Consider the following 72,089-nt stretch of genomic DNA (forward strand, 5'->3'; position numbering starts at 1 on the left):
TTTTACTGGGAGGTTTTCTTCCTTTACCTTCTCTCATATTGATGACCGTGTTTCTGTGTTTCTGTGTGCAACACATCTTTAAGCATCTTTTGCAGGGCCAGACGAGTGGTGACAAATTCTTTCAATTTCTGTTTGCTATGAAAGGTCTTTATTTCACCTTCATTCACGAATGAGAGCTTTGCAGGATATTATATTCTGGGCTGGCAGTTTTTCTCTTAGTACTGGGGCTATGTCTTGCCATTCCCTCCTAGCCTGTAGGGTTTCTGATGAGAAGTCTGCTGTGAGTCTAATTGGAGATACTCTGAGAGTAATCTGACATTTCTCTCTTGCACATTTTAGAATCTTTTCTTTATGTTTCACTGTGGTGAGTTTGAGTACCACGTGTCGTGGTGAGGATCTCTTCTGTTCATGTTTATTGGGGGTTCTATGAGCTTCCTGTATTAGGATGTCTCTGTCCTTCTCCAAACCCAGGAAGTTCTCTGCTAGTATCTCACTAAAAATGCCTTCTAATCCTTTCTCTCTCTCCATGACTTCAGGAACTCCTAGAACTCGAATGTTGGGTTTTTTAATAGTATCCTGAAGATTCCTGACAATATGTTTTAGATTTCTAATTTCCTCTTCTTTTCTTTGGTTTGACTGTATATTTTCCTGTGCTCTGTCTTCTAAGTCCAATATTCTCTCTTCTGCTTCACTGACTCTGTTTAAGGCTCTATAATGTGTTTGTCATTTGTTCTATTGAATTCTTCATTTCATTTTGATTTCTCTTCACTATCACAATTTCATGTTCTACTAGTTGCTTCATTTCATTTTGATTCCTCCTTAATATTTCATTTTCATGAGAGAGATTTTCTATCCTGTCCAGTAAGGATTTCTGTAGTTCAGGAATTTGTTTTTGAGAACTTCTTTATGTTCTTATCATAAATTTTTTGAAGTCCGTATCATGCATTTCTTCTATCTCATCATATTCATAATCTTGGCTTGGGGTGTTTTGTTCATTTTGGGGCATCATAATGTCTTCCTTGCTCTTATTTCCTCGCTTTCTGTGTTTGCTGCTTGGCATTGAGGAGATATTCTTTGGTTTCTTCCTCCCTCGCTCTGGTGTTTTTTCTCGTTATATTATGACTGTATTAAGTGGACTGTCTGCTTTTGGTGGATCCTTAGAGGCTTGTGATGGGTGTGGTCAGAGAGCTCTGTTTGGTTCTTCAGGGTTAAGGGTGTGCCAAAGGTGACACACCCAGGTTAGGCATGGTAAATCTTTCTTTCTTTCTTTCTTTCTTTTTTTTTTTTTTTTTTTTTTTGATTCAGAAGGGAAGTAATTCCACACAGCTGAGCAGAATTGAAGGCACTTAGTGTCTGATCTCTGGCTTCTGTGGGTATAATATTCATCTGCTTTTTCCCAAGGACCACACAAAGGATCTATGCAGTCCTCAGTGTAAGCTCAAATTTCTCTGCCGTCTCCCACCAGGTTACCAAGGTTACCGAGTTTGTGTACTCTTCCGAGAGTACTCACATCTCCCTGAGTTCCCTCCCACACCTTCAGTTTTTCACAATCTCAGTTCATTAGCTCCACACATTCACTAGGTCCTAACCTCATGTTATTTCACCACCCCCACCCCCACCCCCCCAGCGTCAGCTTTTTCTGCTTGGCTGATGGTGGGTGCAGCTTTTAGGTATGTCCAAAATGGCGCCTGCTCTTTGTCTTGCTCACCTTTGAAAGGTGAGTGGAGAGAGAGACTCGTGTCCATACTGGTCCCTTTTTTTTGTCCTCTCTCCTCTAGTTAGCCTGGTGAACTTTCCTCCATGGGGCTTCAAGCCTCATTCCCTCTAGGCTCTTCCTTCTGCTTTCCCGCCAGTGTCTTAGGGTACTGAGGTTTTGCCTCACCTCCCTTTCCAGCACTGGTGCATAGATTCCGTGGCTGAGGTCCCGAGCCATGGGCACCCATGCCCTCCATGTAGGTCCACCATGAACCAACCAGTAGTTCCAGAAGAGTTTCCTCTGCTGTTTATTTCCTAACTCTTCCTTGAACGTGCAGTATCTCCACTTTTATTAAATTGTCTTTTCCTGGACTATCAATGTGCTCCCTTCCTATTCCGCCATCTTGCCCTCCTCCAACAATAAGATATACTGCTACCTGATAGTCATTTAAACACTTATGGAGGGATCTTCTTCAATTGCAATTTTCAATGCCTGTTTTCTGGTTATGTAGAAGCTTTCTATGCAAGAAGGCTTATAGCATAGTAATTGAAAGGTTATCTGAAGTTGAGGGTTTTTTACATGGTACATTTCTGAAAAAGATTTCCAATGACAAAAGTATTCACTCCACTGAACAAATTGTAAGTTGAATAAGGCATTATTAATACAATATCATTAGGCAAAGCTATTCAAATCTACTGGATTGCTTTGGCCAAAGGTATTGCAGAATGAAGGCAATAAGATCCATTCCCCCTGAGAAACATAGATTGACTTTTATGAACTAGTTACTGGAAGTGCTCTGCCACTAACTTCATGTATTTTTCACTCTCCTAAACTTTGACTTGACTAAGTACCACAAGGCTTTAATGCATTATGGCAAAGTAGGTTTTCACTAGGTAAAGGAAGATTTTTTAATGATTGGCTGAAGACAAACTCTTCAAGATCTAGAACTTGGAGAATGAGCCTTTTGGAAAGAACATCAATATTGTCCATGAACACCAGAGAAATGGATCGTACCAAGTGCTTCTTACCACTCACACTGAAGTAAAGCTTTAGAGACTCAACTTGTGGATCCTCATCTCACAAATTGAAATGACCCCTCCAGACTCTTAGGACTGTCCACCTATTGGAGACCTCAAGGTAAAGATAGCTAGGGAAGTTTCTCCTCAAAATCAAATGATATCTTAGATATGGAAAGCTCTCCCAACACAATGGATCAAGACTTCTCTGCCGGCCAGCGCCGCGGCTCACTAGGCTAATCCTCTGCCTAGCGGCGCCAGCACACCGGGTTCTAGTCCCGGTCGGGGCGCCGGATTCTGTCCCGGTTGCCCCTCTTCCAGGCCAGCTCTCTGCTGTGGCCAGGGAGTGCAGTGGAGGATGGCCCAGGTGCTTGGGCCCTGCACCCTATGGGAGACCAGGAGAAGCACCTGGCTCCTGGCTCCTGCCATCGGATCAGCGTGGTGCGCCGGCCGCAGCGCGCAGGCCACGGCGGCCATTGGAGGGTGAACCAACGGCAAAGGAAGACCTTTCTCTCTGTCTCTCTCTCTCACTGTCCACTCTGCCTGTCAAAAAAAAAAAAAAAAAAGACTTCTCTGCCATCATGAACCATCTCTGTTTTTAATTTTTCCTTATGACTACTTCTCTCACTTGGTAAGATAATGCTTCACTTAACAGTTTCACTATCTTGCTTCTGTGGGTAATGACAAAATATTGGCTCTCTCATGCCAAACCCAGATGCTTACATAACTGAAGGGGTCCTTTATTTTACCCTATTACATTAGTAATATCCCTAACACAACTGTTCACATTGTATTAGTGGTAAGATTTCTATATCCACCTATTATCACTACATGACTCTTTAAGTCATGAGATACAAGTATCAGGATCAATGTGTATATCACAGGACAGGTTTGTACCAGAAGCACAAATCAAATTTCTTGCAAAGTGACTTATGCGCCAGGGTACTAGCACCCTCTTTTAATCTGTAAGAACTTAATTGTGGATGATTTCAGGGCCAACTTTATACATGGGCAACTGCATGCCTTTATTGATAGAAAATGAAGGGCTAATTAGGGCTAAGAAAATTATTCTGGGGCTGTAACTAAAGTTACTTCATTTTCTGTTTAACAAAATCTAACTGATGACTTAACTAATTAGACTTTTTTTTTTTTTTTTTGAGAGAGAGAGAGAGAGAGAGAGAGAGAGAGATCTTCCATCTACTGATTCACTCCCCCAAATGGCTGCAACAGCAAGGTTTGGGCCAGGCAGAATCTAGGAGTGAAGAATTCCATCCTAGTCTCCCACTTAGGTGTCAGGGGTCCAAATGATTGGGCCATCTTCAGGTGCCTTCCCACACACATTAGCAGGAAGCTGGATCAGAAGCAGAGCAGCCCGGATTCAAATCTGAACTCTTATATGGGATGCCAGCATCACAAACAGTGGCTTAACTCGCTGTGCCATGATGTCTGCCTCCAGACTTAGTTTAACTTAACAGATAAATAATTCTTAAGAATTCCAGGGACCAACCTCAGAGTATTTGTCTAAAGTGGCAGAAATGGAGGAAATTTACAAATGCCAATTGTAGACATCTAAATCCAAAGTCAAATGGTCTATCACTTGGCAAAGCTAAGGGTGATTATCAGAACTGACTGTGGGAATCTGCTCAGTCAATAAAGTCCATTAATTTCCCTAACTTTCCTCACATCCTCTTTTAGCCCTCCTTCTAACTTAAACATTGGTGTATGAGTTTTGTGACTAAAATCCCAACTCACACTCAAGCTGCTGACTTCTTGAATAAACTTGATTTCTTTGTATAAACCCTTGTCCTTCAAATATCAACTTTTGAGCAGTGAATGATCCAGAGCTCTGTTGTTGATAACAATACTTTTGTTACACAATGATTAGGCAGAACAGAACATTGGTTCACTCCACTTAACCTACATCATAGGTTAAAAAGAACATTATCAAGAAATATTAACCTTTCTGGATAGGCACTTTTTGTTAAGTCTCTTTTATATCGCTTCAAGTCAATAAAATGAGATGACTATTAGAAAATTAGCCCTCAGGATGGACTATAGCAGACTCTACTATGGTTGAATAACAGAATTATTTAAATTCTCTTGCTAAAGTTGTACTAGAAAATACAACTTCTCTGTATTACGTATTGCCTGAACAGAGAGGAATCTGTTCAGTTTCCAATACTTCTTGTTGAACAGGGAAAGATAAATTGGGCATTACAGAGACTCGGTTGCAAAAATTAATGAATAGACTACTTGGTTAATATGTGTAGATGCCTATTCTGGCTCATTCTTTAATCAATTTAATTTTAATGGGTTTGGTTTGTGATGGCTTACTAAAGATTGTAGCTTTTGTGAGTGAGATCCCAGTGGATAGAAGGGACCATCAAAGAAGGAGGTACCTTTCTCTGAATGGAGGAGAGAACTTTTACTTTGATTATGGCCCTGTTTAAATAATGTTGGAGTTTGTGGACTCAAAAGGCTTCCATAGCCTTGGCAGCTCATGACAAGAACCTTGGATGATCAATGACGTCATAAATTAAGTGTCAATTATCAAATCAACAACAGGAGTCACTGTGCACTTGCTCCACATGTAGGACCTCCATCCTTAATGAGTTGTACTATGAGAATTAATGGTAAAACTTGTCTTCAAACAGTACTTTATACTTTGTGTGTCTGTGTGGGTGCCAACTGTTGAAATATTTACTTAGTATATGCTAAGTTGATCTTCTGTATATAAAGATAATTAAAAATGAGTCTTAATGAAGAATGGGATGTGAGAGGGCGTAGGAGGTGGGATGGGCGTGGGGGTGGGAGGGCAGGTATGGGAGGAAGAACTGCTATATTTCAAAAGCTGTTCCTATGAAATTTATATTTATTAAATAAAAGCTTTCTTTTAAAAAAAGATCATAGCTTCAAACTGTTGGTGTTATCCTCCTGATGGTCATAATAGTAGTCTCCCTGGGATGCTACATTTTCTCAAAAGTCTTAAATGTTTGCATATAGTCATGCATAGAATATTAAATAGTCTTTCCAACTGGAATGACAAAAAAATAACTCAAGGAAATGCATGATCATGAGGACACAATAACCATGTATTGAAGCCAGAAACCTGAAATAATGATAACTGCGAGTAGTGCTGATGTCCTAAGTTTTGGTCACACTCTTACCTAGGTGAGAACCTTTTCAAAAAGGGATAGCTATTAAATAAATATTTTGGAGGGAGGCCATTGTTTAGACTGGAGTTCATGCACTAGGTCTCAAGAGGCCAAATCAAATTAAAATGTAGTCACTCATGCTAAATGCCACATAATCAAACTGAATCTTCCAGGAAGCAAATAGATCCCAAAACAGACCTTTTTCCCCTTTAAACAGGAGATTATTGCCTACCTGAGTCAGCATAATAAGGAAGTCCCCTCTGGTTTAACCTTTACAAATAAAGTAATTTGAAGTAACCTGAGGTTGACCAGTTTTTCCAGCATTCCATTCCTTTTTTTCCCACCACACAAAACCCACTATTTTGCTATTTCCCAGTGGAGTTTGAGGTCAAAGAAGTCAATTCATGATGGTGACAACAATACCCAAAGTTTTGGCCTAAAGCTTTTCCTCCATATATTTTTATGTTGGCTTAAATGTTGCTCCATACATAGTGAATTATAACCTAATTTGATGTGTAAACAGACTACAATCTAGTATTATAATAAGTAGCCAAATCTCAGACAATAATAAAAATAAGCAGCACACTATGCAAATCATGTTCAAATAAGATAGAAATGAGTTATAACTAATCAGGCTGTCTCTGTATCTCAGCTCTATTTTCTTTATACCACTTCCTTTTCTCTGGTTATAATATGATCTGTACAGATGATGGAGTGGTGTATTCTCAACAATTTTTGGTCTGGATTGCTGTTTGATTATAGAATCACAAATAAAATCAATTAAGACCTGCAAAATTAAATTTGTTATAACTTTGACTTTTAACAAAGGGTAAACTAAAATTATCCACAGAATTACATAGTTTCTATAGTTTAATTTAAATCTTTTTTTTTTTTTTTTGACAGGCAGAGTGGACAGTGAGAGAGAGAGACAGAGAGAAAGGTCTTCCTTTGCCGTTGGTTCACCCTCCAATGGCCGCCGCGGCCGGCGCGCTGCGGCCGGCGCACCGCGCTGATCCGATGGCAGGAGCCAGGAGCCAGGTGCTTTTCCTGGTCTCCCATGGGGTGCAGGGCCCAAGCACCTGGGCCATCCTCCACTGCACTCCCTGGCCACAGCAGAGAGCTGGCCTGGAAGAGGGGCAACCGGGACAGAATCCGGCGCCCCAACCGGGACTAGAACCTGGTGTGCCGGCGCCGCTAGGCGGAGGATTAGCCTAGTGAGCCGCAGCGCCGGCCTATTCTATAGTTTAATTTATAGTTATACAGTTATGTAGTTTAATTATAGGTTATTTCAATCTACTAACCAAAAAAGCCTAAAGTCTAATTCTAGCAATAAGATGAATTGTAGTTGATAATAGTAGTGGATCTGGCCGGCGCCATGGCTCACTAGGGTAATCCTCTGCCCGCGGCGCCGGCACTCCTGGTGCTGGTTCTGTCCCGGCTGCTCCTCTTCCAGTCCAGCTCTCTGCTGTGGCCCGGGAGTGCAGTGGAGGATGGCCCAAGTGCTTGGGCCCCTGCACCCGCATGGGAGACCAGGAGGAAGCACCTGGCTCCTGGCTTCGGATCAGTGCAGCGCCGGCCATAGCGGCCATTTGGGAGATGAACCAACAGAAGGAAGACCTTTCTCTCTGTTTCTCTCACTGTCTAACTCTGCCTGTCCAAAAAAAAAAAAAAAAAAAAATAGAATTGGATCCAAATTCTATCTAGGTACTAGTCTTTGAAAGAATGACCCATAGAATTATCTATTTTTTGATTTAATTTTTAAATGCAGCTACATTGAAGAGTCTTGCATTTACATAAAACATAATTATACTCTTTAAAATACCTTATCAGATAAACCACAGACATGACATAAGTAGAATAACATAGCTATATGCAATGATTTGCTGGTAAAAGTTTAAAAAAATAGTATGTGTTGGGGCTGGTGCTGTGGTGTAGCAGGTAAAGCCGCTGCCTGCAGTGCCAGCATCCTATATGGGCGCTGGTTCGAGACCCGGCTATTCCACTTCTGGTCCAGCTCTCTGCTATGGTCTGGTCCAGCTCTCTGCTATGGTCTGGGAAAGCAGTACAAGATGGCCCAAATCCTTAGGCCCCTGCACCCGTGAGGGAGACCTGGACGAAGCTCCTGGCTCCTGGCTTAGGTTCGGCACAACTCCGGTCGTTGCGGCCATCTGGGGAGTGAACCAGTGGATGGAAGACCTCTCTGTCTCTGCCTCTGCCTCTCTCTCTCTGTAACTCTGCCTTTCAAATAAATAAATATTACAAATAGTATTGTGTTTTACAGTTTACATTTTGCTAACATAAACAATCTAATAAAAATGTAAGATTATTATAAACTAACAAGCTACTTTTAAAAAAGATTTATCATTTTGTCATTGGAAAGGCAGAGTGATAGAGAAAGGGAGAGAGCGAGAGGGAGAGAGAGAGAGAAAGAGAGAGAGAGAAAGAGAGATATCCTACATCTCCGAATTACTTCTTAAATTCCTGCAATAGTGGGGTCTACGTAAGGCTGAAGCCAGAAGTCAGGAACTCCATCCTTGTCTTCCATTTGGGTGACAAGAACCCAAGTTCTCTCCTCTGCTATCATCCGCTGCCCCCTAGGCACATTAGTAGGGAGGTAGGTCTCAAGCCAAATACTCACCACTCCAATCAAGCACTCCAATATGGGAAGCGGGCATTCCAAAGCAGTGGCTAACCCCTTGCACCACAATGCCTTCCCTCACATATAGCCAATTGATTAATGTGAATTGCCTCTTGGTTTTTGCCAAATATACATAGCCATAGCTAACTGTTGGTATAACTGGGGAATGAGTATTATTTTGTATGAATGTTGGTTTATGTTTTTGTTTAGGTTGATGAACAAAAGTGAAACAATGAATATGTATTTCAGAACTTCACTTACTCTTCTTCTTCAGTAAGTGAAGATGCATGAAAAAATTTTGTACTGAATTGAATATAGTTTTCAAATTCTAGAATATTTCCTCAACTTTCTATGTTCACAATGTGCTGGTTATAGACATGGCATATTTGAGTTTAACTTGCATTAATAACACCTTCTCCATAGCTTTCTCACATCTAGACCGATTCTGAAACTATGGAGTTCAGTCACAATCCTCATTGCTACCTAATTTTTTTTTACTATGTCCAAACTACTTTTTATATTTTTTGTCAGAGATTTGTTTTTAAAAAACTGTAGAAGAATACAAAGCATATGCCACAGTGAGATAGTTTTGTTGAGGATCATCAGAAAAGTTATTAAATCCTAAGTAACAATTTCTGAAAAGAAGAGTTGATTGTATAAAAAGTTGAGGAATGGTCTCTTTATTTTTCTATAAAGATAAACTCTTAATAGTTGTAGTCTTCAAATTCATTTTTTTCCTTTTTCTTTTTTTTTTCAATTTATTTTTTAAGGAATACAAACTTCGTAAGTACAACTTTAGGAATATAGTTATTCTTCCCACCATGCCCGCCCTTCCACCACACTCTTACTCCCCCACCTCCCCCTCTCCCTTTGCCAGTCCCATTCTCCATTAAGATTCATTTTCAATTAACTTTATAAGTATCAACTTTATACTAAGAAAAGATTTCAACAATTTATTGCTACCTATTTTTATAAAGTTATATTTAAACATAGCAGTACTCATTTTGTTTGTATACTGTCTGTAGCCACTTGTAGGCTACTGTGACCCATAATATCTAATATATTCACTATCTTGTCCTTTAGGGGAAAAAAATTCAACTGCTCTTTAAGTTAATCAACAAAACAATAAATAATGCTCTGATTTTTAACATTTAGTGATCTTCCGGGTAAACTGTGACCAGTTTCAAGTTACTTACTTGATTTCACTGAATATGGAGTTAAAGAGAGATGTGTAATAGCACACCATTCTGTAGTATTTCAACTATACAGATAAATTATGCAAAGAAATTACAGGAAAATAATTAAAAATATTGTCTTGAGTATTTACTATCTTTAATATAAATTATTTAAGTAGAAGTTTATATAATTAAATTTTTAATAATGGCTGTGTTTAGCTATCAGTTCAAGCAATTTTGGAAAATTTAACACTCAGCTCTTGCAATACAGCACTGATCGTCTCTGGCATACCACTGGATATGGAAACTCTAGTAGTATTGATTATGTACTTAATAGCAGCAGAGTTGAAAAGCAGATTCTCAGCATAGAATAGGTCGAATAACATATGTATGTTTAACCATGAATGGCATGGAGGAGATGGCCATTGTAATCCTGAATGATGAATTTTACAACTTTAATTTATAAACCAATTAATGTATGATTATAATGGAAAAATATAATCATGAAAATGACATAGTCCCTGCTTAAGTTACTATATCTTTCTTTCAGTTAGTCTTATGCACCAGAGGAACCAATTGTGAAGCACAAAATTACAATCCAAAGTAACAAAGAGGACTGAGTGTAGACAAGTTACAGTGTTGATGTAAAGTGACAAAAGGTAATGCAATCTTTTTTTAAGATTTATTTATTTATTTGAAAGTCAGATTTACACAGAGAGAGAAGGAGAGGCAGAGAGAGAGAGAGAGAGAGAGAGAGAGAGAGAGGTCTTCCTTTTCCGTTGGTTCACCCCCCAATGGCCGCTGCAGCCGGCGCACCGCGCTGATCCGAAGCCAGGAGCCAGGTGCTTCTCCTGGTCTCCCATGCGGGTGCAGGGCCCAAGGACTTGGGCCATCCTCCACTGCACTCCCTGGCCACAGCAGAGAGCTGGCCTGGAAGAGGGGCAACTGGGACTAGAATCCGGCGCCCCGACCAGGACCAGAACCTGGTGTGCCGGCGCCTCAGGCGGAGGATTAGCCTAGTGAGCCGCGGCGCCGGCCAGATTTCCAGTTTAAAGGTAGAAAAATACATATATTTGCCTTTTCTTACTGTGTATATATCAATAAAATGAAAATTTAGGAATAAAAAGATAAAAAGTGCTCATGGAAAAAGAGAATAAGAGAAGGAACATAATAACACGGGAAAAGTGAAAATGGAAAACAGTTGGTAAAGTGGTAATGGCTTAAGCGGAAAAGCAGAGGAAGGTACAACCTTAAGGTTATTGAGTGTAGAATTATCATTTGTCCAGCAAAATTTTCCATAACATCAGAGTTGGAAGCCCTGGAAGAGAGAAAATGAGGCAAAGAATAGCAAAGAGAAGAGTTGACAATCTCCAAGCCCACTCACGGGACGCCTGTAGTTCGTTGCTAAACCTGAGGCAGGAAGCTCAAGGTTTAATCTGTGGAGTAAGTGAACAGAAGAAGCTCAGAACCGTAAAGACCAGGAGCGAGCATTAGCCAGGAAACAAGGAGTAACTACAACTCGGAATTCAGAATAGCTTGGCAGCCTTAGGTTTTTTTCATTTTGCCTGGTTAATGGAGTAGAGGCCACCACAATCATTTTTCCCCTCACCCCCAAGCACACCCCAGGAAATCCAACAAACTCTTCTCCCAAAAAAAACATAGAAATAATCCTGTAGGAAAAAATAAATACACACACACACACACACACACACAGAGCTAATTTTTTCTCTCTTATAGCAGGAAATCAATAAATGATGTCTAAAGCTGATATATCAAGAAATAGCAGAATAAAGCACACTATATATACTTTATAAACTGGTCAAACTAAGCTATTATAGCAAATTCACACCAAAAATTCAGTGGCTCAGGAACAAGAAGTCTATTGATCTCTTAGATAGCAATCAAAGATGCCTATTTGAGGCCGGATGGCCACTCGGCTGCACCCAGCCACTCAGGCCTCCAGCTGAAGGCAGCTCTCTAAAGTGGTGTATGTGAACTTCTTGAGACTTTCCAGCTGTTGATATTCTGGTTATGCAGCCAGGGAAAGAAAATATGGAAGAGGCACTGTTTATTCCTAAGGCAGTAGCCCAGACGTGACATATATCGATTCTTCTCACATTCCATTAGACATAGCATAGTCATATGGCTACAGCAAACTACAAGCAAAGCTGAAAAGTGCAATATCTGATCAAGCAGCTATATACTCAGTTAAAGTCCGACATTCTAGGGGACAAATAGATTTTGATGGACAGCTGGTAGTCTCTGCCCCAAGAAAGTAAAAATTGATGGCATGAATAATGAAAAACAATGGACTTTCTATCTATATGTAGTTGCGTCGAGGAAGTAGCATGTAATGATTAACTCTGAAGTTCCTGTTCACTCAAACATGTACATATATTTTTCCTATAATTGGAATTGTCAAAATACATATCAAATATAGCTGACCAGTATTTATAATGACATTTTTTTTCAGAGCTCACAACAGGAACTTGGGTAAATACACACACACACACACAGATGAGTATATGTGCATGTTTATTTATATACACACATGCATGTATACATGTATAATTGTACACACTTGGATATATTATATATGCCCATTTGTATGTGTGTAAATGTATTTGTTTACAACTCCAACGTATGCTTTGTTTAGGTGTCATAAAAAAATGAATGGTAGAGTGAAAATAAGACACTGGATGTTAATAATAGTGGCCTTTGTGGTAGAATACAAAAAAAAATTTACATTTTACACAGTTCTATATATTCCAGGTACATAAAAACCTAGCTATCCCATTGTAGCTAAACTATGAAATTAGATTATAGAACCTTACATTTACATGATGCTTTGTTACACTTTAATTTCGATTTAGGTTTTTCATGCATTATCTGTACTCCGCAAAAACATGGGCTACACGTGGCAAGGATTACTAAAGTCATTTTCTGGGTCAGGAGTGGAGGTTTGGTAGGTTATACACTTTGCGCACTATCAAAGTGATTAAGGCCAGATGCTCATTCAGATCTGATTAAATCCTAGGTCCATGTTTTGTTCTCCCCTATACTTTGCTGCCATTCTTAACTGCAACATGCCATCCCCATGAATAGTCCAACAGGAAGCGCCATCTACAACAGGACTGCCACATAGCAAAGAAAAACACAGTGCACTCAGTTAAATTTAAGTTTCACATAAATAATGATTTTTTTTGTACAGCTATGTCCCAAATAAGGCATAGGAATATTTCTCCTAAAATATTTATGATTATTTATTTGAAATTGAAATGGGAGACATACAATTTTTCTGGCAACTCAAGCTTATAACAATATGAATGATTTTATTCCTGATCATATATCTGTTTGCTGTCAAACAGAAGTAGCCAATTCTGAGTGGTATGTAGTTATGTGAGCATTTTAGATATTGTAGACAGGCAATCTAAAAAAGGAAAAACTGATCAAATTTTAGTATTCTTCCTCTCAATTCCATGCTTCAAGATTATGAAAAATGTTGATATTCACTGCATATCACTTATAAACACACCACTATGTTTAGATAGTACTAGTAATAAGTGAAACTTTCATTTGCCAGATTTATTTTTCAGCTACAACTTGGACCTATATATATGATTGCCTATATTGATCAAATTTGCTGAGCAACTGTTCAATTATTACTTTCATGTTTATTGTAGCTGAGCCATATGGAGTATGTTTCACAATAGTGATTTATTGTATAAATCTGAATCATTAAAAAGTAAAAACTCCCAATGTATTTCTCTTCAACAAATGATAATTAAACCATTGAATTTTTGTTTGATATCCAAGTTGTTAAAATTTTAATGCTTCACACTTCCATTAATGCTTATTTTTGCAGAAAACTGAATGTTCTGGCTTATATTCAGGATCAGAAATGATGTGTGGTAAGAAAACTACTGTTTATGAGCAAAGAGGTCAGCATTGTGTGGCAGTCTTTATTTCTGGCTTTGAAACAGCCAGACTTGACCTTCTATGGGGATATTGATGTCCTCTGACACCTGAGCATGCCATTCAGGAGGGCCTTCAGCTACTTGTCACTCAATAGTTCAACCTCTGGAAAATGTTTCTTGTCTGGTCAAGACCAGACAATTGGTCTTTGGACTAGGTCCTGACATTCATTGTCACTGAACCTACAATGATAATCAATTGTATTGATGCCTTTAGCCATGTTATACTTCCCCAATTTTAAAATTATTCTTTTAGATTATTACTATATGACTGTTGTATAATTGTCAGATATAGATATGAAAACAAACTGTTGAATTGTATTGTTCATTTAAAGCTTCTTTTGTTTGCTAGTTTTTATAGAGTGAAGATTTGTTAGTCAAAGGATTAGTGATGACCTAGGACTTAGAAGCTCAACTTCTATGTACTTTTTAGGTTTACTGAGCTATTTGAATAATTTTAAATGGAGATACCTACTATAGTGATCTTTTAAAACCCTCTTCTTAAAAAAAAAAAGAGAAAAACTACTATGAAACTGTAATCAGAGTGTAGGCACCACCTCTGAGCATCTAAAATATATTCTCAGAAGGCATTGTTGTATTTTTTGTTAGTCTCTGCTTCATACATGTAGTGCAGGCATCTATTGTCAGTGAACAGAAGAGAAGGACTATCTCCATTTGCCATTAAGATTCACTTCACAGAATTAGAAGCCTTGGAAAACTTGACATTCAATCTAGAAAAATTCAACAACACATACCAGGTTTTATATCAAACACTTTTGTTTCAATTTATCTTCCCTATGGAAAAAATGAAATAATGCATTTGTGACAAACTACTAGAAGTTATGAGAAATAAAAACTTTGCAAGATGAAAGTTTTGCAGTAACAGAAAGCTAACTCTGAACAACACTATTATACTGTGGAAAAAAATTAGGATGCTATTTTACCAAACATAGAGATGTTTTACTTTTTCTTAAGAATTCCTGTTAATCAGGGCATGTGTTTAGCACAGTGGCTAAGATGCCACTTGGCACACCTGCATCCCATATTGGAGTCTGGGTTCAAGTGTCAGCTCCACTTGCAACTCCAGCTTCCTGCTAATATGCATCCTGGGAGACAGCAGATAATGACTTGAGTGGTTGAGTCCCTGACACCGACATGGGAGACCCAGATGAGTTCCCTGTTCCTTGCTTCTGTCTGCTACAGACCAAGCCACGGCAGACATTTGGGGAGTGATCCAGCAGACTGGGGGAGAGCGCTCTTTTCTGCCTGTTGTGTGCGCTCGCTCGCTCACTCGCTGTCTCTTTGATAAAAACAAAATTTCTTTGAATTAAAAACAGCAGAAAAATACTGCAAACAAATTAGAGTGGAGAATATATTTTAATACATACATTTCACAAGTGATTCATATTTAAAATACATGATGAACTCCTAGAAATCAATAATGAGATGGTATATAATATAATTTACAAAAAAAGGAAGAGTTAAAGTCAAGAAATTCTCCAGGAGAAAAATGTCAAATGACCAGCAAATATACGAAAGGATGATGGACCTAAACAGGGAATTCAAAGTAGATCACAATGAGATACTATTACATAATCACCAGAAAGGCTAAAATGAAAATGACAGCTAATATCAAGTTTGAAGAGGATGCGAAGTACCTGAGCCACTCAAAATTCTGGCTTGAAGCATACAGTATCATAACTATTTGGAAGAACGCTTGGTAGGATCTACCAAAATTGAGGACATAGATACCCCATGATTCAGCAAATCTACTCCTAGGCTTAAACCCAATAGATGTGCATACACATGCATATTAGAAGTCATATATGAGAATTTTATATCAACTCCATTTATAATTGATAAGAAATGGAAATAAAGGACCATTGAAAAGAATGGATATATATGGGGCAAGTGTTTTGGCACAACAGTTACATTGCTGTTTGGGATGCCCATATCCCATATTGGAAAGTCTGGTTTGTGTTCTGGTTCCTCAGCTCCAGATTACAGCTTCTTGATAATGCAAACTCTGGGAGGCTGGAAAAGATGGTTAAAATCCTTGGGTCTGTGTCACCCACATGAGAGACCCATATGGATTTCTGAGCTCCTGGTTTTGACCTGGCCAAGCCCTGGCTGTTGGGGACATTTGAACTATGTGGAAAATCTGTATGTTTCTCTGTCTCTGTCTTACAAATTAAATGAAAATAAAAAAAATAAAAAATTTTAAAAGAACTGGATATATAAATGTCAGTATATCCATACAGTATAATAGAATAAAATAATATAAATAAATAAAGTGCTCCTAACTGCAACAACATGTATGGAAATCAATAACATAATTTTGAATAAAGAAGGTGGAAAGAAAATAGTACATACATCAGTTTTTTAAAGCCAAAATTTAGGGCCTGTTTTTTGTTGTGGGAGTTAAGGACACCACGTAGGATTCTAGTACCTCATATTGGAGTGTGTGAGTTCAAATCCCAGCTCCTGTTGATGCCAACTTCTTGATCATGCTCACTCTGGGAGGTGGTAGGTAGTTTGGGTCTCTGCCACCCCCATGGGAGTCCTGAGTTGAGTTCCTGGCTCCTGGCTTTGGCCTGGCCCAGACCTGGCTTTTGTGAGCATTTAGGGCTAAACTAGCAGATGGAAGATCTCTCTCACTCTTGCTCTCGCTCTCGCTTTCGCTCTATTTATATTTCTGTCTGTCTCTTTCAAAAGATTCTTGGAAAAATCCAGTGCTGTGATTGGAGCCACGATAGTTTTCACTTTTGTGCACATGTATGTTTGTTGGGAGTTGGGGATGCGCTTGCATGCAAGTCTGAGGGATGTAGTATGTTGATTTTCCTGATATCTTGGTGGTCTCTCTGAAGTGATCACTACATAAACATTCATGGACCTGTATGTTCATCATTCATATTTTTGTGAATGCATGTTACTCTTCAATAAAATTTAAATAGCAAGACATCTTTTCGGTAATGCTCAGAGTACACAAAAGACAGGCTAAGAAGACAGGAAAAGGAGAGGTAGAGGGTTCATTATAAGGTGGTGAACTTTCATATGAAGTTCCTGTAAACCTACGTTTGAACTATATTATAGCTGCTAGCAGGCTATTATTGAAATAGCCTGAAACTACCCATGAAACTCAAGCTATATTCACACCATGGCAACTTTTTAGTCAATTGCTCTTGTGTGGAACTGATCTGCTAAACTCAACATTTTGTGTTGCAGCAAAAAAAGGTGATGCAGAATTTTAACCCACATTTCTGCACATTTCCATCACATCAAGTTAGATAATAGATGTGAAATGATCCTGAGACCCAGGTGTTCTAGTATATGATTATGTTACGGGCTAGCAATCATAGAAATTACATCTGATAACCATATACAATTCATCTGTTTGGTAAGGTCTTTATGGAAATAAAAAGATTTCTATGCTCTGCTAAGATATATTCTCTGAAAAATTATTTATATGGGAACATGGCAGATGAGTCTTATCTCTATAACCATTTTATGTTGATTATGGTTTGCAAAGACCAGCAGAGATTTCTTTTCTTCTATTATATAAAAATATCCTCTGGCCTTGACAAAGAGTTCATCAAGAAGCAGGGAGCAGATGCTGTTAAACTTTCTAGCCCCAGAGAAAGACACTGTCCAGTGCCAGTATATAATTTTATTCCATTTGATGCATAATTAGTACTTTTATATTTCTTTCTACTTTATTTTGACAACTGAGAAGTTTAATGAGAGAAAACTGTTGAGGAACCCCACGCACTCAACCTCTCTTCACCCTTAAGACTGTAGACTTGAAATTAATTGGTGTGTAACACATGCTTTTACTTCATATATTTAAAAAGAATTTCAATTCTACTGATAGGCTGATAGGTAAGTCACATACAAGATAAGAAACATACTTATTTCTGAGACTAGTTAACTGGATTGGAAGAATGGGAACCATCTTGACCATATGGATCTATATGAAGATAAATATGATGAATGTCAGATACAGATACATATCATGTAAAATGCATCTTATGAAAAAAGTCCTAATGTATGTTTTCAAAAACTTCTGAAGACTATATGCATGGATTTTTAAATTTTTTTGCACTAAAATACACATCTTTTAATTATATTTTTCATGAGCTTTTAAAATTGCTGGGGCTGGCGCTGTGGCATAACGGGTAAAGCGACCGCCTGCAGTGCTGGCATCCCATTTGGGTGCTGGTTCGAGTACTGGCTGCTCCTCTTCCTATCCAGCTCTTTGCTATGGCCTGGGAAAGCAGTAGATGATGGTCCAACACCTTGGGCCCCTGCACCCATGTGGGAGACCTGGAAGAAGCTCCTAGCTCCTGGCTCCTGGCTCCGGATAAGCTCAGCTCTGGCCTTTACAGTCATTTGGGGAGTGAACCAGCAAAATGGGAAAACTCTATCTCTCTGCCTCTCCTTCTCTCTCTGTGTAATTCTTTCAATTAAATAAAATAGATCTTTTAAAAAATAATATTGCCTTCATACACACACATACTCATAATACTTCTCAATAGTTACTACAATTATTTCCTGTTTTTTTTCATTACAGAAGCAAATCTGTTTGTATTTGTTCAGCAGGGGTATTTTCATAGACAATTTTTCTGGAATTTAGAAATTCATACTATACTGATATACGTGTCACTTTGTAACAGATCATATAGCTAATATGCAAAGAATCACAGCACCCAATCCAACATTTATCAGACAAATTAAGATAAAATTAGATAGATCTACCAATGTTATAATTCTCATCTAAAATCATAGAAATTCAGGAATAAATAGGATACCAGAGCTCAATTTCTAGAAACTTATCCTGATTCTACAAGAACTGCATAGGCCACAGATCCTTCCGTTTCCCTAGTTGTACAACATTCACTGCTACTTCCTTGGGACTCTCACCACTGTTCAGACAGCTATAATTTTTAAAAGAAATTCTTTATGGGGCTGGCACTTGTGGTGCAGTAGGTTAATCCTCCGCCTGTGGCACCAACATTCCATATGGGCGCCAGTTCGAGTCCCGGCTGCTCCTCTTCCTATCCATCTCTCTGCTATGGCCTGGGAAAGCAGTGGAAGATGGCTCAAGTCCTTGGGCCCCTGCACCCGCATGGGAGACGCGGAGCAGGCTCCAGGCTTCCGATCGGCGCAGCTTTGTCTGTTGTGGCCATTTGGGGAGTGAACCAGCGTATGGAAGATCTTTCTCCCTGTCTCTCCCTTTCACTATCTGTAACTCTACCTCTCAAATAAATAAATGAACTCAAAAAAAGAGAGATTCTTTTCATGTTGCAGGCGAGAATGTTAGATGATTTCCCAATATTAATTTTTGTCTGCTTCCTTACTAACATACCACCTAAATCAGGGAATAGGGCAAAAGGAAGATACAGGACCTGACTGGGGGGAAGAAAAAAGCTTCCTATGGTGGATTGGCAACTTCCAAAAGGTTGTAGCCTCCCCACCAGATGTGCTCAGCAGCTGCATTGGAGGTAAGTGAGAGGACCCCAGTGAATTGCTTGTTGAGCTATCACCCTAGGATCAGGATGCTGGCTGCTTTGCCTCTCCCTGAGATGTCATGGAGTACACACTTAACCCCACGCTCCTCCCCAGTCTTACCAGTGCCCCCTTCCAGCGTGGAGGGCAATGGTAGAACAGGGCCCTTCCCCCACCAATGCATCCCTGATACCACCTGTGACACAGAAACAGTACTAATGGGGCAGAAGCATGAAGAAAAAGGCTGAGAAACTATTCTGGGAAGTCAGGGAGGAGGAAAGCAGTGTGATCACTGCGGGACAATTTTACAAGCTGGGAACGTGTACTCTATTATCTCACTAGACTTCACTTACAAAAACATTCATTGGAAAATAAAAATATTATGAATTTTGAGCTAGCAAACAAGGGGCACTAAAGCTCTCGCATAGAGTCCGTCTGAGTTCATGGCCATCGGTAAACAGCCTACTTGCATGCCCATGAGGAATCACATATTGCCCTAAATCAGGGCAGGGGAACTTCTGTTCCTGCCAAGGCAACCACAGGTAGGACTCAAAATTCAATAAATCAGGGGCCGGCATTTTGTCATAGTGGGTAAAGCTGCCACCTTCAATGCCGGCATCCCATATGGCTGATAGTTTGTGTCCCAGCTGCTCCACTTCTGCTCCATCTCCCTGCTAATGGCCTGCAAAAGCAGTGGAAGATGACCCAAGAGCTTGGGCCTCTGACACTCATGTGGGAGCTCCTTGCTCCTGGCTTCAGCCTGGCCCAACCTGGGCAGTTGCAGCCATTTGGGGGGAGTGAACAAGAGATTAGATGATCTCTATCTCTCTCTGTAACTCAAATAAATAATTAATTAATAGGAATTCAGTAAATCTATAGCAGGTTAATTTTTAAGTTGATAAGCCTGTGATTGATATTATAAATATCCAAATGGCCCTTGGCAGAAAAAAGGTTCTCCACTCCACCCTAAGTTGATGGATGAAACCAATGTGCTAAGTATGTTGGAGCAGGAAGAAACTGGGGCCCAGACTATTTCATGAAATCTCCATATTAGCTCTGAGCTGCTGGTTTCCAAATGTCTTCTACAAAAAGAATAACTTCCACCTTGATTTTAAAGCCACTAGACATCTATTTTGGTCTTGGTTAACAACCACTAAGTGCAGCTCCTAATTAACACATACTATAATTAAATTTACTCACTGTCCCTTCCATATTTTGATCCTTGCTATATTGTGTGGGATAACAAAGAAACAGCTGCATGACTTATAAAGCTTGTTTTACAAGGCCATCCCATTTCTGAACATGTCTTTAGGAACTGCTACTGATTTTATATTTCTATTAACATAACTTTTCATCATTTCTACCACATATTTCTCGCTTTTTTTCATTTTTCTTTACTCACTCAACATTGAACTAAATCTCAGGCTATGTCTGGGCGTATCAGAAGAGCATAAGTAGCTCACTAGAGTAAAGAAAAGGGAGACTCTACCTCTCACCACATACAAAAATCAACTCAAGATGGATCAAGGACTTAAATTTAAGAGCTGAGATTATGAGTATTCTGGAAGAAAATGTAAGGGAGATACTCCAAGACATTGGTATAGGTGATGACTTCTTGGATAAGATCCCCAAAGTACAGGCAACAAAAGCAAAACTAGACAAATAGGTTTATATCAAACTCAGAAGCTTCTGCACAGCCAAGGAAACAATCCAGCTGAAGAGACATCCAGCCGAATGGGAAAAAATATTTGCAAGCTACATATCTGACAAAGGATTAATATCCAGCATATATCAACAACTCAAAAAAACTCAGTAACAACCAATCCAATTAAGAAATGGGCAAAAAACCTCAATAGACAGTTTCCATAAGAAATAGAATGGCCCACAAAGATATAAAAAAATTCTCAACATCACTAGAAATACAAATCAAAATCACATGGAGATACCATCTCACTCCTGTCAGAATGGCTATTATCCAAAAGACAAAGAACCATAAATGTTAGAGAAGATGTGGAGAAAGGGAAACACTTTTACATTGTTGGTGGGAATGTAAATTAGTATAACCATTGTGGAATGTACGGAGACTTCTTGAAACACTAGAAATAGACTTGCCATATGATTCAGCAATCCCATTTCTGGGTATATACCCAAAAGACATGAACACACTGTATCAAAGAGATGCCTGCATCACCATGTTTATAGAAGCACTGTTCACATAGGCAAAATGTGGAACCAATCAAGGTGACCATCATTAGCTGATTGGGTAAAGAAAATGTGATATATATTCATATATCTACATGTAATGGAATGTTATTCAGCTATTAAAAAAGAAAGATTCTACTATCTGCATCAAAATGGGAGGACATCATGATAAGTCAAATAAGCCAGACACAGAAAGGTAAATACTGCATATACTCCCTTGTAATATATATGAAAAAATACAAAAACAAAAAAGAAATAAATATGTATATCAGTATTGATGCAATAGACTTTTGTCAAAATTTCATATCCGTGTCAAATCAATGTTTAAGAATGAAATGCTATCTGTGATTATTTTAAAATTTATTGTATACAAGTGAAATGGTCATAATTTCATCAAATTATTGTTTATATCTCATGCTTATATTCCTGCAAAACTACAGTCTTTTTTACTTTTTACTATTGAGCTCTTTATGTAGTGGACGTGCAAAAATTAAAAAAGAAGTAGGAGAGAGGGAAGTATCATTGCATTCTTAAAATGTATCTATGAACCACATTAAATCTGTTGTCTTTATATAATTAAAGATAAATTATTTAGAAAGTAAGAAAGGGGGGAGGGAGGAAGAAAGGAAGGAAGGAAGTATTACTATATTCTTAGAATTGTATCTATGAACTACATTGAATCTTTTTCTTGTATTAATATCAATAATTTGAGAATTGATGAGAGTTACGTTGTAGTAATTATCATATATTTGCTGTGACCTTGGGAATCAAATGTATTAAATAAATTCCTTAAAAAAGGATGACCATTATTTTACAAAATGCCAACTCTAAATAATTCAAATGTTTTTAACCATCCTCCACTTCTGATTTTGTAGTATATTGGGTTGATATTTGGTATGTGCAACCCCTGTTAAATATAAATATAAGAGTGGGAATAAGAGAGGGAGGAGATGTACAGTTTGGCACATGCTCAATCGGACTTGCCCAAATGGTGGAGTTAGAAATGTGCCAGGGGCCTCAGAATCAGCCCTAAAGGCACTCAGATCTGGCTGAAAAGCCCATGAGAGTATTTCAGGCATGGAAAGCCAAGACACTCTGGCAAAAAGATCTCTGTGAGTGAGATCCCAGTGGAAAGAACAGGTCTTCAAAGAGGGAGGTGCCTTTCTCTGAAGGGAGGAGAGAACCTCCACTTTGACTATGACCGTGTCTAAACAAGATAAGAGTCGGAGAACTCAAGGGGCTTCCATAGCCTTGGAAACTCATGACTGGTGCATAGGGAGATTACTGATGCCATAAACAGGAGTGTCAATTGGTAAAGTCAACAACAGGAGTCACTGTGCACTTACTCCTCATGTAGGATCTCTGTCCTTAACGTGCTGTACACTGAGGCTTAATGCTATAACGAGTACTCAAACAGTATATTTCACTTTGTGTTTCTATGGGGGTGCAAACGACTGAAATCTTTACTTAATGTACACTAAACTGATCTTCTGTAAAAAAAAAAAAAAAGAAAAAAGAAAGAAAGAAATTATCAATTCCCAACTTGACTCTCACTGGGATTAAACATGACAATAGGTCAGATCTGATTTCATCATCATTTAAAAAAATCATCTATTATTTTTCACTTTATGTTTCTGTGTGGGAACAAACTGTTGAAATACTTACTTAAGGTATACTAAGCTGATCTTCTGTATATTAAGATAATCGAAAATGAATCTTGATGTGAATGGAAGGGGAGAGGGAGTGGGAAAGGGGAGGGTTGTGGGTGGGAGGGACGGTATGGGGGGGGAAGCCATTGTTTCACATGAGTCATACTTTGGAAATTTATATTCATTAAATAAAAGATAAAAAAAAATAAAAAATAAAATTAAAAAAAAAAAAAAGAAATGTGCCAGGGGATTCCAATACAATCCCATCAAGGTGGCATGTACCAATGCCATTTCACTAGTCCAAGTGATCAATTTCCGTTCACAATTGATCACACAGATAGGTCTAAGAGTCAAAGGGATCACACAAACAAAACTAATGTCTGCTAATACTAACTGATAGAATAAAAAAGGGAGAGAATGATCCAACATGGGAAGCGGGATACACAGCACTCATAGAATGGCAGATGTCCTAAACAGCACTCTGGCCTCAGAATCAGCCCTTAAGGCATGCGGATCCAGCTGAAGAGCCCATGAGAGTATTTTAGGCATGGAAAGCCAAGACACTCCGGAAAAAAAAAAAAAAAAAAAAAAAAAAACTAAATGAAAGATCTCTGCAAGTGAGATCCCACTGGAAAGAATGGGCCATCAAAGAAGGAGGTACCTTTCTCTGAAGGGAGGAGAGAACTTCCACTTTGACTATGACCTTGTCTGAATAAGATCAAAGTCGGTGAACTCTAAAGGCTTCCATAGCCTTGGCAACTCATGACTAGAGCCTAGGGAGATTACTGACACCATAAACAAGAGTGTCAATTTGTTAAGTCAACAACAGGAGTCACTGTGTACTTACTCCGCATGTGGGATCTCTGTCCTTAATGTGTTGTGCAATGTGAATTAATGCTATAACTAGTACTGAAACAGTATTTTACACTTTATGTTCTGTGTGGGTGAAAACTGATGAAATCTTTACTTAATATATACTAAATTGATCTTCTGTATATAAAGAGAATTGAAAATTAATCTTGATGTGAATGGAATGGGAGAGGGAGCAGGAGGTTGGAGGGGTGTGAGTGGGAGGGAAGTTATGAGGGGGGGAAGCCATTGTAATCCATAAACTGTACTTTGGAAATTTATATTTACTAAATAAAAGTTAAAAAAATTTCATCTTAAGTTGCTCTCATTCTTTTTATTTTATTTATAATCTTTGATTCTTCCATTAGATCTTTAAATCAACATCACAATATTTAAAATATTACATGGCTAATTTAATTTTTAATTCATATTTTTGACATTTTACACAATGAATATATTATTTTTGTTATAAACAGTTGATTAAAGGCTAATGGTCCGATATTGCTCTCGGGAATTCAGTCTTCCAGTTCTTCTATTCTGTTCTTTAAATTTGAGGACTCATTTTCTGGATACTCCTGTTTATCCTTGGGTATCTCAAAACTAAAAGGAAATCTGCATCCCAATACCAGTTTCACTATCTACATGCACAAATCATCAAATCATGGTGTGTGAAGCCTGGGAAATTAGAGATTTTTTTTTTTTCAGTTATTTGTTTGAGAGGCAGAGAGAGAGAGAGAGAGAGAGAGGAACAGATAGAGCAAGAGAGCATTCATTGACTGGTTCGCTCTTCAGATGGCCACAACAGCTGTGTCTGGGCCAAGACCAGAAGCCAGAAATGCAATCCAACTTTTCCACATGTGTGACAGGAAAACAATTAGCTCTGACTCCCAGGGTCTTTATTGTATTTTATTTTATTTTTTTAAAGATTTATTTATTTACTTGAAAGTCAGATTTACACAGAGAGAGGAGAGGCAGAGAGAGAGAGAGAGAGAGGGGTCTTCCATCCAGTGGTTCATTCCCTAATTGGCCACAATGGCTGGAGCTGCGAAGATCTGAAGCCAGGAGCCAGGAGCTTCTTCCAGGTTTCCCACGTGGGTGCAGGGGCCCAAGGACTTGGGCCATCTTCTACTGCTTTCCCAGGCCATAGCAGAGAGCTGGATCGGAAGAGGAGCAGCTGGGTCTCAAACTGGCGCCCATATGGGATGCCCGGCGCTTCAGGTCAGGGCGTTAACCCACTGCGCCACAGTGCTGGCCCCTCCCAGGGTCTTTATTAGCAGAAAGCTGCAGTCCGGAGCTAGAGCTGGGAATTGAACCCAAGTACTTCATTGTGAGATGTGGGTGTTTTCACTACCATCCTGCAAGGCTAAATGTCTGTTCTGATGTGAGGGATTTGTGAGAAGGTCAGTGGACTAATCACAGTTTAGGTAAAATGAACCCTGAAACATTTTGCATAGTGATAGATTTTTTTCACCAACTCCTAACTGAAAACATTATCCTATGATCTTCATACTAAAGCCACAAAAATTATATAGTCTATTAGTTGACTTTGCCCATTGAATGCCATTTTACTGCTGACTTACAAAATCAAGGTCAATATTCAGTTCTAATATCTCAACTTTTTATGGAAATGGTGCAGTAATTTGAAATAGTTAAATGGTGTATTCAAACAAAGCTATATACTTTAATCCCTTGATTAGCAAAAGTATTAAAACAGTGGTCTTTTATGTGTCCCATGTGAACCCAAACCTGAGGTATAATAACTGGAGTCTGATCTTCTTTGGTGCTTCCAGATGGTGCAATTCTATCAAATTTTTTCTAATTATTTTACAAATCTCAGTTATTATATTAATATCCATTTGCTCAATTCAGACCAAAACACAGTGATGAGATTTTATTTATATTTACGTAGCAATAAAAATATGTGATTTAAGTGTTGTCAACTAAATACAAAAGTACTTGTCCCAAGACAAATACTGTCTAAGAATAAAGGAAAATTTCTATTCAAATAATAAAATCCTAGCTCAGAAAATCATGCAATGGGGCCAGTGTTGGGGCACAGCTATGCTGGCGTACCACATCAGAGTGCCGGTGATCTGTTTCTTTGTGATACAGCTCCCTGCTAATGTGGCTGGGAAAGCCTCAGATTATGGCCTAGGTGCCTGGTGCACTGCTGTCCACATGTGAAAGTGGGATGGAATTCCAGGCTCCTGGCTTTGGCCTGGCCCAGCCCTGGCCCTCGTGGCCATCTGCGGAGTGAACCAGTGGATGGAAGAGCTGTTTTTCTGTCTCTCTTCCTCTCTCTATAATTCTGACTTTCAAACAAAAATAAAATAAATCAAAATTTTTTTAAAAATAAAATCATGTAATGAGTTTGCCTCATTGCACTAATTTTAGAGGATTAAAGAAAGAACATGAATGGACATAATCTATATATGATTCTTCCACATCAGGCCATGGATACCGAAGATTGTGAATGTTCTGTGTAATGTGTGAAATGAAAAATTGAATGAATTATTCAAAAAAGGGCAACTTCTCAAAGCAAACTTTGGTTTACAAATATCATTTGCCATTCAACAAATATTCTCAAGTGCCTAATGTATGAAAGGTCCCAAGGAAGTTACAGAGAGATACGAATATTCAACCCTGGTTTTCAGAAAGGGTGGAAGGACACATGTAAACAAAGACCTTATTAAGAAATTCACCGTTCTTCTGTGCAAAGGGAAAGAGGAAGTGCAACAGCTGAACATTACTGGGGAGAGAGAAGTCAGCTTTACATATCCTTTAGTGTGAAATGGATAAGACCTATTTGAAACACAATTGAACTAGTTAATCAAATACAAACACGAGCACACACATATCAGTCTTATCATTGATTTTTGGCTTCTCCTCACCTTAAACTCACCCAGCATACTGACTCACTTCTCTTCCTTTCCTTTCTTGTGTGTTCACTAACTCCTATCATATATTGTGTTGAGCAAATCCCACCAAATTAGCCTGTTTATTACAGGAGTAAGAAATTCAAATAATAAAAAAAAATCACTTACAGAGAACGCAGACAATTCTTTTAGTAATTTTTTCAGGGCATCCTCACTTTCTTCTCCATGTTTTTTACACACGTGTGTGTGTGTTATGTATTCATATGTGTGCATTCATGTTCATACTTCTATCTGTTATCGTTAGGGCATGATAAAAAATCACACTTCATTTATGAATCACTGAATCCAAGGATGAAAGAAGGTATAAAACTCTTAGTGAAACTCTTCGAGTTATGTTGAAAAAGCCACAGCCAAGAGAGTTTAAAGTGATTTATCAGAGACCATACTATAAGGGCAAGCTCAAAACCAGGTGGACTCTTCCTTCTTGTTTAACATTCCGGTACAATTGTCCCTACCGTGGCACATGTGAAGTAAATTTTACTTTAAACTTTGATCTTTCATTGGCCACTACATTAATGGCTGTTAAATATCGAAATTGGTTACTGGTAGACCTTTTACAAGGCATCTCTTTTTTATGGGGGTGATTAATTACTTTTTCCTGCAGATAGATAAGCCCAGATTAAATTGCAAAGCCATTTTGACTCTCCACATCTAATAGTTCCCCTTTGTTACTATCATCAAAGAGAAGAAATAACTACATGATTAAAAAATTGTCTTCTAATTTTTCTTCCTTCAGCAGGTAACTATTTTCCTTGATATGACCCATAACATATTTAAATTTTATAACTGATTAAATTGATTTTTAAAATTTATTTCTAAATAGCTTTCACTGCCTCAAAAAGCTTAGAATTGCATCCCTATTTACAAAAGGATAATACTTTCAGTTGTACTATGATCTAAGTTCATTTATTTTCCTTCAAGAAACACCACAGAAAATTATGAAAATGATAATCTATTAGTCTGTGTGTTTATGTATGTTGCAGGGGAGGGGGAAGCTAGTTTACCTAAGCAAGTTACCCAAGTCAGAAGAGAAAATACTTAAATTAAAAATTTAGTTGTCAAAAAAAATTGGACCAAAGCATTTACATATTTCTTTTGTGAGACTCGATTCAAATGTTAAAACACACAGACACACAAACCTGGAAAGATGACACTTCAAATCTGTAAGTTTATTCATGGAAGTCTGTAATATTCTATTTGGAATCCATATTGGCTTGCTATTTCTACCACAGAAGTTTATCCTGCCTGCTTGGGAGAATTTTTTGTTTGTGTCTGATTATGTGGCCAAAGTGCAACTTGTTTTTTTACTGGTTATGAAGAAAAACAGCCATTGAAAATAAGACCTGTATTTTATTTTATTTTTTTAGAAACAAAATGGCTAAAATTAATGTAAGTTGTAGTTGACTTAAAAATATAGCTATAATTTTCAAAGGATTGTAGTGATTGTTCTTCAGATTCCTATATACTTTTTGATTTATTGTTGGTTAAATATGTATGAGATAGTCAAATACATTTGATCTCACACTTTAAATTTTATAAAACTATATATTATTTCAGTTTGAGAATTTTATTTCCCTAATTGCCATTTAAGACATAGTTTAAATAAGGACTGATTTTGTTTGCTAAGGAGTATTAAATAGCAAGTACCTTGAAGAGAAGATATAGAGTACTTATCACTTTATTAAATGTCTGTAAATATAAAATGGAAAAGCAAGATAGGAAATTTTGATCCTGTATATAAATGAAAAACATAAAGATTATACCCAAATATTTTGAGAATCTCCAAAATGTTAAGAGAATCTCTTAAATGTTAAAAAACATTTAATCAACTATGAATATTAAGTGATAATGAGTGCAAACAGTTTTTTGTGAATAATAACACATTTGAAATCATGGATAATATTTTTCAGTGAAGGATCTTTTTAAAAATATATGCTTGTGAGTTTTGTTTTAAAGGAAAAATGATACATGGAGTTTTAAAATTGATGTATAATTCCTAAAATATCAAGCCACAAAGCCATTCTCATTGGAGAGAAGAAATCCGTCACAGTAGCTTAAACACATAAAATCTCAGCAAAAGTGATTTGAAAAAATAAAAAGACAACCTTTTTTGCTACAACAGAGAAGTCAGTAGAGCCATCATTTGTTAAATTGAGTATTCTCATTAACTTTCTAAGCACAGTGTTATAAAAGATTAGAAAAGACTGACAGATTGCAGTTCCTCAACCATTTTTCTTCAACCCTATGACAACAAAAGTAGAAATGAAATACAGGAAAAATTCATGCATGAAAAAATCCAGTCCCCTATGCAATTTAAGTGCCATTTATTTATAACTGTTTAAAGCGTTTGGTTGATACCCATATTAATTAATATGTATGTTAAAATCAGTGAATTGCCTCCATCATATATTTTAATAGGTAAACTTATTATTAATTTACAATAAGGGCTAATAGGCCAGATAAATAGCTAAATCTGAGTTACTAAAGAAATGATAACATTTTCATTAACCTTAAAGTTGATTGTATTTTAACTGTTTTGTATTTTTCGTAAGCATAACTATTTCTGGGGGCTGGCATTGTTGCCTAACAGGTTAAGCTTCTGCCTCTGATGCTGGCATCCCACATGGGCCCTCGTTTGAGTCCCAGCTGCTTCACTTCTGATCCAGTTCCCTGCTGGTGTGCCTGGGAAAGCAGCAGAGGGTGATACAACTCCTTGAACCCCTGCATCCATATGGGAGACCTGGATGAAGCTTCTGGCTCCTGGAGTTGGCCTTGCCTGGCCCTTGACATTGTGGCTATCTGAGGAGTGAACCAGTGGATTAAAGATTTTTTCTCTCTGTATCTCCCTCCCTCTCTCTGCAACTCTGCCTTTCAAACAAATTTTAAAAAAAGGAGTATTCCTATTGATCTGAAAAAAAAAATAGGGTTGGGAAATCAAAGGTGGTGGGTATTTTTCAGGTCAATTACACCTACACTTACCAATTTAAATATTCATTAAAATTAAAGGATATCAGCAACACCAATAATTTAACATTTTATAGATGTAATCTGTAACACCAAACAATTCTGGAATGAAAAAAAGGTTTATTTTATGACCTGAACATTGTCTGTTTTTCTAGAAAGTTCTTTTCAGATATTTCAATCTGGTACATCATTCTTATAGTATGTACTTCATTTCTTCAGTTACTGAAAATAACCATTTCTAGTATAATCAAAAATTTGGCTCACTACAGAAGATAGCATTATTCTTCCCTAGAAATACATATATGAAGATAACCAGATTTAATAATAATGCATCTCAACAATATAAGTTTTAAAATTTAGTTTTCTAACTTATTATGAAGTAAATTTGTTTTTTTTTTCCCATGGATTTGGGTAAGCATCACTATAGTCTGAATAAAGTTCCATCATTCCCCCCAAAAAACTGTGTAATTTCTTTTAAAATACATATGTATTAGAAAGGTGGGGGGAGAGAGAAAGAGAGAGAGAGAGAGAGAAAGAGAGAGAGAAAGAGAGAAAGAGAGAGAGAGAAGGAGAAGGAGAAGAAGAGACCTCCCATCTGCTGGTTTACTCTCCAAATGCTTGTAATAGCCAGGACTAGGCAAAGCCAAAGCCAGGAGCCTAGAACTCACTTCAGGTCTTCCACATGGGTGATAGCAACCCAAGTACTTTAGCTATCACCATTGCCTCCTGGGGTGTGCATCATCAGTAAACTGGAATCAGAAGCAGAGATGGGACTCAAACCCAGGGACTCCCTTATGAGCTGTGGGTGTCTTAACTGCTGCCCCAAATGCCAACCCATAGCTGTTCTATTTTACATTCCTATAAGCAATATATGAGTGATCCAGTTCTCTGCATCCCCTCATCAGTTGATATCCTTACATTTTTTAAATATTTAGATGTTCTTATAAATATATATCATTATTTTAATTTCCATCTCCCTAATGAAAAACAATGTTGGGCATTTTTATATGCTTATTTGCCATTGATACATAATGTTTATCTATGTGTGTGTGTGTGTAAAGTTTCTACTCATACCTTTTTCCATTTTTTATTGGGTTGTTTACTTCCTGTTGAGTTTTGAGAATTCTAATTTCTGAGTATATTGCCAGACAGATACATTGCAAAATCTTTCTAACACTTTGTGACTTCCCTTCTCATTCTTTTTTTTTTTTTTTTTTTTTTTTTTTTACAGGCAGAGTGGACAGTGAGAGAGACAGAGAGAAAGGTCTTCCTTTACTGTTGGTTCACCCTCCAATGGCCGCTGCGGCCAGCGCACTGCGCTGATCCGAAGCCAGGAGCCAGCCACCTGGGCGATCCTCCACTGCATTCCCGGGCCACAGCAGAGAGCTGGCCTGGAAGAGGGGCAACTGGGACAGAATCCGGCGCCCCGACCGGGACTAGAACCCGGTGTGCCAGTGCTGCAGGCGGAGGATTAGCCTATTGAGCCGCAGCGCCGGCCACTTTCTCATTCTTTCAAAGGTGCTTTTTACAGGACAACAGGTTTTAATTTTGATGAACCTAGGTTTTCTATTTTTTCTATCAAGTATTAGGTATTTATTAACAAGTTTAAGAGCTCTTTTAGCTGACTACCAATCACAATGATTTTTCTCTTAAGAAGAAAAGTTTAGGAGAAAATTAATAAAGACTGATTTTTTAAAAATTATTTATTTATTTATTTATTTGAAAGTCACAGTTACAGAGAGAGAGAGAGAGAGAGGTCATCTGTCTTCTGGTTCACTTCACAAATAGCTGCAACGGCCAGGGCTGTGCCAGGCTGAAGCCAGGAGCCAGGAGCTTCATCTGGGTCTCTACATAGGTACCACTGCTTTCCCAGGCCATATCAGAAAGCTTTGGCTGGCCCCGTAATATGACTCTTATTTAACACTCCTTAAAGAGCTGGCACTGTGGCATAATGGGAGACCTGGAAGAAGCTCCTGGCTTGTGGCTTCGGATCTGCCGACTGGAGAGTGAACCAGCAAATGGAAGATAGCTTTCCCTCTCTGTCTCTCCTCTCTCTGTGTAACTCTGACTTTCAAGTAAATAAATCTTAAAAAAATAAATAAAAAGTTGGATTGGAGTGATGATTGAATATCCCAGTCTTGTTCCTGATGTTAGAGGTATATCTTTTTGAGTATTGACCCCTATATGATCACGTAATACCCATTGTATCCTTGATAACTTTACTGACTCTCAAGTCTGCTTTGTCTAAAATTAACATAGCTACTTCTGTTTTCCTTTGGCTAGTGTAGAAAGCTTTATCTTTCTCCATCCTTTTGCTTTTAATTTGTGAGGGTGCTTCAAGAAAATAAGCGTTCAGGTTTTCAGTGCAAAAAATTTTTGAAATCTACACATGTAAGAGGCCCTTTAAATAGTTCCTGGACATGCATATTATGATTGTATTTTCATGAATTTTTGTAGTATCATCATATACATGTCTATATATAAAATGGGTATCCTCTAGGCAATACATAGTTGGATGTGTGTTTTTTTTTTACCTTGACAAACTCTGTCTTTTAATTAATTGGTACATTTAGATCATTGAAATTTAAAGTCATCATTGATAGAACTGGATTAATATTTATTGTTTCTTATTGGTGGCCTTTGTTCCTGTTTTTTGTTGCCCATGCTTTTCCTGATTTTTGTTTTTTAAGTTTTTTAAAATTTCTGATTGGCAAATAATAATTATAAATATATATGAAGTATGATGTGCTATTTTGAGATATACATGCCTGCACATGTGCACGCGTACACACACACATAACACACAACACACAAAGTAGAATGGTAAAATGAAGAAAGTTAAAATAGCCATGCCTTATATAATTTTTGATGATGCAAAAAATCTACAGCTTACTCTTTGGCAGTTTGATAGATGTAGTATTAGTAACTATAGTCAGCATACTTAACAACAGATCTCAAATCTTACTGCATCTGTCCAATAAAAGATTTGAGCCCTTTGACCAACATCCTCCAATTCCTTGCCCATTCTTCTTCTACCCTGGGGTAACTGGCATTCTATAATCTGATAGTTTGACATCTTTAGATTCTTTCTATAAATGAGTATTTGTACAATACAGTATTTGTCTTTGTGCCTGGAGTATTTCACTTTGTATAATATCCTCCAGGTTCATCCATGTTGTGGCAAATGATAGAATTTTCTCCTTTTAAAAAAACTTACATATTTTACTGTGTACATGTATCACTTTTTCTTTATCCATTCATCCTTTGATGGACTCTTAAGTTGATTCCATATCTTGGCCATTGCAAATAGTACTGCAATGGACATCAGAGTGCAGATAACTTTTTGACAAACAGAATTCAAATCATTTGTATATATACCCAGAAGTTAGATTTTTGGATCACAAGGTAATTCTATTTTTAGTTTTTTGAGAAAACTTCATACTGTCTTCCATAATATACTATACTAATTTATATATCCACCAACATTGTATAAGTGACAATTTTAATCTATGTTCTCACTGACATTTATTTTTTATTATTTTGATAATATCCTTTCTAACAGGTATGAAGTAGTATCTCAATGTGGTTTAATTTACTAGTGATTAATGATTCTGAATATTTTTTCATGAAACCATTGGACATCCATATGTCTTCTATTGAGAAATACCTACTCAAGCCCTTCGCTCATTTTCAGTTGAGTTATTTTTCTTGCTATTGAGTTATTTGTGTCTCTTCTTCACATATTTTATATACTGACCCCTTATCAAATGTATGATTTGCAATTATTTCCTTTTACTCTATGCATTGCCACTTTTTTAAAAAAAGATTATATTTATTTATTTGACAGGAAGAATTACAGACAGTGAGAGAGAGAGACAGAGAGAAAGGTCTTCCTTCCATTGGTTCACTCCTCAAATGGCCACTATGGCTGGCGCTGCGCCGATCCGAAGCCAGGAGCCAGGTGCGTCTCCTGGTCTCCCATGGGGTGCAGGGCCCAAGCACTTGGGCCATCCTCCACTGCCTTCCTGGGCCACAGCAGAGAGCTGGACTAGAAGAGGAGCAACCGGGACTAGAACTCGGCGCCCATATGGGATGCCAACACCGCAGGTGGAGGATTAACCAAGTGAGCCACAGCGCTGGCCCCAACATTGCATTGCCTCTTTATTAATTGTTTTCTTTACTATACAGAAGCTTTGTAGTTTTGCTTTGATGCCTGTTCTTTTTGGGGTCATATAAAAAAAAACCACCCCATATATCAATATTGTAGATATTTTCACCTTAGTTTTATTCTAGTAGTTTCTAGTTTGAGTTTTTTACATTTAAGGAATTAATATATTTTAATTTTATTTTTCTACATGCTATGAGATAAGGATCAAATTTCATTCTTTAGCATACTGATATCTAGTTAGCCCAACATCATTTACTAAAAACTGTATTTTCCCTGTCATGTGTTCTTGATACCATAGCCCAAAACTGATTGTCACTAGGTGTGTAGGCAGGCTGTCTTTTTCCATTTGTTGATGTGTCTGTTTTTATGTCAGAAGCATGCTGTTTTGATTAATAAAGTTCTGTTGTATAATTTGAAATCAGAAATTGGGATGCCTCCAGATTTGCTCCCTTTTCAAGACAGCTTTGGTTATTCAGGGTCTTTTGTGGCTTCATATTATGATTAATTTTTCTGTATCTTTGAAAAATTCCATTGAAATTTTTATAGGAATTGCACTGAATCTGTTTATCACTTTAAGAACTATGAATATTTTTGACAAAACTGATTCCTGTAATCCATGGACAGGATATATTTCCATTTATTTTCATCCAATCATTTTTTTCACCAATGTTTTATAATTTCTCTTATGTATATGTATATGTATATGTATATGTATATGTATATGTATCCACGACATATCCTTTACCTGTGGTTAAATTTACTCATAAGAATTTTTGGATTGCTACTCTAAGTGGGATTGTTTTCTTCTTTATCAAGTAGCTCAGTTGTTATGCAGAAATGCAAATTTTTGTGTCTTTTCATATTCTGTAACTTTCCAAATTTATGAGTTCTAAATTCTTTTAATAATGTCATTAAAGTTTTCTCTATATAAGATATGTTATCAGCAAATAGAGACAATTTTATTTTGCCATTCATTTTTTTCACTTAGCTAATTGTTCTGGCTACAATTTCCAATACTATGTTGAAAAGATGTGTGAGAGTGGCCATCCTTGTATTTTTCCTGATTTCACAGGAAAATCATTCAAATTTTCACTGCTGGATATAAGCTATAAGATTTTCATATATGGCCTTCATTATGTTGAAATTCATTCCTTGTATACCCAATTTTTTTAAAAATTTTATTTATTTATTTATTTGACAGGTAGAGTTACAGATAGTGAGAGAGAGAGAGAGACAGAGAGAAAGGTCTTCCGTTTGTTGGTTCACTCCCCAAATGGCAGCAATAGCCAGAGCTATGCCCATCCGAAGCCAGGAGCCAGGTGCTTCTCCTGGTCTTCCATGCGGGTGCAGGGCCCAAGCACTTGGGCCATCCTCCACTGCACTCCCGGGCCACAGCAGAGAGCTGGACTGGAAGAGGAGCAACCGGGACTAGAACCCGGCACTCATATGGGATGCTGGTGCCGCAGGCAGAGGATTAACCTAGTGTGCCACCGCACTGGCCCCCCAATTTTTTTTTAACATTCATTTATTTATTTGGAAGGCAGAGTTACATAGAGGGGGAGAGAGAGAGAGAGAGAGAGAGAGAGAGAGGTCTTCCATCTGCTGGTTCACTCCCCAGATGGCTGAAACATCTGAAGCTGCGCCGATCTGAAGCCAGGAGCCAGGAGCTTCTTCCCTGTCTCCCACATGGCTGCAGGGGCCCAAGTACTTGGGCCATCTTCTACTGCTTTCCCAGGCCATAGCAGAGAGCTGGATTGGAAGTGGAGCAGTGGGGACTCGAACTGGCATCCATATGGGATGCCAGCACTGCAGGCGCTGGCCCCATATACTTAATTTGAGGAGAGAATATTTTTTAAACATGAATAGATGTTTAATTTTGTCAAAAGCATTTTCTGTATCTATTGCAATTATAATATGGTCTTTGTCCTTCATTCTGTTACTGTATTATATCACATTTATAGATCTGCGTATGTTGAAGCACCACAGGGATCAATCCTATTTTGTGAAAGCCAATTTTCTTTTCATTTTTTTAAATTTGAGTTAATTTATTTATTTGAGAGGCAAAGTTATACAGAGAGGGAGAGACACAGAGAAACGTCTTTCATCCATTGGTTCACTCCCCAAATGGTCGCAAAGGCCCGAGCTGGGCAGATCCGAAGCCAGGAGCCAGGAGCTTCTTCCCGGTCCCCCACGCAGGTGCACTTGGGCCCTGAGCTTGGGCCATCTTCCACTGTTTCTCAGGCCACCAGCAGAGAGCTGGATGGGAAAGTGGAACAGCCAGGACAGGAACCTGCACCCTTATGGCACGCAGGCATGGCATAGCCTTAGCCGACTATGCCACAGCGCCAGCCCCTGATCAGTGATTCTTTTAAAATGTTGTTAAATGCAGTTATTTGGTGTTTTGTTTATAATTTTTGCTTCTACGTTCATCATGACTTTGGTCTGTAATTATGTTTTCTTGTAGTATCCTTTTCTGGCTTTGGTATTTAGGACATTGCTGGCCTCATAAATTCACTTTGGAAGTATTCACTCTATTTCAACTTTTTGGAAGAGTTTGAAAAGGATTAGTATTAATTCTTTAAATGGTTGATAGAATTCACCAGTTAAGCCATCTGGTCCTGGGCTTTTTCTTCGTTAGATTTTTGATTACTTTTTCAATACCCTTCTTCATTCTTGGTCTGTTCAGATTTTCTATGTCTTCATGGTTCAGTCATGTTAAGTCATATGTTTCCAGGAATTTACCTATTTCCTGTGGACTACCCAATATGATAGCATATAATTGGTTATAGTGTAGTCTCTTATGATCCTGGTTATTTCTTTGGGGTCAGTTTATAATGTTTCTAATTTCATTTATTTGAGTCCTCTCTCTTTTCTTAATCTAGACAAATGGATTTTAATTTTTATAGTTTCATGAAACCAAATATTTTATGAAACCAAATCTTAATTTTCATTGATTTTTTCTTATGTATCCAGTTCTATTTCATTTATTTCTGTTATTATTGCTATTTCCTTCCTTATGCTAACTTTAGCTTATTTTTCTGCTTTTTCAGGTTCCTTGAGGTGTAACGTTATTTATTTGAGATCTTTCTTTCTCTTAAAATAGGTGTTTCTTGTAATGAACTTCCATTTTAGAAATGTTTTTGGTATATATAATTAAGTTTCAATATATTCTATTTTGCTTTCATTTTGTCTCAATATGGTTTTTGATTTCTCTTGATTATTTAATTTTTTTGATCCATTCGTTGTTCATGAATCTGCTGCTTAATTTCTATACATTTGTAAAATTTTGAAGATATCTCCCATACCACTGTGACCAGAAAAAAATACTTGAGGTTCAGGTGTTTAGTTAGCAGTGAAGATTCTGGGGAAGATGCCAACATGTTGAAATACTTAAGTTATACACAAAATTCCATCTCCTGACTCCAGTTCCCTGCTGATGCAAATGCTGGGAGGTAGCAGAGATGGCTCAAGTACTGGGCTCCTGCCGCCCATGTGAGATACGTAGATTGGGTTCCAAGCTTCTGGCTTTGACTCCATTTGGGGGCTCCCTCTGTCTCTCTGCTTCTCAATTGCAGCTGTTTTAAAAATTAAAAGACACTGCTGTTTAAAAAATACACGATATAATTTCAATCCTCTTAAACTTAAGATCTGTTCTGTGATCTCCTATTTGATCTATTCTGGGAAATGTTCCTGTGTGCTTGATAAGAATATGTGTTCTGTCCCTGTTGGATGGAATGCTCTGTATGTGTTTGGTCTATTAGTTCTGTTTTCTCTAACGTGATTCAATCTACTATGTCCTTATTGATTTTCTGGTTGATTGATCTATTCCTGTTGAACTGAGGTACTGAATTCTCCTACTATTTTGTATTGCAGTCTGTCTATTCCTTTCTATCATTTAGTATTTATTTTATGTATTTAGGTGTTTCTTGCATATATATTTATATATTTTTAGATGTTGAATGCATACATATTTATAGTTACCTACCCTTTTGATGAAATGATCACTTTATCATCATAATATGACCATATTTGTTTCTTTTTACAGTTTTTGACTTACATATGTAAGTATGGCTGCTTCTGTTCTCTATTTTAATTTTTATGAATTATATTTTCCACTCCTTTACTTTCAAGTACTGGTATCCTTTCAAGGGAAGTGAGTCTTTCTTAGGTAGCATAGTTGGGTTTTATTTTTAATTTATCCATTCAGTCACTTTATATCTTTTTAAAAATATTTATCTTATTTGAGAGGCAGAAAAACACATATACACAGAGAGAGAGACAGAGGTAGATAGACAGACATAGAAGGGAGATTCTATCCATTGCTTTAATTTCTTTTTTAAAAAGATTTATTTGAAAGTCAGAGTTACACAGAGAGAAGAGGCAGAGAGAGAGAGAGAGAGAGAGAGAGGAGGTCTTCCATCCAATGGTTCACTCCCTAATTGGCCGCAACCGCCGGAGCTGCACCGATCCGAAACCAGGAGCCAGGAGCTTCTTCCGGGTCTCCTGCGTGGGTGCAGGGGCCCAAGGACTTGGACCATCTTCTACTGCTTTCTCAGGCCATAGCAGAGAGCTGGATCGGAAAGTGGAGCAGCCAGGTCTCGAACTGGCACCCTGAAGCTGGTGCTTCAGGCTAGGGTATTAAGCTGCTGCACCACAGCGCTGGCCCCTCATTGCTTTAATTTCAAATGCCCACAATGACCACTGCTGGGTTGAGTCCAAGCCATGGGCCAGGAACTCAATCCAGGTCTCCTATGTGGGTGGCAGAAACCCAATTACTTGAGCCATCACTGTTGCCTTCCTGGCATTAACATTAGCAGGAAACTGGAGTCAGGAGCTCAAGCAGAGAATCAAATCCAGATACTCTGCTGTGGAACATAGGCATCTCAATTGCCAGGCTAAATGCCCACTCCTTTATCTCTTTTGATTGGACAATTAAATACATTCACATTCTAAATAACTATTAATAGATGAGGACGTAGTTGTGGCATTTTGTAATTTGTTTTTTTGATCATTTTCTAGATGCTTTGTTTCCTTTTCCCTCTCTCGGTGTTTTCTTTTGTGGTTTGATGACTTTCCATGGTATGTTGCTGTGATTCCTCTCTTTTTATATTTTATTCAACTGTTATATGTTGTTGTCTTGCAGTTACCATAAGGCTTATGTAAAACATTTTATAAAAGGCTATTTTGGCCGGTGCCATGGCTCACTAGGCTAATCCTCCGCCTGCAGCACCGGCACCCCCGGTTGGGGCGCCAGATTCTGTCCCGGTTGCTCCTCTTCCAGTCCAGCTCTCTGCTGTGGCCCAGGAAGGCAGTGGAGGATGGCCCAAGTGCTTGGGCCCTGCACCCGCATGGGAGACCAGGAGGAAGCACCTGGCTCCTGGCTTCGGCTCAGCGCACGGGCTGTAGCGGCCATTTGGGGGCTGAACCAATGGAAGGAAGACCTTTCTCTCTGTCTCTCTCTCTCTCTCTCTCTCTCTCTAACTCTGCCTGTCAAAAAAAATCCTCTACATCCAAAAATAAAAAATAAAAAAAATAAAATGAACAGCTACTATGAGTGTTAGGAAAAGTAAAAAATAAATTAAAATTGATCAGTTTTGTTTTCAGAAGACTCTTCCATTCTGTAGCCTCTGCTTTTTTGATGCTTCCTTGTAGGTAACATGACCGCTGACTATCTAGTGACTTTTGGTTTCCTCCACCATGAGACTTACTCCTCTTCAAGAGATACCTAATATTCTAGAAATTTTCTTGTTCTTTCCCTGTCTTTTTCCCAAGGTGATACTAGCTGTGAGGTGATACACACATGTATATGTATTACCTATATGTATCTATATCTATATCTATATCTATATCTATATATTTCAATATATCAGTGCCTTTCAAGTTTGTGAGAAAATGGAATTGAAAGATAAGTTTAGGGGCTGGCATTGTGGTACAGTGTATTAACTTGTTATCTGCAATGCCGGCGTCCCATATGAACTCTGGTTCAAGTCCCAACTGCTCCACTTCTGATCCAGCTCTTGACAAATGGGAAAACAGTGGAAGATGGCTCAAATGCTTGGGCCCCTGCCACCCATGTGGGAGACCCAGATGGAGTTCCAGACTCCTGGTTTCAGCCTGGTCTAGCCCAGGCCATTGCAGTCTTTGTGGAGTGAACCAGTGGATACAAGATCTCTCTCTCTCTCTTCTTCTTCTCTCTCTCTCTCCCCTGACTTTCAAATGAATGAATCCTTCTTTTAAAAGATAAGTTTATTTTGGTACCAAAAAGACCTTGAAATCTATGCATTGTTTTTTCAGAATATGCATTTCCATGAACATTTTGAATATCTGACATGCATATTTGTTTTTTGTCCCAGTTCTTGACACAGAGCTCCTGAAGGTCTTGGGATTTCCTGAATCATAGATATATCTTTTGAAATTAATTAAAACAAACAAACAGAAAAAAAACCATCTTTCTACGCTAAGTTTACACCATTAGGTGGTTTCAGGCTGGAGACTGGTTGCCAGAGAAACCAACCACATGACTTGAGGGCTGGAACTTTCAGGCCCGTTCACTGACCTTAGGTAGAAAAAAGGGCTAGAGATTGAACTCAATCACCAAACATACATCATGACAATGTAATAAAATTGTGATTGGGGCTGGCGCTGTGGCACAGCAGGTTAAAGCCCTGGCCTGCAGCACCGGCATGTCATGTGGGCACTGGTTTGAGTCCTGACTGCTCCTCTTCTGATCCAGCTCTCTGCTAATGCACCTGGGAAAGCAGTGAAGATGGCTCAAGTGCTTGGGCCCCTGCACCCACGTGGGAGACCTGGAAGAAGCAGTCACAGAATGAAGAAAGTAGTACATAGAACAGCTACAGCTGATGACAAAAAGCTTCAGAGATCTCTCAAAAAAAACTGGCTGTGACTCATACAGCTGGTATTGAAGGGGGTCTTGCCTGAAATTTAGAAGCCCATTTCTTCCCCCTCCCTTCTGGTGCTGTCAGTGGTGATCACCATCTCTGAGGAAGAAAAGCCCTCTTCCCACTGACCATGGAGAACACTTAGTATCTTGCTTGATTGTGACAAGGGCAGTTTTTGCTTGGATCATGCAATGCTTCTAAAGTAGCCAAGAATTAACTCTCCCAACTTTTTATACAATCAGCATGTTACCACCAAGGTGAACAAGATTAAAGATGATGGGACAGTTATTCATTTCAATAATCCCAAAGGCCAAGATTCCCTCTCAGCTAACACCATTGCAATTACTGGTCATCCAGAAGCCACTTCAATCACAGAAATGCCTCCTGGAATAGTATGTCAGCTTGGTGCTGACAGCTTAAAAAGCCTTAAGAAGTTAGCTGAACAGTTCCCCGGGCAAGTATTGGACAGCAAAGCACCAAAACCAGAAGACATTGATGAGGAAGATGATGATGTTCCAGATTTTGTTGAAAATCTTGATGAAGCATCAAAGAATGAAGTTAACTAATTTCTTGTTTGGTTTTTGCAAGCTAGCATGGACTATATTTAATAAATCAGGTGTGTGGTTCCGAAGTTTTATAGACACAGAGAACATCACCTTGTTACTAGTTCGATATATAAATACTTTATATATTAATAATGCTGTTTGTTCAGCATTGTTCAGTCGTTTAATTTTACATTTTGCACTTCCTTCCATGATCTATTCTTTTGCTCAAACTATGAAGTACTGGTGCAGTTTGAGGGTGTTTTGGGTTTTGATTCTTGTTTTTCTTTTTCACTTTTTGTTGTTGTTGTTGGGGTATTTTGGGTATACGTACGTGTATGTATGCATGTGGGTATGTTTGTATACAGTGAAGAGCAAATTGGAAAGCAGTTCACTTTATCTACCTTCGTCCTCTAGTAGAAAAAAACCAAATCTTTACATAACATAAAAAGAAAAAGGACAGCACTTAGTTGAGTTCTAGAAGTCATTGTAGGGGGGATTCTCAAACCTGAGAGGAGTTTCAGAAATACTCAAATATATATCCAGTAGGTCAGAAATATGGGTGGCACCTGGGACTTGTCACTAGTGTCTTAAGTAAGGGCAATCTTGTGGGATCAAACTCTTATTACTTGTAGAATCTGACACTAACTCCACTTAGTAACAGAATTGAATTGAACTGTTGAATACCAATTTGGTGGTAGACAGAGAATCAATTATTTGGACACCAAATGCTAGCTAATGTGAAACAAGTAAAACAACTGGCCGACTAATCAACTAATGTGATAGTGTTTAATTTCCAGACTACAATTCAAGTTTGCAAAACACCCGATGGCAGAATCTTAGTTAATTTAGAGTAAATCAGGCATTTCAAAATTTTTACATAAATTTATAATCTTTTTCTGAGAGTTACATCTGCCATATTTTATCAAATTTAAAACACCAAATACTGTTTAGATATGCCATTTCTGTAGCTGTAGATAAAGAAAAAAGTGCTGAAAAATAAACTAATGCAATGCTATCTTATGACTCTGAAAATAATAATCATTTTAGAAAGACTTTTAGACTCAATTAGCTTTTTGTCATATATCATTCTTACACATATTCAGAAAAGCAAGATACAAGCAAAGTAAGTTAGTTATAGCAATTCTAAAACTGTTTTCTATTTTACAGCACCACTCTTCTTATTCACACTCCACCTCAGAGTCATCACAATATATATTGATTTTTGTATGATGCTCTTCTTGCCAGCAACAGTATTGTTAACGCAGCATTTCTTAGAGGAATTTATAAAATAACTTTAGGTATTAATGCTGGGCTCCTATGCCAGATTTGAAATTATGGAAAGTTAGACCACATTGATTCTTTCTTTAGGGAGCTTGCAAATTACATCCAATACACCACTTCTACTACATCCCTGAAATCATGTGTTTCCTAGAGGTAAAACTAAGCAGTCCGCTGTGGTCTTCAGTCCTTGTCATTAACGTTGTACGTGATGGTTTTGATGGTATGCACAAGCTCAGATGATGACTACTACAATTGTCACTTGGAAAATATCAATTGTAAAATGCGTTTGATGTAAGCTATATGTATATTTTGGACGTGGAAATATGTGAAAAAAATTTAATGTTAGAATCCATGAAAATTCTGAGGTGTCAAATAATATATTAAGATATCTGTGGTGACAATGAGTGGAATACAGGGAGTAAATGTATATAGTCACAAATTTTTCAAGGCAAAGAGAACTAGGAACTCAAACTTTCTTTATATCTCTGTAAAATATTTGAGTATATCTGCAACCATTTTCTCTTCCTTCCTCCTGGTTGAAATGATTCCACTACCCGCCCCCCCTTGAAGGAAACATGAAATGTTTTAGATCTTCATTTTGTAGACTCAAGAAAAATACCAGGATTTTTCCTCCAACCACATCATCCTAAACAAAACCCCAAAGACATTTCTACTCAGCTTATTTTGTAATCTTTTTTTAAGAATTTATTTATCTATTTGAAAAGCAGAGATACAGAGAGATAGAGATAGAGAGAGACAGAAAGAGAGAGAGAGAGAGAGATAATCTTGCATACTCTGGTTCACTTCCCAAATGGCCACAATAGCTGGGGCTGGATCAGGCTGAAGCCATAAGCCAGGAGCTTCAACCAGGTCTCCCACGTAAGTGCAGAGGCCCAAGCACTTGGGCCATCTTCTGTTGCTTTCCCAGGCACATTAGCAGGGAGCTGGATCAGAAGTGGAGTAGCTGAGACACAAAATGGGATGCCAACACTGCAGCTAGAGGCTTAGCTTTCTACGCCACAATGCTGGCCCTACTTATTTCATACTCTGCTGTGCACCATGAGATTGTACAAGGCTTGAGAACTCTCACAGGCTTTACCCAAAAATAAGACAGATTTCCTACACTTTGGAATTATACCTATTGGTAGTTTCTAATGCTCCTCTGTGAAGTACTTGTCAGGAGAGAGGGAGGGTATTGCAAAGATACTTACTAATAATACAGTGAATTCTTTCCATATATATTTCTTGTCTACCCCCAATCTAGAAAAATTTTATCTTTTCTGAACAACAAAATTCACTTGAATCATCATAATTTGTTCAAAATCTGTTGTTTAAGCCAAAAATTCCATACCAATTATTCCAGGGCCTACCCTTTTACGCAAACTCACAGATTCTGATATTCTGAAATATTCGTCTCAAACTATTAGTCATGACTCTGTTCCTCTATATTCCTAATGTAAAGCCATACATTGATGCAAATGACTTAGAGTTCACCTATGCCATTACTCACATAGATTTATCCAGAAAGAAAACATCTTTGTTGCATCATCATATTATCCTACCTTGTTAATCATATCTAATATTAGTTTGAACCACGTGAAATTTCTGTTTTTGTAGGGCAAAGGGGAAAGATCAGCATGTGGTTCAATTTAATATTATAATTTTATCATTAGTACCATGATTACCCTGCTTTTGACATAGCTTTCCTGGAAAGTCTGTCTTGTTACACTGGTAGTGGGTATTTAAGATCCAGAATATAGCAAATACCTAGGAACACTGGTAGTGGGTATTTAAGACCCAGAATATAGCAAATACATAGGGAACACGTTAGTCCACCTTTTTTCATCTTTCTGTGTCTATTTGTGCTTATGGATTAGAAAACATGAATGTCATTCCTGAAAACTCTCTCTCTGTTGGAGCTAGCCTCCACTTCTGCTTCAATCAGAGCACCACTCTTTTATCTATTCAACATTAAATATTCAAGCAAGGTTTTATTTGAAGGAAAAATTTTACATCTAAAAATATTTTTTTTAAAGAGGAAATGAAACCAATATGAAGAAAGATCAAATAAGCTCAGAGTGATTCAGTTACTTGCTTCAGGTAATAAGGTCATTTAGTCCATCGAAAAACTGCTAAAAATCAGTTCTCTTGATTGTTAGTTAAGATCTAATTCCAACATACAAGAGTAAGAAATAGGTCCTGTCCTACAGGGGAACTAATGACTAATTGGTGAAATTCAATGTATACAGGCAAAAATATGCACATTATGGAATCAAAATTGAAATTCACTAGTTTATTTAAATTCTACCACTTGTGCTATTTCCAATAACAAACCCATGTTGATTTTATTTGGCAGCTATTTCTAAAGTAATACCAAACCACCAAAATACAGTGGCTTGCAACAGCAAATATGATTTTCAGAATCATACTTCTGTTGTTTGATCCTGCTAAGTGCAATTGGGTGGCTCTTCTTCAGACTTGAAATCCCTGTTTAAGGCTGTGGGACAGATGGGATTGGATACAGGTTTTGGATTGAATTCAGGTCTGAAAGATATGTATTCTATTTTTGTTGTATCAACAACTATCCCAGACATGTTCTAGACACGGCAGAGAAAACAACGTAAAAAACCCTTCGAAATGGTATGAGTATATTTAAGGATTTTTTCCTGTATCCTCCACACTAATATCTTTTTTTAAACTTTTATTTAATAAATATAAATTTCAAAAGTACAACTTTTGGATTATAGCGGTTTTCCCCTCATAACCACTCTCCCACCTGCAAACAATCTCATCTCCTACTCCCTCTCCCATCCCATTCTTCATTAAGATTCATTTTTAATTATCTTTATATACAGAAGATCAGTTTAGCATATATTAAGTAAAGATTTCAAAGGTCTGCACCCACACAAACACACAAAGTATAAAGTACTATCTGAAGACAGTTTTAACGTTAATGCTCATAGTACAACACATTAAGGACAGAGATCCTACATGGGGAGTAAGTGTTGTTGATTTGACAATTGACACTCTTATTTATGATGCCAGTAATCACCTGAGGCTCTCGTCATGAGCTGCCAAGGCCATGGAAGCCTCTTGAGTTCACAAACTCCGACCTTATTTAGACAAGGCCATAATCAAAGTGGAAGTTCTCTCCTCTCTTAAGAGAAAGGTGCCTCCTTCTTTGATGGCCTGTTCTTTCCACTGGAATCTCACTCACAGAGATCTTTCATTTAGATCATTTTTTTTTGCAACCACATAATATTTTATTGGCAATGCAAGTCATTTAGCTAAACCCAACACTAATGAGCTAAGAAAGTATTTTCCACCCACAAGGGGCAAACACTGTAACGCTACATGTCCAATGCTATAAATGTATACTTCCATTACAGAGAAAGGAAGACACAGGATTAATAAGCCAGTTTACCACAGACCTCTTTCAATTCTTTAAATATACCAAAATCTTTTGTTGCTTTAGTTAGATGAACATATGAGGGTACTCCCAAAAGGTTGTGGAGGGGCTGGTGCGGTGGTGCACTAGGTTAATCCTCCACCTTAGGCGCCAGCATCCCATATGGGCACCAGGTTCTAGTCCTGGTTGCCCCTCTTCCAGGCCAGCTCTCTGCTGTGGCCCGGGAAGGCAGTGGAGGATGGCCCAAGTGCTTGGGCCCTGCACCCGCATGGGAGACCAGGAGAAGCACCTGGCTCCTGGCTTTGGATCGGCACAGCACTGGCTGTAGCGGCCATTTGGGGGGTGAACCAATGGAAGGAAGACCTTTCTCTCTGTCTGTCTGTCTCTCTCTCACTGTCTGTAACTCTACCTGTCAAATAAATAAATAAAAAATCTTTAAAAAAAAGGTTGTGGAAAAATAAAATTAAAAAATAAGGGGTGGGGCCGGCGCTGTGGTATAGTGGGTAAAGTCCCCGCCTGCAGTGCCAGCATGCCAGCATGGTTCAAATCCTGCCTGCTCCACTTCCAATCCAGCTCTCTGCTGTGGCCTGGGAAAGCAGTAGAAGGTGGCCCAAGTCCTTGGGCCTCTGCACCCACGTGGGAGACCCGGAAGAAGTTCCTGGCTCTTGGCTTTGGATGGGTGCAGCTCCAGCCTTTGTGGCCAGCTGGGGAGTGAGTAAACCAGCGGATGGAAGACCTCTCTCTCTCTGTTTCTCTGCCTCTCCTTCTCTCTCTGTATAACTCTGACTTTCAAATAAATAAATATAAATAAATAAATCTTTTAAAATAATGGGTTTTTTTTTGGTGGTAAAATTTTAAACTACATGTTGCTTTTTAATGATATGTATTCCATGAACTTTTGAAGATACACATATATTGTGTAATATTCTCACTCATCTTTTTAAAAAGTGGTAAGTATGTAAGATCATACTGCAGGCCGGCGCCACAGTTCACTAGGCTAATCCTCTGCCTTGTGGCGCCGGCACACCGGGTTCTAGTCCCGGTCGGGGCGCTGGATTCTGTTCCAGTTGCCCCTCTTCCAGGCCAGCTCTCTGCTGTGGCCAGGGAGTGCAGTGGAGGATGGCCCAGGTGTTTGGGCCCTGCACCCCATGGGAGACCAGGAGAAGAACCTGGCTCCTGCTTTTGGATCAGCGTGGTGCGCCAGCCACAGCGCTCCAGCCATGGCGGCCATTGGAGGGTGAACCAACGGCAAAGGAAGACCTTTCTCTCTGTCTCTCTCTCTCTCACTGTCCACTCTGCCTGTCAAAAAAAAAAAAAAATCATACTGCAGCAAATACACGTAGAAATAAGAATAAACCACAATCTGTCTGATTCCAAAGTTGGTGACCATAACTGCCATGATGCAGTATATCTTTTTGTAAACAAATCATAAACTGATGAAGATAGAAATTTATCTAATAATTTGCACTGTATCTGGCTAAGAGAACTAACTCAGCAAATACTTGTTGAAAGCTTCAGATTCCATCGAATAACAATCATTTGAATATGAATCACCAAAAGGGACTAGCATCTGAATTATAATCTCTACATATCATCAGAATCTAATCAGTAAACATATTACACCCATAATTTTAACCCGAGAGACTATAGTAAAAAGAATTGTTAGCAGCAATTAAAAAACTGTAAAAGTAAAAGGGAGGTTGTAAGGTTTCTCAGAGGCGGTAACTTTAAGGAGCAGCTATCACCTCTCGGGCTCAGGGAATGAAGAGTTTGAAACTTCTAAAATCTAACGACTGGGAGGAATGCCCCCATGAACTTGGGATCCGGTGGCTAGGGGTGTGCTAATTCTGGGTTGGTGCTGTAGTCTCTGGAAGAGCTCAGTAAGATTGGTTGTAAACATGAGAAAGCAGCGAATTGAAACCAACTGATATCACTACAATCAATGCCACTGCAAAGTAGGAAACATTGTCCTTAAATCAGGAAACAAAACAGCGCCACCCTTCTTTCTCTCCTATCTTTCAGAGATTCCCACAGCTCCTACTGGCAGTATGGAAACATAGTTTGCAGAATCTGAGCAGCAGCACCAGGCTACAAAGTATACAAAGATGAGTCTGAAACTATGAGACAATTTAGTTATCCTTCTGTATGACAAAAATAAAACATATCGGGGGCACTTGGCCTAGCAGTTAAGATGCCCGTGTCCCATATCAGAGTTGCCTACATTAGAGTCCTGGCTCCAACTCTGATTCCAGCTTTCTGCTCATGCAGATGCTGGGAATCAGTGTTGATGGTGTAAGTGGTTAGGTTCCTTGCCACCCGTGTTGGGTTCCTGAATTAGGTTCCCAGCTCCCAGCTTGGTCCCACTCCAGCCCAGTCTTGCCTGTTGTAGGCATTTGGGGAGTGAACTGACAGATAGGAGCTTTCAATATGTGTCTTATCTTTTTGTATGTCTGTCTCTCTGCCTCCCTAATAAATAAACATCTGTAATATGTAATATTTATTTCAATTGCAATTTAGAATGTAACAGATATTTATTTATTTGTTTGTTTATTTATTTTTATTTATTTTTGGCAGACAGAGTTAGTGAGTGAGAGAGAGACAGAGAGAAAGGTCTTCCTTCCATTGGTTCACCCCCCAAATGGCCGCTGTAGCCGGCAAGCTGTGCTGATCCGAAGCCAGGTGCTTCCTCCTGGTATCCCATGCAGGTGCAGGGCCCAAGCACTTGGGCCATCCTCCACTGCCTTCCCGGGCCACAGCAGAGATCTGGACTGGAAGAGGAGCAACCGGGACAGAATCCAGCACCCCAACCAGGACTAGAACCCGGAGTGCCAGGGCCACAGGTGGAGGATTAGCCTAGTGAGCCTCGGCACCGGCCAGATATTTATTTTTAACAGTATGCAGAACAAGGAAAATAAATGCAGAGTATTATTTTGTTTCAGGAAGGGTTATTCCTAAGGATGAAAGAGTCATTCCTTATTAAGTTAAAATGTAACCTTTAGTGCAGCACATTTTTGTCCTTTCTCAAATTTTTCTTTTTCTTTCTTAAGTACTATGTAGATTAGCAACACCCGCTGGTGGAGTTATTATCAGTCCACAGTGAACAGAGGGGATTAAGACGCCCTTGAATTTGAGGGTACCATAAATTCTAAGGGTTGCAATATGCAATACTGCACTGCAGTTATAATAAACAGAAGCTTATAATAAACAGGAAATACTCCTTTTTCAAATAAAAACGCTATCTTTGAGTCTTTGAAATGACTTTGGGTAAATCTTTTATAAGGAAATTTTTCCCTGCCCAATGATATGGACAGTAAAATCATTCTTCTTAATTGAATGGAATTAAAGTGTTCTCTTTGTTGTAAATAAAACTTTATAAACCAACAGCAACAAATATGAACCCCTCCTCTTCCCTTGGTCCTAGTCACTGGTATGACAAACATTTTCAAAGGCTAATTATGGGACAGGTATGTTTCATCATCATTTTAAAGCTATTCTCTGATTATTTCAGACTACATTCTAGTAACCATAAAACAGATGCAATCAGTGAATTCAATAAAACATCAACAGAATCTCTATAAGAGGCAGTAAATAGCTAAATTATATTTAACAGCTGTACCATTCAAGAAATTTAGCTATCTAAAACTGTCATATTTTTGTGAAAGAGAAGACAGAACTGTGACTATGCTGTAATTTCTTGACAAGATTTAGAGATAATTGTAATAGTCTATTCTGTCATTTTGTAAAAGATATTGCACTCTTCAAGTAAGTTCAGAATTCAAATGGTGTTTGAAAATTTAGAAGAGATGGCCAAATGTCATACCATGTGTTGTGTGTATGTGTATGTGTGTATACACATTTTTCCCCCCTAAAGGCAGTAAGTACGTACAGTTTTCTATAAGAAAAGAGATAATGAAAATAGCTGAAAGTAAGTTGGTAAGTTTTTGTGTAACAACTCTTCTGAGAAATGTAAATGAACTTTCATGCCCTGAAGGCTGAAATGTTACACAGACCCAAACTTACTGAAGAATCTAAAGAATTCAGTCTGAGTTTGCTTCCCTGTTTGGATGTAGTCTTTTTATTCACATCAATCATTTATAATCAGTGAGGACAGTGGTTCCTAATTAAGCTTAGTTGTATTTCCACCAATCTCCTTTAGTTTTGTTAAAGCTAGTCACCAAAAGTACCCATAATAATCATGGCACACATATTTCAGATTAATACAAGTTGAATAAGAAATAAACATTAAAGAAGTCTTAATTTGTTTGTTTGTTTGTTTTTTTGTGTGTGTGTGCTGAACTCTTTTCCCTTAATAATTGACCAACTTAAATTAAAAAAAAAAATTGACCAACTTCTCTCTGAGTAATACCACTTATTCTTCATCCCTTTGACATGATGACCAAATACCTTTGAATCCTGAAGTCACATTCGTAAGAATTAAATAAAAATTTGTGGTAATAATTATAGTGCCTTTGCAGCAATTTTCAAATTTAAATAGCATACATATGATCTGGAGATCTTTACAAAATGCAGATTCTGATTCAGGATTTTGGGCATGAACTCCGGATTTTGTATATGTAGCAAGCTCCTGTGTTATGTTAATGCAGCTGAATGGAGAACCATACTCTGCGATTTTTCCTTCCTTCCTTCCTTCCTTCCTTCCTTCCTTCCTTCCTTCCTTTCTTTCCTTCTTCTTTAAGATTATTTATTTGAAAGTCAGAGTTACAGGGAGAGAGAGAGGGAGGGAGAGAGAGAGAGATAGCAAGAAAGAGAGAGAGAGATAGAGAGAGAGAGAGATCTTCTGTCTGCTGGTTCACTCTCCACATGTCCACAATGGCCAGTGTTGGGCCAGGCCGAAACTAGGAGCCAGGAGCTTCCTCCAGGTCTCCCATGTGGGTACAGAGGCCCATGTACTTGGGCCATCTTCCACTGCTTTTCCCAGGCCATTAGCAGGGATCTGGATCAGAAGTGGAGTGGTCGGGACAGGAACCGGCACCCACATGGGATGTTGGCTTTGCAAGTGGTGGCTTTATCCACTGCCCCACATTGCTGGCCCCACCATTTTCAAGTCTTTTCTGGGTGCTAGAATTTACTCCTGTGCTTGTTTGTACTCAGTACCATTGATTTCATAAACATATTGATGCACACCTAATTGTAGCAACTAAATTGTTTCCTATTTCTGCATAATAAATCTTCTCTGGAAAGAGAAATATATATAAAGAAGAAATATATGTAAAGAAATATATATAAAGAAAGAAAAAAATATATATATAAAGATAAGGGCCACAGTAAGAACACTGAAGAAAATTTTAAATTTTCCTGGCTCTTGACTTCACCTATGCTCACAGGATATGGATCGCCTGCGATTTGCTCCACAAATATTTTTGGAGTCTGAGAACTCCATATGCATATGAGAATGACTATTTCCATGGGATTTTGGGCTTAATCAGCTCATTCTTTTTATTTATTTATTTATTTGACAGGCAGAATGGACAGTGAGAGAGAGAGAGAGAGAGAGAGAGAGAGAAAAGTCTTCCTTTGGTTCACCCTCCAATGGCCGCCGCGCCGCGCTGATCCAAAGGCAGGAGCCAGGTACTTCTCCTGGTCTCCCATGGGGTGCAGGGCCCAAGGACTTGGGCCATCCTCCACTGCACTCCCTGGCCACAGCAGAGAGCTGGCCTGGAAGAGGGGCAACCAGGACAGAATCCGGCGCCCCAACCAGGACTAGAAGCCCGTGTGCCGGCGCCGCAAGGCGGAGGATTAGCCTAGTGAGCTGCGGCCCCGGCAGTCAGCTCATTCTTAACGAGCACCTATCTGCTGGTCATGATCACTTCTTGCTGCATGGGAAGCCATGGAGCTTTTGATCTGGAAATGCTGCAGCGTCCCAGGTGTGATAGGGAAGAATATCTCTTTTTCTCTTTTTGCGTGAAAATTATTGGACTGATGCTAAGCACTTCTGCTTCTGTCCCAGTATTTCATAGACCAATTATTGGTTGATGATTATCACTTTAGGCTTAGTGCCTCCTTACTCTCAACGAGACTCATTCTTAAGTTTAAAGAACTGGGAATAGTGATTAAGCCGTGTGACAAATAATACCATATCTTTCTGATGTCCTCCTGAGTGATTATAAGGCCTTGCTATTTGATCGGGATAGTCATATGTGGTTGTTCTGTCATCGAAATATATATCTTTGGCACCTCTACTGAAATGGACTTCTACAGCACTCTAGCTGACATTTTGCTAACAGACACACTGCTATACCAGTGATCTCAGGCCATTAATAATCTGGCATCCCAAGTTAGAATTAAAATCACTACACATTTAATCTTTGAATTTTTTCCCTTTTAAATAATAGCAATGCTGCCTCCTTCAAAATGTTTGTGGTTAACTAAGTTTTATCTTATTCTTCATTCCTTCAGCAGGCACACCAACCAACTCATCCTGAATTCACTTTCATTATAGCTAAATTAATTTTCAAATATGGATCATTTCCATTCTATGTCATTTCTTCTTTAACAAGCTTTAAAATGGTTGAAAACAGAGATTCCCCAGTCACACTTGCATACACACAAAATTGTTATTTCCTGGAAAGGTTTGAAAATGGTCATCAACTTACCAGTAGTGAAAAGATGAGAAAGAAGCAGATGGTGAAATTTCATTGGGCTGGAACTTCTTTTTTTAAATGGAATTCTAAAATTCCAAAGTCCAAGCATACACATAACTATAACAAGCTGTTATATTATAAAAGTAATTTGATGTTTTGGCTTGGCTTAAGGTGACATCTATAACAAAACTATATACAAGATGCTCTTTACTAAATGGTCAAGAAGAAAAATGATGAACATGTGGGTTGTAGAAACTTACTATGTTTAACTTGTGTAATAGCTCAACTCTCTGTAGTAATCAACTTGATATTTCAAAATTAAAAGTGCCATTCCATTTAATGTTGCTTGGGGATAATTTTTCCTTTTACCACAAAACTTTCTTTCAAAGGAAAGGAAATACATTCAGGACATTGATATTGAACCCTCTTTCCCACCTGATGACCCCACAGAGATTATGTTCTTAGACTCACGCTTCATTTTTATTATTTTGTAAAAATACCCCTAGTTTGTGTTAATGGAAAGTGGTTACTTTATTTCCTGACTTCAAAAACAATAAGTTGTTCTTTAATTCAGAATCATAGCATTATTTGAATCTATAGATGCAAAAATGATAGAGGAAAACTTTTTTGCTTAAACCCATGTGAGATGTGATTTTTTGAAACATACTTAGTGTCCTATATTAGGGCATACTTCTTTTTTTTTATCATGCATTAGTTCATTCAGTACTGCTATAACAGAAAGTACCTAACACTAGACCATTTAAAATGAATAGAAGTTTATGTCTTACAGTTCTGGAGGTCAAAAGGTCCAAGATAGCATCTGGTGAGAATTTTCTCTGCCTCATAACATAGCAGAAGGGCAAGGTGAGGGTGAGACAGAAAGAAATGGAGAGAACAGTTACTCTTTTATAATGAATCTACTCCCATGATAATGGTATTAATCAATTCATGAAGGTGGAGCCCTCATGGCCCAATCACCTCTCTTATCTCTTACTATTGTAATAATGACAGATTAAACATGCATTTTGAAGGGACAAACTTTCAAACCATAATATACTGTCCTTGATCCCCTAAAACTCATGTCCTTCTCACACACCAATTAGATTACTTCTATCTGAGTAGCCCCAAATGTCTTAACTCATTTCAGCACTAGCTCAAAATTCTGTAAAGTCTCATCTGAACATCAAGAGACTCAAGACATGATTCATCCTGAAACAAACTGCTCCCCAGTCATGAACTTGTGAAATCAAACAAGTTAACAGCTTCTAAAACACAATGATGGAATAGGTATAGGATAGACAATTTATTAAAACCTAAAATATATTTCCCTGTTTTTAAATTTTAAGACATTTCTGACATCATTTATATGGGTAAGAAGATTTTGAAAAATACATATCTTTGTATCAAATATTCTCTTAAACTTCAAACTGCATAGTCATAAGTGTCTGTATACAATATCAATTTTGATCAATTGAAAATCATTGTGCCTTTATACATCTTTGGATAAAGTGGTATTCTAGATACACAGTAGTAATGATAAACTGATTTGGCTAAGAAAATATAAAGACATTTTATTCAAATGTGGTTTAGGAAATAGTTAATTTTGATATAATATGAATTCAAAATTATAATTTTCTTCTTAGTTTAAAATTGTTACTCCTATGTTACACTTTCATATTCAACATAACGAAGTGGAAATTCCAGTAGATCCTTGAGATTTCTGTGTGGTAAATTTTGAGGTCTTTATGACTGACCCAATTTATAAATATTATTATAGCATATAAGTTCTCCTGTACAATAAAATCAAGTTGTTACTGAAATTTTGAGTAATCTTTTAGGATAGTTTTCATTAAATAATCCTATTTAGGATAGTTTTCATTAAATTTTTCTTTAAACTTTTTCATTAAGTTCTCTATTCTAGATATATTCTCTCCATGACACTAACTTCAACTTTCAAACTGACTCTTCTGTTACACTGTATTAGCTTGTCTATTTCAATCATGAACACTAGCATTTGGCTTTAATTTCTTAAAGTTTTTTCTAAGTACTGAAGTTCACATTATATTAAAAATGATAATATAAATATTGACCAAGAGAAATACAGCATTATTAGAATGTATGTGCTTGATAAGCATGTGAGTTTACTCATTAGTAAGATTCTCACTTCAATGTACATAACTGATAGAACCTAGAATGAAATCTTTGACTTGAAAAACATTTTAAATACATTAATATACAAAAGGTACACTTAAGATAACATATGTTCCAAGGAAAACTATCCCATAAGCTTGCACTGGATTGTAATGTGTCAACTTGGCTAGGGCTAGTGACTGTTTCTCAGATTCCCCTTCCAACATATTCTAAACTAGAGCTGACTCAAAGGAGATCTTGTGTGAGGTTGAAAAGTAGGAATGAGGTGGCCAGGGCGTTAGCTGGAGTCCTGGCTGCTACACTTCTGATCCAGCTCCCTGCTAATATGCCTGGGAAAGCAGCAGAAGATGGCCCAAGTGCTTGGGCCCCTGCCACCCACGTGGGGAGACCTGGAAGAAGCTCCAGGCTCCTGATTTTGGCCTGACCCAGCTGTAGCCATTTGGGCAGCAAATCAACAGATGGAAGATCTTTCTTTCTCTCTCTCACTGTAACTTTGGCTTTCAAATAAATCTTTTTTTTTAAAAGTAGGAATGTAGAGCAATCTATATACACACACAAACACACAAACACACACAAACACATTGGAAGTAAGATAAAGTGATAAATAGCAATTGTTGTCTAATAGGCTCTATCTTCCACCCCATGTCCACAAATTTTGTATGGTAGCAACACAAGCAGTCCTAAGCCGATCACCAAAGACTTGGCTACAGTTTCCTTAGGAGCAATAACTGTGATAGACCTCTGCACAGAGCTTCCACTTCAGGGTTCTGATTCAGCAGCCGGGCAGATGCAGCTACGGGCTTTTCTTGCAAACCATGATCTACCAGCTCAGACTATCACTTCAAACATTTCTGGTTAGTGATTTTGTCCCTTTTCTAATAACTTGTTCCCATAATGCTTATAGTGTCTTATTCTCCGTCCCCCCCCCCCCCTTTTTAAAGACTTATTTATTTACTTGAGATTCAGAGTTAAAGAGAGAGAGAGACAGAAAGAGAGAGAAAGAGAGAGAGGTCTTCCATCTGCTGGTTGATTCTTCAAATGGCCAGAGCTGCGCCAATCTGAAGCCAGGAGCTAGGAGCCAGGAGCTTTTTCTGGGTCTCCCAGGCGGGTGCAGTGGCCCAAGTACTTGGGCCATCTTCCACTGCTTTCCCAGGCCATCAGCAGGGAGTTGGATCAGAAGTGGAGTAGCCAGGACTTGAACCGGCGCCCATATGGAATGCCAGCACCGCAGGTGGATGCTTACTCTACTATGCTACAGCGTCGGCTCTTACAGTGTCTTTTTTTTTTTTTATCAGATTTTTTTTTTTGACAGGCCGAGTTAGACAGTGAGAGAGAGAGACAGAAAGAAAGGTCTTCCTTCTGTTGGTTCACCCCTCTAATGGCCGCTATGGCCGGCGCACCACGCTGATCCGAAGCCAGGAGCCATGTGCTTCTCCTGGTCTCCCATGCGGGTGCAGGGCCCAAGCACTTGGGCCATCCTCCACTGCACTCCCGGGCCACAGCAGAGAGCTGGACTGGAAGAGGAGCAACTGGGACAGAATCCGGCGCCCCAACCAGGACTAGAACCTGGGGTGCTGGCGCCTAAGGCGGAGGATTAGCCTAGTGAGTCACGGTGCCGGCCCAATATAGTGTCTTCTTAATCATTACTAAATGCTAGGCTCAAAACAATTGGACAAGTCAATTTCCACAGCTTCAGTTTACTAATCAATAAAGTGTCAATAACAATGCTCCCTAAGAGTTATTGTGATGCCAAATATCATATTTTAGAACAAGTGCTTAGTACAGCAATAAATGTTAACTAAGTAGGTTGTGTACAGTTGAATAGTTTTATTTACTGCAAGAATCATCAGGGATTTTAACATACTAAAGAATATTTATAAAATGAAAAAGGAAGGCAGAAAGAAAAATAGAGAGGAAAGGAGGGAAGGGAGGAAATCAGAAAGACGGAGAGGAAGGAAGGAAGGAAGGAAGGAAGGAAGGAAGGAAGGGAGAGAGGAAGGGAGGGAGGGAGGAAGGAAGGAAGGAAGGAAGGAAGGAAGGATGGAAGGAAGAATTTTTGTCATACACTGATTAAAATTTGCCAGAGAAATATGCACAAAATAATGGCATAGCAATGATAGCAGAGAGATTAAACTGCTGTTCAGATGTTAAAGGGATTGATTATTGATTATTTTAAAACAACAAGAAAACTGATAAAATTTCAAATCATTTATAATTATCATCATGTAACTAATTGTAAGCACTGTCTACAATCAATAAATCTCCTTGAGAAAATCATTTGTTGAACTAAGTGCTAAACAACAGCTTACCTTGAATTTTATTTACATATATTTTAAGTCATCACATTTGTACTACTTATACTTTCACAAAAATTGTGTTTACCTGGGGCTGGTTCTGTGGCATAGAGGGTTGAACTGCTGTCTACTGTGCCTTCATTCCATATGGGCGCTGGTTAGAGCCCAAGCTGTTCCACTTCTGATCCAGCTCCATGCTAATGTGCCTGGGGAAGCAGCGCAAGATGCCCCAAGTGCTTGGGCCCCTGCATCCACGTGGGAAACCCAAATGAAGCTACTGGTTCTTGGCTTTAGCATGCCCAGCCCTGTTGCAGCCATTTGGGTAGTGGAAGATATCTCTCTCTCGATCTCTCCATCTCTCTCTGTAATTATGACACCTCTCTCTTGATCTCTCCCTCTCTCTCTGTAATTATGACTTTCAAATAAATAAATAAATCTTTTTTAAAAAATTGTATTTACCTGAAAATTAATTAAAAATGTCCCAATTATAAAAATGGTCCCCTAACATGTGAAGATTCAGATCGATATGTTCCCTGTGTAATATACATGTGCAGTTTTTTCATGAATTCCTGAAGACCCTAACATGCACGTATTTCAATTTTTCCATTGCACCAAAACAAACTTATCTTTTAATATATTTTCCACTAACCTTTTGAATTTCACTCATATAACTAGAATTAAGCTGGTATCAATTTAAATTTTTTTTAAGTTTAGGATGTTGCATGAAATCCACAATTGAACTCAAAATATATTTATAGAACATTTACAAAAGAAAATAAGGAGGGAAATACAAAGCATCACAATTCAAAATCAAGTAGACACAAAGGAAGTCATTACAGAGTAAAAGTACTCATATGCATAAAATAAACAAATAACTAATAACAAAATGGCAGTAACAAATACTTATATTATAGTGATTAGCTTAAAAGTAAATGGAATAAATTCCTTAATCATAAGACATAAAATTACCCAACTTTATACTTTTCACAAAAGAGTCACTTTAAATAAAAGAATCAAATAGATTGAAAGTGAAAGGATGTAAAAGTGTTATTCCATGCAAAGAGTAATGAAAAAAAGCTGTGATTGTTATATTGATATCAGGCAAAATAGACTTCAAGTAAAAATATCTATTGGAAGAGAATAATAATGAAATGGTGTAATGACAAAAGCCAATTCACTAAGAAAGTATAGCAACAAATATTGAGGTGTATGCACAAATTGTGGAGCTCGAACATAAATACAGAAAACACTGAAAGAAATGAAGGGAGAAACAGACAACTTAATAATAGTGCTGGGGAAGTGGAGCAGCAGGTTCAGCAGCCACCTGGCGTAGGCCACTGCCACCCATCAGAAAGGAAACAGAGGACTTAAAGAACACCATAGAGCAATTGGACCTAATAGACATAGACAGAACTCCAACCCAACAATAGCAAAATATATTTTTCCTCAAATATATTCTCCAAGATAGATCATATATTAGATCATAAAGAAAGTCTTAGTACATTTTGTAAGATTGAAATGATGCAAAGTATCTTTTCCATATATAGTGAGACAATACTAGAAATCAACAGAGCAAGGAACATTGAAAAAATATACAAATATTTGGGAATTAAATGTGTTAGCACTTGTTGCTTTAACTTAAATACCTCTAAGAAGCTAAGTTATAAAAGAAAAGGTGTATTTTTGCTCACAGTTTTGGAGGTTCACAGTCTAAGATTGGGTGGCCCTACTGGTCTGTAATCTAATGAGGGTGGAGGCTGGTAATGTGCAACGGAACAATCATATGGCAAGCCAGGAAACAGAGAAAGACAGTGAGCATACTTGGCTTATATAACCATAGCTCTTTTGAGAACTACTTTCCAAGGGCAAGCACCCAAGGACCTAAAGACCTCGCATGACATCCATCTGCCAGATACCATCATTGAATCAAACTTTCACCATTGATCAATTAAACCCTTAATATTAATCCTTTAACTGTTAATATAAGACTTTGGAGGTTAAATGTCATTTGAGAACAAAATCATGTTCAAACTATAACATTCCTCCCCTGATTCCCCAAAATTCCTGTCCTTCTCACATACAACATAAATCATTCCATTCCCAAAGTCCTAAAGACTTAATTAAGTCCAACATTAATTCAAAAGTCCAAAGTCTAACTTAAGATTCAAAGTAACTTCTTCAGTTGTTCAGATGTACAATCCAAAACAAGTTATGCACCTCCAAGATACAGAGGTGGGATAGGCACAGTATATACATTTCTATTACAAAAGGGAAAGACAGGCAAATACAAAGGATTAATTGGGCCAAAACGAAAACAAACACAAAAACTAGCAGGGCAAATATTATACCCTAAAACTCCACGTCCAGCATCCTGGCACATTCTGGTGGTGGCTGGGCCCCCAACAGCTAGGGAAGCCCTGCCCCTATGTCTTTGCTTGTCACAGCCCATACATCAATTCCCGCAGGTTGCTGTCTCATCTCTGCAGCTATAATAGATATCACCCTCGTGGGGACTCTGTGCAGTAGCTCCAAGCCCACACTGCACTTGGCTTTGCCCTAACTGGGGCTCTCTTCAGTGGCTCTACCTGTATGACTGATCTCTGTCTGGAGCCTCATTTTGTCTGAAACACTCTTTGATATCTAGGTGGAAGCCTCTATGTTTCCATGGCCCTGCTTTCTGAGGTTACAGGATGATGTCTAAGAATTTCCCAAACATGCCTGGAACATGGCTTGAAACTTTCCTTGATAGGTGTCTCACACTCCTGGCCCTCTAATGTTCTGACTCTCTTTCTCACAGCTTCAATATGCTTAACTCCATCAAGGTTTCCATGCAGGGGCTCCAACCCTGAAGCATAACTCTGACAAGACCCCCCCCCCCCAGGACTTCCTTATAAATTATAATGAAGATTCCATGACCCTATAACTTTCACACTCTATACACTTCCAAAGCAAAAATCACATGCGCACCAACACCAAGTTCTGCCATTGATAGGAGCCACACCTAGGCCTACTTGAATGAGGGCTGCAGTGGCCTCTGAGCACTTGGCCAGCAAACTAGAATTTGGAGCTGGCCCTGGGTGAAGAGAGTGCCCAGCTTCTTTTTACTGAAAAGATTTTTTGTCCTGGGAGATCTTTGAAACAAATTTTCACTTCAAAATCTCTGATGGTGCTATCATGGGAGGGTCTGCCTCAAACATCTCTGAGATGACTTCAGGGTCTTTGTCCCATTGCTTTGCCCTTTTACTCATGCTAATCTCTTCAATCAGCATTTTCTCCATCACATTGTGTCCCAAACCCTTTCTGCCGTGGCCAGGCTGTGTAGTTCCCAAATCTTTCTGTTCTTTTTGCTTCTGATTCAGGCAAGGAAAACAAATAAAAGACATGCAAACTGGAAATGAAGGAGTAAAATTATCTCTGTTTATAGATGACATGATTTTATATGGAGAGAGTCTCAAGGATTAAAAACAGCTATAATAACTAATAACTGGGCTGGCACCGCAGCTCACTAGGCTAATCCTCTGCCCACGGTGCCGGCACCCCGAGTTCTAGTCCCGGTTGGGGCACCAGATTCTGTCCTGGTTGCTCCTCTTCCAGGCCAGCTCTCTGCTGTGGCCCGGGAGGGCAGTGGAGGATGGCCCAAGTGCTTGGGCCCTGCATCTGCATGGGAGACCAGGAGGAAGCAGCTGGCTCCTGGCTTCGGATCAGCACAGCGCACCTGCCGTAGCGGCCATTTGGGGGGTGAACCAACGGAAGGAAGACCTTTCTCTCTGTCTCCCTCTCACTGTCTAACTCTGCCTGTCAAAAAAAAAAAAAAAAACCTAATAAATTAATTCAGCAGATTTATGAAGTACACAATCAACATGCAAGAAATCAGTTCATACTATATGTTGACAGAGTCATCTGTAAAGGAAATTACTAAGGTGATTCTATTTATAATAATGTCAAGAAATAAAATAAAATACTTAGGCATAAAACCAACCAAAGAGACAAAAGACAAAGCTACAGAATTCCTGAGAGAAATTAAAACAAATAAATGGAAAGATGCTTTATATTTATGGATTTCAAATTTCACATTATTATGTTTATATTACCATTGTGACCCAAAGATTCAATGCAGTCCCTATCAAAATCCCAACAATGTTTTTGCAGAAATGGAGACTCCATCCTAAAGTTCATATGGAATAGCAAGGAACACAGATTTTGTAAATGAAGAACAAATTTGTATACCACACACTTCCCTGGGGCTGGACCAGGGTAAAGTCAGGAGCTGAGAGTTCAATCCAGACCCTCCAAGCAGGCGGCAAGGACCGAACTATTTGAGCCATCACTTTCTGCCTATCAGATTCACATAGCAGGAAGCTAGAATCAGGAGTAGAGCTGAGACTCAAACCCAGGCACTGTGATATGAGACTTAGAAATCCCAAGAAGTGTCTTAGTCTGCAGGCCAAATGCCCAAGCCAGTGCTATTTTCTTAAATTATTTTAAATTATGAGCTATAATAGAAATAGAGTGGAATAGAAACTATTTCAAAATAAATTTGCATACTATACTAAGACTGGAGGCATTCTAAAAGAAATAAATGAAGGAAAACAATGCAAATGAGTTTGTAGCTTATGGAGTAAGACAAATACTAGTAAAAATAAAAAAACTTGAAAAAATCCAATGTTTCCGAGAACATTACAAACTCTGATGATATGTTGTAGGGTCTTAAAGTTTTTTTTTTTTGGTGGTGGTGGTGGTAGGAGTGCATGTGTTGGGGGAAGCAAAGCAAGTGTTGCAGCTCCAGTACACACTATTTAATCTTTATTAAGTTTACCGAGTGTAAAAACAGTTAGTCTTACTCTTTATGACTCACCACACAATCTTGGAGAAGAAGAGGTCAGACAGGGTGGGACAGGAGGAGATGAGGTAATATATCAATCTGTCTGACCCTTAATCCTGCAAATGATTGTTATTAGACATTTGTGATTTAACTATCTGCCTATTCTTGTAAAACACAAAATGAAACTCAGGGTATGAGGACAGGATATTGTAGTAACACTGAGATTATTATTCAAAGGACTCCAACATGATTTTTGACTTTATCATGAACAGAGGTGGCAATAAGCAACAAATCGGTAAAAGAATTAATTTTTTTCTAAATTTCCATAAAATATTGTTAATCCTTCTAAGAGAAATATGGAAAAATTCACTGGCTTCAAGCATAAAGTTTTCAATTCCTATCTTCGTATTTCTGTGATTGATTCTATGTTATACCAATGTAAGTTAAAAAGTGTTTTAATCAATAATACATGTTCAATCAATTCTAATATTTACTACTAAATAGTTTGTTCTCAAGCATCTTAGAATTATAGCTCTCGGGCCTGGCATTGTGTATAGTGTGGAAAGCTGCTTCCTGTGGTGCTGGCATCCCATATGGGTACTAGTTCGAGTCCCAGCTGCTCCACTTCTGAACGAACTCCTTGCTAATGGCCTGGGAAAAGCAGCAGAAGATGGCCCAAGTGCTTGGATCCTTGTCATCCACATGGGAAACCCAGATGAAGCTCTCAGTTCTTTGCTGTGGCCTGGCTCAGCCCTGGCCATTGCAGACACTTGAGGAGTGCAACCAGTGGATGGAAGATCTCTTTCTGTCTCTGTCTCCCTCTCTCTGTAACTCTAACTTTCAAATAAATAAATATTATTTCAAATAAATAATTTGAAATTTCAAATAATTTCAAATAAATAATTTTCTTATAATGTGCTTGAAGTTTCTTTCTCTCTCTCAACATACACACACACACACACACACCACAAATCTAAAAACACACATTCAAATAGGCTTCATGCTCACATTATTAGAAAATGAAAACAATCTTTTATACTACAGTTTCTCGGAAGCAAATAATTAAGTGAACTGTGATAATCCCTGGAGGTATTTAGTAGGTACTTTTAGCGGTGGGTCAGTATAACAATTTTTATAATCCCTGATAGACATGATTATTTTGATGACATCTGTTATAAACTGAATCATGTCTACTGCCCCGAAATTCATTTGTTGAAGCCTTAACCTCCAATATTACCTCACTTGTCTTATAAGGAAAGGAAGAGAGAGAGAGACGCCTACACATAGGCACCGAGGAAGTCAGGTGAGGATGCAGGAAGAAGGCAAATGTCTGCAATCCAAAAAGAGAGCACTCATCAGAACTCAACCATCCTGGCACTCTGATCTTGAGATTCCAGCCTCCAGAACTGTGAGAAAATAAACATCTTCTGTTTAAGTCACCTGGTCTACGGTATTTTGCAATGGCAGCACAAATGAACTAAAACAATGCTATTTTATCCTACATTAACAGATAATTTGTTATTAGGAAGATGCACATTTTTAAATCCCCTTATATTTACTGCCAAATACTTTCATGTCTTCCACCTTCTTTCTCAACCAAATTATGTCTATTATTTTATTAGAAAGTGGCATCTCAGGGGCCGGCACTGTGGCGTAGAAGGTTAGGCCTCCACCTGCAGTGCCAGCATCCCATATGGGTGCCAGTCAAGTCCTGGATGCTCCTCTTCTGATCCAGCATCCCTGCTGATGGCCTGGGAAAACAGCGGAAGAAGACCCAAGTACTTGGGGCCCTGCAGCCATGTGGGAGACCCAGAAGAAGCTCGTGGCTCCTGGCTTTGGCCCAACCCAGCCCCAGCCATTGTGGCTATTAGGGGAGTGAACCAGTAGATGGAAGATTCTTTCTTCCTGTGTGTGTGTGTGTGTGTGTGCATGTCCCTCTCTACTTCTTTCTCTGTATCTATGTCTTTCAAATAAATAAATATTTTTTTTAAAAAAGAAAGAATTAAAAAAAGAGAAAGTGGTATCTCAAAGCAAATTTATTCTATATGTCTTTGCAATGTCCTACAGTCATTTGGCTTCCTCTGCCTTTGTGATTTAAAGCTGTGACATGTTGTCAGAGTATTTGGAGATCCTATTTTAGCTCCATATATCATTAGAGTCCCAACTTTTGGTAAGTTCTTACAAATTGAAGTTGGTGTACGTTCAGCTTGTGTCCAAGTTCCTGGTTGGTCAGTGGAACTCATGGCCTTTCTTTGATTGGCAATTTGGTGCTCTTCAGGGGAGTTGTTATGATGGCTAAATGGGCTTCTGTCTGTCTGTGGGTTACATGCAGGTGGTAGTTACTTTCTGCCCTGGACCTAGAATTCACATAAATGAAATTCCTGGAGACAATCAAGGTGTTATGTATTGGAGAAGCAAATGACCTCATGAGTCTGTTCATCAGAACCTTGCAGGACTGATTGTACCACTCCCTCAATTCAGCAAGTTAATTTTATTGCTATCAAAAGGCAGGACAAGGACAATTTAAGGGAGAGAGGCTAGGATACTGAGGCTGGATGGCCTCTAGCATCTGCATTCAAGGCATTGTTTATGGGTTCAGCTTCAGTCACCACACCCTTCCCAACCTGGGGCTGCTGTGTTTAGCCATTTACCACTAAAATTGTTTAACAAGTGTGCTGGGGTCCTTTAATTGAAAATAAAATCTCCCAACCCAAAGGTCCTCTCCATAAAAGTGGAGGAGAAAGAAAACACGTTTATTATTTTTTAAACTTTTATTTAATGAATATAAATTTCCAAAGTACAGAATATGGATTACAATGGCTTCCCCCCCATAACGTCCCTCCCACCCGCAACCCTCCCCTTTCCTACTCCCTCTCCCCTTCCATTCACATCAAGATTCATTTTCGTTTCTCTTTATATACAGAAGATCAGTTTAGCATACATTAAGTAAAGATTTCCCACACAGAAACATAAAGTGAAAAATACTGCTTGAGTACTAGTTATAGCATTAAATCTCAATGTACAGCACACTAAGGACAAAGATCCTACATGAGGAGTAAGTGCACAGTGACTCCTGTTGTTAACACGTTTATTATTGAATATTAAACTAGACTATAACGTATCATAGACAGTCTCTAAGAGACTGAAAGATCTCCCCAAGCAGGTACAGTCCACTACATACACATTTTAAAGATAAGTAATTGTATCTCAAATGAGAGGATTTGGCATACACATTTTGTCACAGGTGGTTCATCCTAACTTCATTAGGGCAAGTGGGAGACCACCTGTGTTAATGAATTGGTTTTTATTAGGACAAACTTCTCATATCTTCATGAGAAGGTAGCTGTGCCAATTGGAGCAACACCCCCATGAAAGTTAGGCTGTTAATGTCCAGTGAGAACTGGGAGATTGGGGAGCTTGATGTTTGCGTTTCAAAAAGATGGCTTTCTACTTGTTCCTATTTCAAGAAAATTCCTCCCATGTTCTTCAAAATAATATTCCTGCATCATAAAGCTGCTGAGAAAGGGTTAGGCTGGCTAATGAAAGGCTATCTAGTTTTCAAAAGGAAACCTAACAAATTGCTGAGCTCCGGAAGGTAAAGTTATCATGTTTCCATGCCTTTCTCTCATACCTCTGTGCTCCCATATCTCTGTACCTCTATGGTAACCATGGTAACCAACAGGCACATCTACCTGGATAGCTGCCCACAAACTGTGTTATGTAACTATTTGGCTCTAGAGCACTATTGTCTGTAAACACTTATAAGCAACTTCGGGGCAGGTTAGGCACAGCTTTTGGCAGATGTGGATGTAGATGTAGAAGTGGACGGATGCAGATGTGTGAATGTGTATAGGTGTCTATGTGTGGGTGCCCAACCTCTGCCATGGACCCAACAGCCGTTATCTCCTACGGCCACACTGTTGGGGGTGGCTAGTGGCTGTTCATTGTGTATGTCTCACCGCCACTGTGAGTAAAGGAGATAGAAATCCACAACCAACTCTGAGTTGTTCACTGACCTGTTGTAATCTGGATCTGTTTGTCTTGTGTCCACGGGCATACATTGAGAAGTACAGCTTTTCTAAGATAAGGATTCTGACAAAAAGGAAAGGAAAGGAAAGGAAAGGAAAGGAGATGACATTTCTCCCTTTATTTTCTTTCTTTCTTTTTTTTACAAGCAGAGTGGACAGTGAGAGAGAGAAACAGAGAGAAAGGTCTTCCTTTGCCGTTGGTTCACCCTCCAATGGCCGCCGCGGCCGGTGCACCGTGCTGATCTGAAGGCAGGAGCCAGGTACTTCTCTTGGTCTCCCATGGGGTGCAGGGCCCAAGCACTTGGGCCATCCTCCACTGCACTCCCGGGCCAGAGCAGAGAGCTGGCCTGGAAGAGGGGCAATCGGGCAGAATCTGGCGGTGCCTGGTGTGCCGGCGCCGCAAGGCGGAGGATTAGCCTATTGAGCCACGGCGCTGGCCTCTCCCTTTATTTTCAGCAAGGAGAAGTACAACTCTTATTTTTGATTAGTATTTGTTCTTCTAATACCAAAGAAATCCCAACGTATTACCTGTTTGCCAAATGTAGCTTCCCTGGCCCTACTGTCTAACAGCAGCCATAATACCTTCTGATAACCAGAGTAAATTACACCTGCCATGATAGTGGCTTCTTTGCTATTTTGCTGAACTCTCTACATCAGAAGCCTGAAGTGACCATAGGGAAGCCATAACTCAAGGGTTAATAGGATCCTTGCTAAGAACTGTAATGGAAGTGTTTTCTCTTCAAGAACCAAAAACCTTTGACCCTCAGAAATTTGAGTAGGTAGCTGGAGTGATGGTAATTGAATCACTCTTGCTTCTACTCTTTTGTTCCCAGATTCCTGTGTTCTACTTTTGTAGACAAACACCACCTAAGGGTCATTGCTTTAAGGTATATTCTTCATTATGGATAGTGGAACCCCCTTGATAGAGTATTACCCCTTTTAAGATTTATTCATTTATTTGAAAGGCAGATTTACAGAGAGGCAGAGGCAGAGAGGGAGAGAGAGGTCTTCCATCCACTGGTTCACTCTCCAGATAGCCACAATGGCCAGAGCTGCGCTGATCTGAAGCCAGGAGCCAGGAGCAACTTCTGGGTCTCCCATGCGGGTGCAGGGGCCCAAGGACTTGGGCCATCTTCTGCAGCTTTCCTAGGCCACAGCAGAGAGCTGGATTGGAAGTGGAGCACCCAGGACTCGAACTGGTGCTCATATGGGATGTCGGCGCTTCAGGTGGCAGCCTTATCTGCTACGCCACATCACCAGCCCCCATAGAGTATTCCCTTGAAAATTTACTCATTTATTTCAAATTCAGAGTTACAGAGAGAGAGAGAGAGAGAGAGAGGTCTTCCATCTGCTGGTTCACTCCCCAATTGGTTGCAACGGCTGGAGCTGAGCCAATCTGAAGCCAGGAGCCAAGAGCTTCTTCTGGGTTTCCCACGTGGGTGCAGGGTCTTTGGGCCATCTTCTCCTGCTTTCCCAGGCCACAGCAGAGAGCTGGATCAGAAGCATAGCAGTCAGGACTAGAACTGGTGCCTACATAGGATGCCGGCACTGCAGGTGGTGGCTTTACCCGCTACACCACAGCACCAGCCCAAGGTATTCTCTTTTAATCCCACAGCCTAACTGTGCTTTTGAAATTAAAAAATGAATTCCACTGGTGACCAGCAGCTTCTAAGATACACCATGTAACATGACCTGTGGATCTTGTAGTTGTGTGCCCTCTACCGTTCATCCTTTGCTTATAGTTTATCTCTAGTTTGGATGCAATCCACTGTGGGAGTCCATGCCAGTGGATAGAACACTGTGTAAGCTCCTAAATAGTAGTGCTTTCTGAGGCCCTATAGGCAGGAAAAACAAACTCATACCTGAAATACGTACTAATTTCAGTCATACTTAATTGCCGTTCCCTGAAGAGTGGAAGTAGTTCAATGTAGTAATTTGCCTTAAAGTGGCTGATTTGATTCTTCAACTCTTTGGTGGCTCATTAGCCTCTGTTGCCCACATGTGGGACTTTGAGCAGTGGCAGTATCTAGTTTAGTCTTGTTAGCTACTCACTCATGATCATGTACTCATATGCATGGGTTTCAAAAGTTCATTGCACCAAAATTAAGCTTATCTTTTAATTTCATTTTCCATGAACGTTTTGAGGAACATCATATATCCTCCTTTCCCTGCCACTACGGCTGCTCTGTTCATATGTGTTGCATTAAGATGGAAAATGACAGAAGCTAACTCCCATCAGTTGGCTGAGTCATTCTGCTTATTTCATTGTTTAGTACCTTTTCTATGGGAGATACTATCTGGTGGGTGTTCATATATAAAGCAAAGATAATTATAGGAGTAAATGGAATTTTTTCCCTCTTTCCTCTGAAGGTTCAAATGTTTAAAGTCTGCTACAATAAACTAGAGATAGACTAACAGGACAAAGAGAATACAAATCCATTTATGCGCACGTGAGCATCACAGGAAGGTGAGTACTCAATAGTTCAATGAGATTCAGAAATGTGTATACTCTTCTTCAGAGGGAAGAGAAAAATGGGGAGTATAGGCAATTTAGAGGGATAGATGTTGGGAAGGTAAAGTTTATCAAGTTCTCATACCTTTTTGCACCCTCATCTGTGTGTCTCTATATCAACCAATGTCATGGTAATCAATGGGCCCATCTGTTTGGCTAGTTGCCCACAACTGTGTTATGTAACTGTTTGCTTCTGGGCCGCTTTTATCTATAAGTCCATATAAGCAACTGGGGGAGAGTGGTTATGATTAGATGTAGCTATAGATGTGGATGTGAATGTACAGATCTCTGTGTGCATGTTTCTGACCACTGCCATGGGCACAAAAGCAGATTTCTTCTCTGGCCCCACTACTGTCAAGGTCTAGTGAATGTTTCTTGTGTATTTCTCACCAAGAACATGAGAAAAGGAGATATAACCTTGCAAATGGCTCTAGGTTGTTCTCTGACCTGTTGGTATCTGAACCTGGTTGGCCTGGGTCCAAGTCTAGGGCATACAATAGTAAATGATTTTCAGGGAGATTAATAAATTCAAAGGACATATAATAACCTAGGACAAAGTTCTCTGGACTCTGGATGTGGTGTTTGATTTTCAGTCTTTTCCTCTGTGATATGAATTTAATCTTCTTTAGTTAATGAAATTTCGGTAAGAAGATTGAGGGCAATTGTGTTCCTCTTTGGTGGATTCTTTCTTTAAGCAGATAAGGTGATTAAGAGACAAGCTTCATCCCATATCTGCTGATCCCCAAGTGCCTTAAATTTAAATAAGTAGTATACTAGAGAGCCATATTTTAGGATATTATTTTCTGAATCCCTAAATAGTTATATTTCATACCACTTCCCATAGAAACATTCACAAGTCCCTTCCCCAGAGTTCCTTCTTTCTGAAGATTTTCTCTCTTTCCCTTCTAGGCTAGTAACTAATGGTATATATTCTATGAGTTATGTGTGTGTGTGTGTGTGTGTTGTATATGTGTGTGTATACAGTCAGGCACCACAAAATAACATTTTAGCAAATGATAGCCAGCATATATAAGTGTTCCCATAAGATTATATCACCTAATGATGTTGTAGTGATCAGATTTTTTGTATTTATACTCTATTATATTTGCACAATGACAAAATTGCCTAATGACAAATTACTCTGAACATGTCACTATCACTAAATGATACATAAATACATATATTTTGAATCTTTTTTAATTGACATATACTAATTATACATATTTATGGGATGCAGTGTGAAATTTCAATAAATATATCCAATGTATAATTATCAGATCAAGGTAATTGACATAACGATCACCTCATTTATCATTTCTAGGTACTAATATGCAAATACAGATGTCTCTTTCACATAGTGATTTTGTTTCCTTTGGATGTATATCCAATAATGGGATTGCTGAATTGTATGGTAGTTATATTTTTAGGTTTCTTTCTCGTGTGTGTGTGTGTGTGTGAAAACTGCATTCTGTTTTCCACAATGACTGCCCTAATTTACAAGCCCATAGATAGTGTCTAAGAGTTTCGCTTTCTCTCCAGCCTTGCTAGCATTTGTTACTTTTTGTCTTTTTGATAATAAGCACTTTAACTTGGCTGAGATATTTCACTGTGGTTTTGACTTCTATTTCCCTGATTATTAGTGATGTTAAGCATAATTTCATCTACTTGTTGGCCAGTTGTAGGTCCTCTTTTGAGAAATGTCTATTCAGCTAATTTATCCACTTATTAACTGGATTATTTTTATGATGAGTTATTGGAACTTCTAACATATTCCGGAAATGAATTCCTTTTCAGATGAACAGCTTGTAAATATTTTCTCCCATTCTGGAGGTTTTCTATTCCCTTTGTATAGCTTTTTAGTTTGATATAATCTCATTGGTCAAATTTTGTTTTTCTTCCCTGTGCTTTTAAGGTGATATCCAAAAAGTTGTCGCTAAGACCAATGTCCTTAACCATTTCCCTGCGTTTTTTCTACTTTTTTTTTATAGATTATGATCTTAAATTTAGGTATGCGATCCATTTTTAAAAAGATTTATTTCTTTATTTTAAAGGCAGAGTTATAAGGAAAGGGAGAGACAGAGCGATCTTCTATCTGTTAGCTCACTCCTGAAATGGCTGCAATGGCTGGGGTTGACCAGTCCGAAACCAGGAGCCATGAGGTTTATTGAGGTCTCCTTACATGGGTGATAGGGGCCCATGCACTTGGGCTATCTGCTGCTGCTTCCCCAGCAACGTTAGCAGGGAGCTGGATCAGAACTAGAGCAGCTGGGTCTTGAACCAGCACACATATGGGATGCCAGCATCACAGACAGCAACTTATCCTGCTGTACCATAATGCCGGATCCTAAATATATAATCCATTTTAAGCTGATTTTTGTATATAGTGAAAGAAAACTGTCAGGTTTCTTTCTTCTAAATACAGATGTACAGTTTTCCCAGCACCGTTTTTTGAAGAGACTTTCCTTTCTCCAGTGTATGTTCTTGTGGCCTTTGTAAAAAATCAGTTGGCTTTAGAGACATAGATTTATTTCTGGTGTCTCTAGGTTGTCCCATTCATCTATTTGTCTGTTTTGATGCCAGTTCTATTCTCTTTTGCTTACTATTGCTCTTTAGTATGCTATAAAATCCACATTTTTTGGTAATATGTGTTTTCCATAAACTTTCAGAAGACTTCTCGTATGCATAGATTTCAAAGATTTTTCATACCAAGATATACTTGCTTTTTAATTCCATTTTTATGCAAACTTTTTCAAGTACTCTCATATGTATTCATTGTGGAATGGCTAGTGAATAAATTACTTCACCTACTTCTTCTTATGGTGAGAACATTTAAAAGCTACTCTCTTAGCAATGCCTAAGTATACAATCATTTTTATTGACTCTATATCATCACTATGTTTTGCTATAAACCTCTTGAACTTATTCCTTCTAATTGAAATTTGTATCTTTTGACCAGTATCTCCCTAATCTTCATCCCCTCTGCTACTCTCTGATAACTACCATTCAATGATCTATTTCTGCATGTTTAACGTTTTTAGATTTCACATATAATTGAGAACACACGGTACGTACCTTTCTGTTTTCATCTTTTTTTTAAAAGATTTATTTATTTAGTTGAAAGTCAGAGTTACACAGAGAGAGGAGAGGCAGAGAGAGGTCTTCCATCCGATGGTTCACTCCTCAATTGGCCGCAACGGCCGGAGCTGTGCCGATCCGAAGCCAGGAGCCAGGAACTTCTCCTGGGTCTCCCACGCAGATGCAGGGGCCCAAGGACTTGGACCATCTTCTACTGCTTTCCCAGGGCATAGCAGAGAGCTGGATCAGAAGAGGAGCAGCCGGGACTAGAACCAGCAACCATATGGGATAATGGTGCTTCAGGCTAGGGCGTTAACCCACTGTGCCACAGCACCGGCCCCTCTGTATTCATCTTATTTCACTTAGTATGCTGTAACTGTATCACACTGATGTAAGATGTTAATAGGGGAGACTCTGTATGGAAGTGTGGGTGCATGGTGAGTGAATATATTATACTCTCTATAGTAACTACGTAATTTTCTGTAAATCTAAAACAGTACTAAAATAAGTCCATCATTATTTTTAAAGAAGTGGCCTCAGAGGA

General features: G+C 38.6%; 1 pseudogene; it reads left to right on the forward strand.

Annotated features, from left to right (window-relative positions):
- The first annotated feature begins 11,012 nt into the window (after positions 1 to 11,012).
- On the forward strand, positions 11,013 to 41,392 carry LOC100356327 (transcription factor BTF3 homolog 4 pseudogene; annotated as a pseudogene).
- The last annotated feature ends 30,697 nt before the right edge of the window (positions 41,393 to 72,089 follow it).

Source organism: Oryctolagus cuniculus, chromosome X (genome assembly GCF_964237555.1).
Source record: "Oryctolagus cuniculus chromosome X, mOryCun1.1, whole genome shotgun sequence".
NCBI lineage: Eukaryota > Metazoa > Chordata > Mammalia > Lagomorpha > Leporidae > Oryctolagus > Oryctolagus cuniculus.